At 42.0% G+C, this 72089-nt stretch overlaps 1 protein-coding gene across 1 annotated transcript; it reads right to left on the bottom strand.

The window, feature by feature from the left end:
* Nucleotides 1–3197: 3197 nt before the first annotated feature.
* Nucleotides 3198–34824, bottom strand: PLEKHN1 (pleckstrin homology domain containing N1). The gene is made up of 16 exons (XM_075191595.1): nt 34643–34824; nt 31191–31290; nt 21009–21152; nt 18476–18556; nt 16552–16645; nt 15759–15883; nt 12415–12561; nt 11837–11917; nt 11040–11115; nt 10358–10512; nt 9386–9580; nt 8423–8680; nt 7598–7729; nt 7162–7392; nt 5741–5789; nt 3198–4443 (listed from the first exon to the last, which is right to left on the bottom strand). Exons 1-16 carry the CDS (start codon nt 34783–34785, stop codon nt 4220–4222), a joined length of 2235 nt encoding a protein of 744 aa, XP_075047696.1. The 5' UTR covers nt 34786–34824; the 3' UTR covers nt 3198–4219.
* Between the last annotated feature and the right edge of the window lie 37265 nt (nt 34825–72089).

Here is a 72089-nt window from a genome sequence, read left to right on the forward strand (position 1 = left end):
TGCGCATATTGTTAAACAGCCTGTGCTCTAATCAGTTATTTATTAATTAGGCAGCCTCTGGGTATACTTGTAGGGCAGGGCTCCGATTGACTGCTTTCTATATTTAAGGCAAGGAGGGCTTAGCCTCCCTGTTGGCTATAACATCCACCATCTGTGTGGTTTATTGACCTGCTGTTTGTCTCCTGACTTTTGCTGACCTCCTGTTGTGACCCTTGCCTGTACCTTGCCTGTTTTGCCTGTTTCTCTGACCTTTGCTTGAATACTGGACTCCGCTGTTTTGCTTGTGGTCCTGACATCTGCTTGAATACCGATTTACCCGTCTGCTGCAGACCCCTGACCCTGGGCTGCCACTGACCTGCCACTCCAGTCTGGGCTAGCGCCTTTGGTTCCATCTGCGCTACAGTCATCATAAATGAGCTTTTACTACATTGAGCTTAAGACCTGGGGGCATCCAAGTACATGTGAGCACATAAAGCTCTGCGAGAAAGGCAGCTGCTGAAGGTGAAGACCTCAACTGTGTACGTTCTAAAAACTCATCTTGGTGGTTGGGAGCACTAACAATTTTTTCCATGTATTAGTTGTGGTTGAAAATCTTGCCTTCACATTTTACTACTAGAGGTACTAGTAAGTATAATATAACTAAATTTTACTGTATAGCAGAAGGGTGAGAGTAGAAACTCAGGTGTAATGAGGATCTGTGAAGGTGAGTAGATGCTATGGCTAATACACAGTACAAGGTGCCTCACTTCCAAGATGTCAGGCGTGGGTATCAGAAGATTTATAGCCATTGCCAAAAAATCTGCAGCAATAACTCTATAGCTCTTAACATATACTTTGCAAGGTATAAAATACTTGTCTGGTTAAATGCAAGGCTATATGCAAGATAGCCATGTTAAAACAATTTCACACACTGCTACTGTTGCTGGGGTCTTTAGTTACATCCCAGCTGGGTGACCCTATTACACCACCCCCCATTCCGATGCTCACCCCATTTCAGCCATTCTGTAGTTTTCATGTTCATCTGTAAATTTAACATGCTTTTTAAACACTGTCCTGTGTTTCTTATATGACTCTACAACACACTTCTACCAATTGATATTCCCTTCCACATATCGTCCCCCCTTCATTCCATTATGAACGCTGCTTTCAAGCTCATTAACATCAACTGCACATCCACTCTGATGGCCCATGCACTTCTCCCATCTACAGGATTGTCAAGTATTCTACCACGAACTGCTTGTAACACCGCTCATTCACTCTCATGTGTGTCAGCAGGACTTCTCTAGAGCTGCACATCTTATATGGAACTCTCTGCCTTACTCCAACTTTAATCTGCAATTGATGAAAACACACTCATTTCAGCTGACATTGTGTTCAACCTATCCAGTCTCTATCATACTAACCCCTATGTGATTATGGCTCTCTGTAACTCCTATACTTTAATCCAGGTGGCCATTCACACAACCCCCAACTTGCAAGTGTATTTCTTTTCCCCTTTAGATTGCAAGCTCTCATGAGCCAGGCCTGCCTTACCTTTGTCTGTACTTGTATTCAATGCTTGTTCACATTTAACAAAATTGTACATCTCTATGTAAATTGTTAGTACTTTATAAATACAAAGTAAATAATTGTTACTGGGGTAAATTAATTACGGCAGCTACCTACCTTAGGTAAATGAAAAATAACTAGTTGAAATTAATGTTCTCACATCATGTGACAAAATGTTGTTTATAAGACCTTGTACACATCAGCGTTATTATAAAATATTTAATGTGCGTTGTCTAAACTTACAAAAAATAAAATGACAGATTGTTAAAAAAAAAAAGTGAATGGTCCTGTACACAGATGGGGCCCAATTCATTAAGGAACATAAATACCGATGCGTACTGTATTTTGCATAAAATCACTCTGCACATGCTCAGAACCAGACAATACGCCAGTTAACGCAGCAATGTCCAATATATCTTTGAGCGCAAAGGACTTTACTACAGGGGGCTAGACATTTGCACGTAATGAACCGCGAGGGAGCGAAAAAGCGCCACCGCACACAGCAATGGCCGATTCACGCTTTGGGCACCTCTAAAGGTACATGTTTTTCTGTCGTATCACTTGCTCCAGCTACAGGTCAGGTACAGATTATTAGTTATGACGGATGTGTTTCCAATCAGGAGCAACTGTAAAAAAATGCATTTTATGTACAGTAGACATTCCTAACATCCTAATAAATTTACTTTATGGGGGAAAAGAGTATGAATAAAAACAATTTTTTAAATGTTTTGTCATGACTATTAACAGATGACATTAATAAATTATTTTTCCCTGTGCATTCATTTGGGACTTTATATTCTACATATGTATTGGAAGTATCCTGCAGTGTCGTCTGTTAGAGCAGAGCACCTAGTCCCGTATTCAGCAGGTGATGCATCTACAGATCCGCTAGTTGGTGAATACAGACGTGCTATGCCCGATTTACATACGTTTAAAAGAAAAACACAATTTACGTTTGTTTTTCATAAGGGTTCGCTTTGCCTCAGTTTAGAACATTTCAGGTGCATTAATTAGCACTTTGTCCAGGTGAGTACAAGGTTCACTCTTATTGTTCCTCAAACGCTCTGTGTACAAGCTCAGCAGATGCTGTGCTAGATCTATTGACATAGCTTAAGTGATTTGTTCTACGGCTATACTGCATGTGTATTTGTGCAATAACATACAAATAGCATTGGGACCAGGTATCACACATTGGCTAATACGGTTATGTTTTATGTAACGCTCTTTCATACATTACCCCAGTCTAAGGGGTAGATTAGGCAAACCTTCTGGAAAATAACTAGAATCTGACTAGTTGCTACGGGCAACACCTCCACTTTTCCTTGTTAGAAGGTCCAACAAGGAAAAATCTTTAAATCTGGAGAGACGTTATTACTACAACATAACTGGATGACTATAGAGCAGGCCTGATAGCTGTCAGGGATGCTGGGAGTTGTAGTTTCACAAAACCTCAAAGGTTGGTCATTTAACTAAAGACAAAAAGCGTAACAATGGAGGAGCATATAGCCAAAGGTTGGCAGTGCATGCTGGGACTTTTAGTTCTGCAACAGTTTAAAAGCCTGTGTTATGTGATCCTGTAGTACATACGTCTTTCTTTTTCATACCACAATTTCAGAGTAATGGGTGGAAACCATTGAAAATACAAGCGATGGAAGAGGTGAGATTTTATTTTAAAAGTTAACGGTACAACATTTTCAAAAAAAAAAAAAAAAAAACCTCCAAAAAAAAAATGACCTTCCATTCAAATTATATACAGTCTTTAAACAGTGCAACCATTCTTAATAAATACCGCTTACGTTAAATAGCATATGACCCTTTAAACCAGTATAAAAAAAACAAAAACAAAATATAAAAGGTCCTTATGGCCTAAATAAACCAATTATTAATTAAATATACTTTACAATAACAGTTTCTCATTGTAAACTAACCACCATCCTGTCTATTGGTACTCTGAAGCACAAAGCAGTATAGAGAGAATTTCTCCTGAATACTAGGATAAGAAAACCAGCAGCCGTACTGCAAGTTTAATCTCTCCTTTTCTGATGCACAAAATATACCGACAGCCAACCAGAGCCGTGTCTGAGGTCAGGTGATCACCATTGTTTACATTATAGTCACAGTACTTATTGATTCCTCAAGAGTTCCACGAATTGCTACAGAATTGTTGGTATTTTGGGAGGTTTTAAACAGCACAGGGAGTGTTTCACCCTTGTATGAAGGCAGTTTGTGAAAGCAGTGTGTATTTTGTGAGTCAGACACTGGTGACAGCAGGCAGGGTTTGGGGAGTGAGCTGTACTAACCTGCAGCAGCTTTGACAATACACGTGCTTTGTAAGCCTCTATGCAGGATAGCATCTTACAGCCTATACTCTTGGCACAAACAGCTGCAAGTTTTAATATGCAAAAAGAACATGGAAGTGTGAGGGATATACGTTTGTTTTGTTCAGCAATTCCTTATCTAGAACAAACATTTTCTAACGGTGAGCCGTAAAAGCAGAGTGCAAGGGAGGGGCCATTTATGGTGCCAAAAGAACACAAAATTGGCAGTAAGCACATTCCCTGCAGAGTTGTGACCCAGTGCAATGGAAAGCAGCGAAACGTCCTTCACAATCGTTCAGGGATGGAGGACGGCTCCGCCTCTGGCCCGACTTGACATCTACACCAGCGTCTCCTTACAACCAGCGGCTAGGGATGGACTTTCCTTGCTGGATCCTCGGGAAAAAGTGTCCTGGGAAAGGAGGTGGTGAGAACTGATTGAGATCTTTCTCCTTGGCTTCATAGTCCCAAATATTGTCATAGCTGAGGTCACTTTGGAAACTCTGCAACTCTGCGTAATCGTGGTCCAAGGTCTCCGGCTGCAGGCTTCCTGATGACGGCAAATCAAACATGTCTTCCACTGGAAAATTAACAGGGGATAGACGTTAGAGCAAGAAGCAATAGGAAACAAGTAATGTATATTTAATTATTATTACCATTTATTTATATAGCGCCACTAATTCCGCAGCGCTGTACAGAGAACTCACTTACATCTGTTCCTGCTCCGTTGGGGCTTACAGTCTAAATATCCCAATACACACACACACACACACAGAGACCAACACAGATTAGGGTCAATTTGTTAGCAGCCAATTAATCTACCAGTAGGTTTTTAGAGTGTGGGAGGAAACCGGAGCACCCGAAGGTAACCCACACAAACATGGGGTGAACATACAAACTCCACACAGATAAGGCCGTGGTCGGGAATTGAACTCATGGCCCCAGTGGTGTAAGGCAGAAGTGCTAACCACGTAGCCACCGTGCTGCCCACATTTAATGCTATTATTGCGATCACAAAAGAATGTACTCAATGTTCAAAAGTGGTGGATTATCAGTGCCCAAAACACATTGTGAGGGCACTTCTTCATTGTAAGACAACTCTCCAACTGTTTATTCTGCATGCCCACTTTATTTAGTACTAAAATAAACTCAATTTAAAGGTTTGTTGCATGTTATCCTACAGAAAGTCGTATTTCAATAGCAAATATGCATCTATTACAAGTGAAAGTGTAACCAACACACAGAAAGTACAACCTATCAAGTCAATAGGAACCAGTGACAATGTTAGGGCATCCTGTAATTTGATAGGCTGCATTGGCAGTGATGTCACTAGTTCTTAGTTAATTCATAGGCTGCCTTCTGGTGAAGATTGGTACAGCCAATAATATTGCTGCCTCCATGGTGTATGTGACAGGTGCACCTTACAATTAATGGGACTGGTCAAAGATACTTTCTCAATCACAGAAAATTAAATAGAATCCAATACAGAACACATATCAGAGTCTTTATTTTAATTGGCAATGTGTGGTCTTTAAAACTTGAATTTTGTTTCTAATCTTTCACATTAAAGCATCTGACATTTGCTACATATAAGCTGAAAAAAACCCTACAATACATTGTGCTGAATCTGTCCAATATACATGGGTTGGTAACCGTTGCTCATGTCTGATCTAGAAACAATGGCTTGTTCAGGCTTGTCGTCAGCAAGGCAGGCCGGGCTACAAAGCACACTTATTGCAATTTTCACAGCACAATAGTAAATCTATAACTGCTTAACCCGATAATTGGAAGTGATTTATCACTTATGTCTGAACTCTCTCCCCAGTTGCCCTTACAGAGTCTGGTGCTATAACATACTGACAGCTTTATTACATTACCTTCTTTGTTGCGGTAGGATAAAGCAATTTCTTCTTTTACAGTGGATATCTGGAAGGTGAGGATAAAACATGTTTACTACAACGTGGGGAAATGCAGGAGTTACATTATTACACCCGTTTCTGGGTTATGTAGATCGTTTCTATAGTATCGCGTCAACATTTCTAGTGTTAGTTTTGTTTCATATAAGTGATTTATACAAGTTTGTCCTAATAGCCAAGTGTGCTTATTTCGTACATGTACTGCTCTACGACCCCAGCGTAACATGTGCAAACAAAGTCAGGTCATGCAGTAAGGGGAAACGGCTAATTTATTTTGAATAGACAAACTAGATGAGAGGAATAGGTGATTAGACTTCAAGTCATTAATATTATCTCGATTATGATTTAATCTTTGACGTTACTCTGCTGTTCAAATCCAAAACTCCTCGCAGATGTCCAAGCGTTGTACAGCTCTGACATACGCTAGATGGGAAGGGATGATACTAGACGGTAACCACCAAATATTCTATAATTCTTGGAGCTTCGATTTAACCAATTGTAGAAGGACCAGTCTCAAAACTCCCCATCAGTTTAAAAGTTTTAAATTTATGATAAGATATATGGAAATATGTTGCTGCATCATGTAATCTTTCTTTGCATATGCATTTGTTAACATAACATACATGCTTAGTAAATATATAAAACTTCAAAAGGGTCAGGATTCCATATGTATTAATAATAATGGGCTTAACGATTGAGGAGAAGGAGACAAAACTTGTGTCTTCAGTTTTTGGTTTAAGTCACGATACACTGACATCATTTAGATAGACTGTAGAGAAGTTTAGTTGAACACTTAGGCCTGATTCATTAAGGAAAGTAAAAGCAAAAAAAGTAGTAAATTTGCATCTTGGCAAAACCATGTTGCATTTGAGGGGGATGTAAATGGTAACATATGATTGGGGTAGGGCATGTTCTAGATCAACTTTAAATTTTAGTGTAAAAATAAAGCTATTATGTATTTGTGTGCTAGATGAACAAACAGACAGTATTTAACTTATGTGCAAAATAATAAATTAATTTGCATCCCTTGTATTGTAACGTGGTTTGTCCAGGAGAAAACTTGCTTCTTTTTTGCCTTACTTTCCTTAATGAATCAGGTCCTTACAGTGTGCAATGCAACGCAAACATTCTGCAATTTTTGTTACCACTGTTTGCCCACTAGGTGGCTCTATTCTATGGAGGTCTATGATACTCCATTCGTGTTACATCTCTGCAAGCTATGGTATATTTTTAAACTGGGTATATAGTCTCAAAAAATAAAAGGGACATCTCAAAAAGAAAGGCTACAATTTGTTATTTCACCATGACCTATTAAGCTTAAGCAGTAAAGTGCAGTATTGAACTGGGATGGTACAACCACCGAAGCAGCCTAGAGGACTTACACTTTTAAAGAAGGGCGTCTGTGTGGCTGGTGCGACTCTGGAGTGCACAGAGGTGTCTGGCTCGCTGCTCCTGTGCAGCATGGGTTTCACCAGCTGCTGGCTACCCTTCACTGGATGGGAATACTTCTTCTGCAGTGCCGAATGTGGATTGTGGTTCACATGGAATGATCCGTTGGTCTTCGAGTTTGAGGCGTGCGGCTCAATTCGGTTTGCGTTCAGGTTTCTCAGGATCTTTGAAAAAATAAGTAAATACAAATGAGGCCTGTGTTACGGCTTTACAGCTCCAGACAGGAATATGCAGCCTGGGACTCTACAGATGTGCAGAACTACAAGTCCCAGCATGGAACATGACATTCCACATCAGCTGGAGATCCACAGACTGCTTACCCCCATATTACAAGAAAAAAAAAAAATCTTTGTGTTTGGTAACACTTACCTCTTCCACGAAACTGTCGCTGGATTGGCCGGTTGGCGTGTACGGTTCAGCATACAATGGAGACTTTGACAAAGCCTGACTGTCGGCTGGGGAGGTAGACTGCTGGCTGTCTGTCAGACTCCACCTGTTCAACTGATCACACACAATAGATGAGCAGATTATTGGTTGCAATAGGAACATAACCAAACAGATGTTCAGTAACATATGCCGTGGCTTTTCAAATTCAATGACGCCGTTCTCCAATTAACACAATGAACCACACAATGCAAAAACTACTCATGATTGCCTTAACAATACTTAAAAAGGCCGAACAATATGAATATGATATGAAGTAATCAGGAGGATCAGGCCTCGTAATTAAGGACATTAGTGTGATTAAATATCATGTGCAAAATGACACATTAGAAAGAATTAGAGCAGCCCTTTAAATAATAGGGTTATGGGAGCTGCTATAAAATGATGTTGCCAAGCCAGACTTTTTTTTCATTGGCACGTCTGTGCTCCACTGTGTACAATTATTTCATATCAACAATCTATCAGCCTCATGCAGCCGCTCACTTCTATATGCCAGAGACAGCATTGGTTCTTACTGATGGGCTGCACAAGTCTGCCAGTCAGGACATACACCATGACAGAAGCTGGCAGACTTTACTACAGAACCTCAATGTTAAATGTGAGTGCAAAAAACAAGAAGGCCGATCAATAAATCGTACATGGATATCAACAGGGGGGAGGGGGGGGGACGACAAACGCCATGATCAGAATTCAAATGACGGACAAAAAAAAATCTGAATTGTGTTAAGAACCACGGCAGCCACAACCTACCAGCATCTGAGGAGTGACAGAAGAGTGCGTTTGAGGGTTTTGATATGAGTATGGCTCCTTGTATAAAGGGGATAGGACATCTTCACTCGGGGTCTCTGGGATGAGACCAAATGCTGTACTTTCCAAGTCATAACTGTGCGGCATAGCGGATGGCATCTGCAAACACAGGTTGTTTTTTCCTTTGGACCCGCGGATACTGCCGCCTCTCTGAAGATCACCTGATCCAGGTCCGCTGGGCCACTTTGGATTTCCCAGACACTTTAAGATAAAAGGACAAAATGGTCATTATTTTCTCCAAAAATCGCAAAATAAAGCTTTTCTTGTTGCTGTTGAAAGCGCTAGGGGTGGCCCCTCCTCCTTTCTGAGTTATAAACAAATAGACAAGGGTGTAGTACTGTTGTGTGACCTGTAGGTGTCCCTGTTTCTACTGTGGCAATTTGAGGATTATTCACAAGCAACAACCACCACACCAGCAAATAAGGATCAAAATATAATTTAAATGAGAAATATTTGAAGACTCAAACCAAGACTACATATAATACTTTAAATGTGAATTTAGAAAAACATGTGTGTGTACGAGTCCTGTCTCCACTGGCTACATATTTAATTTGTTTACATGAGATGTTAGGGGGGAGTCCTTAAAGGGCCACATACAGTTTATACCACAGGGACCAGACCCTTCTGCACATATTTTTGTTGACATTTCAGGTTTATCAGGTTGTCAATCACAGAGAGTCACTTTGCCAAGCTTAGAAACGCTTTAAAAGTAAAATAACAGTCCGAAAAGGGAGAAGACAGCTTGCTGGATATTTAGTTAAATATAAACTCCATTGTCATCTCAGGTATAATATTTACTTTAGTAATACACAGGCTTCACAAAGTAGTACATTAAAAAAGAAAAACTAGTTAACTAAGAGCCATTAGGATAATGTACAGTCATTCACATACTGCTAGGACACTTACATGAACTGGCTGTGTATATCCAGGTGATAGGGGGTCCTCCTGCAGGGTCTGTCCCCCTAGTATAGTGTAGGACTGGTGATCTGAGCCCTGTGTAGTGCTGATAGATTGGTGGCTGGAGTTGGGCAGCTTCCCTGGTGTTCCCCAGGATTTTGTGCGACCATCTGATGTGAACGAGCTCCTACAACTCGCTGTCACCTGTGGAAGGAAGAGTTGGGGTTCAACAATGACGTTTAACATTTTTTTTTGTTCCTCCACTGTCGACTCCACTGCAGAGTCAGCCATAAATTATGCCCGCCCACCTCTTAGGTCATACATAAGAGCTCTCTGACCCCGCCCACCTCTTAGGTCATACATAAGGGCTCTCTCTGACCTCACCCACCTCTTAGGTCATACATAAGGGCTCTCTCTAACCTCGCCCACCTCTTAGGTCATACATAAGGGCTCTCTGACCCCGCCCACCTCTTAGGTCATACATAAGGGCTCTCTCTGACCTCGCCCACCTCTTAGGTCATACATAAGGGCTCTCTCTAACCTCGCCCACCTCTTAGGTTATACATAAGGGCTCTCTCTGACCTTGCCCACCTCTTAGGTCATACATAAGGGCTCTCTCTGACCTCGCCCACCTCTTAGGTCATACATAAGGGCTCTCTCTGATCTCGCCCACCTCTTAGGTCATACATAAGGGCTCTCTCTGACCCTGCCCACCTATCCCTCTTTTTGCATGGTCTGTACAACACTGGTTTGTTATATGCATTACCTAATATGTGTTATGTACAGTATTCTGCTTTATGTAAGGACACCTGAGTTTTAGGTTTAGTGGCCTCTTATACCTCAGTTGTACATCTCCTTTCCTATCCTGGATCCCAGATGCATGTACTTGTAATATATATTAAACACTCAAATAGCATTGATTATTAATATACTGGTAGTGTCTGATCTGTGCACAGAGATATACACAGGGAATGAAAGTACCTGTTCGTGGTGTCCAGAGTGGGATCCACAGAAACTGCTGGACGCAGACAGAGAGGAGTCTCTGTTTTGTAGCTGTGCGCGTTTCAGGTGTTCGATCCACTCCTCATAATCCTGCTGGCTGAGGCATATCACCCGGATAGTGTTGATGTACCTTCCTGTAGATGTCACAGAGGAGACAACATTATATATCAACACAAGGTTCACTTTACGCAGACGTCAACTCATCTTTTGTAAGGTCATCATGAATGGATAACCACAGTGATGCAGAGATGGTTTCTTTAAGCTTAGATTAGTAGATAATCAGTGGTATAGTAATTACAGTGTACAGGTCACGTATATATCCTGGATGCTGCCAATGGGTGGGAGGATACGATAGGCAGCCTATCAAAGCACTCGGAACCAGTGACATCACTGAGGAACTTTGTACCACATGTCGCAGTGATGTCACTCATGTATCTATTTGTTCAGACCACAACAAGGCGGTTACCACTGTGTGCGGGGAACAAGGAGACTTTAAAGCGGAAATAGAATTAACAACAGGTACACTTTAGTATATTCTATAGGGCACACTTCTGTCGGTGTTGTAGGTACCTTCAATTGTGTATCTGAGACACTCGTTACAAAGTGCTCAATTAAATTATTTATTACATGCTTACATTAATAAAAGATAAGTGTTCGTTACCTTCTAGCAAGAATGACTTCTTCTGTTTTTCATTTTCGTCTGAAGTCACTTTTATGGCTTTAAGTGGTAGTTCTCCCTGTTTATAGAAAAAAAAACAAAAAAAACAAAACCATATGGTTACTGAATAGTGCAGCTGCCAGTAGTGGGTACCGATGGGTACAGGTTGGGAAGGGTTAATCCTCAGCATCACTTATAAAGAGGGTGTCATCTCTACCTGGTCAGGATCATCTTGTAATTTACACTTGGCTTCCTGTTCCCACACACACCTCTCCCAATAGTGTGAGTCTGCCTCTCGCTGGCCCTGACTCACAACCAGTTACTCTGGATACAGACATGTACACACAAAGCTCTGATTCTGCTGGTGAACATCAGAGGAACACAGACACAGACAACACAATAATCACATGATGCTCTGAACAGTTGCAAAATAAGGAAACGCAAACATTTGGACTTCTTAGTATGGTCCAAATACACGCTTTATTATTTGAATAAAGCATTTTTTTCCCATTCACCTACAGGTTTTAAATAGTTTTAACATAATTTTATCTATTTAACTAAGTGGGACCCAAGTCTGATTTCGGTTCCACTGCGCACGGGTGAACTGGCGAGCCATGAACCTGCAGAGCTCGCCAACTACATACTTCCCTTGGAGGCAGTAATATTGCTGCAGTTAAGATAATATACTGTGAATCTAACAATTGATGTGATAACATTGTTAAAGTTTTATTGATAAAAAAAAAAAAATGTTTAAATAAAATATTGCCCACACACATGCAGTTCAGTATATACAGTCTTACCCTAAAACAAAGGTTTTTTCCTTCTTCAGAAAGTATCACTAGAGTGGACGAGTACAGGACCAACAGTCTCTCATGCAGCTCCTGTTGTAGAAAGAGGATGAAGTGTTTAACTCAATGGAAGATAAAGGCATACAGTGCTTTCTGTAATATCAAGTTCTATAGGAGCATTACCCTTTTCAGACCAGACACCCTGTTATATTGAGTCAATTGTCCAATAGTGGATGCGATATTGTAGCAAGTGTACGTAAAGGCAGAAGAGAGAATTTCTTACACTTCTTAGCCAGTTAACACATGTCAATGCCGCAAGCATAGCGTCCAACAATCTCGAATGGCAAAAAGAGACAAATTAGGCCACACCCTTTATCGGCACAAACCCCACCTGCTAAGGCCACGCCCATTTCTCTGTTGAACACTCCCATTTTACGAATGTTGGCGAGCACACAATTGTTTCTTATTCTGGGTCTTCTTTGAATTTATAACTCAATATGTCATTGGAAGGTGCTGTAAGAGGACCAGCTTTTTAGGTGATCTAGTAGAGAATACACATTTATGGTCTACAACAATATAAAGACACTAACCTGGAATGGCATTGTCTGCAGCTTCACCTTGGAGATACAGGCGATGGAGCCTAGCGACTCCCTCTGCGTCCCTTCCCAGTCCTGCACAGGTTGGCTCTGAACAGACCTCCTGAGCTCGGATTTCTCCCATATGTTGGCATTGTTCACCTGTAAGAAAAAGAGGAACACGTCTATGTAAATCAGAGCTCTGTATTCTTTCCCCATTACTTCAAATTTTTGACTCAGTGGGCCAAGGACCCCGCTGTATTCTAGATTATCAACTCCACCAACACTGCGTCTAATGCTTCTCCCAATCATAGAACCGGAAGTCTGAAAATAAACAAAGTCCTCTAGAAAGTTGTCAAAACTGACTGGATAAGTGATAACTAATCAGCTCCATTAACACCCTTATAATGGACTATTCTCAAACTTGTCCTGGTCGTCAACCAGGTATAAAGTCCAGCACCGGAGATTAGGTGCCCATACGCACTGATTTGGAAGCCAATTAGACGGATTTAGAACTAAGTTGCCCCAATACGCTGGGCATCTGGAGCCAAAAAGGCGACTAGTCATCAGATCTCGGTTGGGATAGATGGTAACGCCAACTGGATGATGACCACATCTGAGCATTATAATCCAACCACGTGCCTCTTCCAAATCAGTCAGCGTATGGCAAAGCTAATCTCCAAACTGCAGGGCCCCGGGCATGTGCTGTTATTAAGTTGGACAATCTTTAGCTGGAGTTCTCGCTATGCTACGTTCTTTACCGTAGTCAGAACACAAATTGAAAACAAAACATGTTACTACAATGAGACCCTCAGGCTATACGCTGGCATAGTATATAATCAGATGACTGAATACAGCATTTTACATTTAATCCCCAGAGAAATGACATATTTAAAGCTCAATTACTTCATTTTAAAGTACAGCTATAAGTACAGTTACATTAACTATGTAGGTTTGTCTTTTGCAACATTATGGTGATCACTAACTGATTAGGACACATTATCAGTGATCAATTGCAATGCAAGGCTAATATCCATGACCTGCGTTCATAGAAATAGGAAGTTGTCCTGTCTCTAGAATTACTAAGTACAACCTTCAAAAGAAAAATCCATAAAACTGGGGGCGCTCTCCCTGCCTATGACCCCATCTGCTGGCAGCTGTGCTTACGCCCAGGGTATTCCCTTGGCAGGCAGGGCCGGACTGTCCTCTATCACAGCTGTTGCTGCTGTTCAGGACTGTCTGTTCACATAGCAGCTACGTCTAGAGTTTCAGGAGCCACAGGTGCAAATGAAGAGCAGAGCGTGGAAAGTGACAGAGGACTGAAGGTCTGAGTCTCACTCTGGACATCCAGACTAGGGGAATGGGGCCAGCTCTGAAAGTACTGAACGGACACTTAGGTCACAGAACAAGTATTTAAGTGGCATAGAAAACTCTGGACACATGAACATTATCTCAGACCAATCATTATTACTATATTGCCGTGTGGTTCTCATGCAAGACCTGACAGCGAACAAATCTGTAAAACATGATCCTGAGACAGCAACATACAAGTAGCCAAGACACCAGCATAAGAAAGCCGTGGGCTAGTTACATACACCAAGCCAAGACACCAGCATAAGAAAGCCATGGGCTAGTCACATACACCTAGCCAAGACACCTGTGGGCTAGTTACATACACCTAGCCAAGATACCAGCATAAGAAAACCGTGGGCTAGTTACATACACCTAGCCAAGACACCAGCATAAGAAAGCCGTGGGCTAGTCACATACAACTAGCCAAGACACCAGCATAAGAAAGCCATGGGCTAGTCACATACACCTAGCCAAGACACCAGCATAAGAAAGCCGTGGGCTAGTTACATACACCAGCATAAGAAAACCGTGGGCTAGTTACATACACCTAGCCAAGACACCAGCATAAGAAAGCCATGGGCTAGTCACATACACCTAGCCAAGACACCAGCATAAGAAAGCCGTGGGTTAGTTGCATACACCTAGCCAAGACACCAGCATAAGAAAGCCGTGGGCTAGTTACATACACCGAGCCAAGACACCAGCATAAGAAAGCCGTGGGCTAGTTACATACACCTAGCCAAGACACCAGCATAAGAAAGCCGTGGGCTAGTCACATACACCTAGCCAAGACACCAGCATAAGAAAGCCGTGGGCTAGTCACATACACCTAGCCAAGACACCAGCATAAGAAAGCCATGGGCTAGTCACATACACCTAGCCAAGACACCTGTGGGCTAGTTACATACACCTAGCCAAGATACCAGCATAAGAAAGCCATGGGCTAGTTACATACACCTAGCCAAGACACCAGCATAAGAAAACCATGGGCTAGTCACATACACCTAGCCAAGACACCAGCATAAGAAAACTGTGGGCTAGTTACATACACCTAGCCAAGACACCAGCATAAGAAAGCCGTGGGCTAGTTACATACACCTAGCCAAGACACCAGCATAAGAAAGCCGTGGGCTAGTTACACACTAGTTTATACAATCTGCAGAAAACAAACCTGAGTTAGAGACATACAAGACACTTGTACGAGACACACTTGGGCTACTGACACACGTCTATGACAGACGCCTGAGATAGTGAAACATACAAGATAAAGAGGTCATACATCAAGCTCACTACATGTTATCACCTGCAGATTGTATATACAATCATACACTAAATGTCTATGCTGCAGGAACACATACAATAGAAATTATTTTGAATGCAAATTTAACCAAACAAACACTTGAACATTCAGTATGTATTCTACAAGTCATTCACACTCAATAGTCATTTGCTATAAGATACCATTGTGGCGTCCTAATTCATCCAATCCTTTTGTTAGGATTAACAACCCCTGCTCAAATCTGTAGTGTAAAACCGCACAAATCTCCCCAAAAAACGAAGAAAAATAACTGATGTATGGAATGGAAAGGAAGCGTAGAAAGTGCGGATATTAAATTGGTTTCAGGCAGCTCCTGGCTGCAACGACAGCTGGAGCTCTGTGTGACCCCTCTGTACAGATCACAGCTGCAACAGCAAAACAGGTGGGATCAGCTGTCCCAGTCTGCAAACTATGTCTTGGCTGCAGGAGAAGCGTTCTCTCTCTCATTCAAGACTACAAGCCATTGATTAGTCTACCCTGGTGAACAACAGACCCAACAAAGCTCGCTCAGTGCATATAAAAGTGACAGTGGAATTTTCAACAGTGACTGCCAAGAGAAACCATGGAAACACAGCAGAACAATGAAAATGGGAACTTTGACAACTCTAGAATGAGCAACTTCTAACCCTACTCTAAGGTAGGACTCTAGATGTAGCCGATTCCCACATACTTCTTGTCCGGGTATTACCTCTGGTACCGGAATCGTGTCCAAGTTTCCACCGTTGAGCTGGATCTGTTTCTCCAAGTGGTAGAGCCATTTCTGCAACTCTTGTTGGGTTGGACAATAAACGATTAAAGGATTGAGCAAGGGACCTATTAATAGGAGCAAGGAGGACAGCAGTGAACAGAAAGCGGATATCTACCTTATATGCAGAACCGAGGTTCTTTTAAAAAGTTTTATAGACAATTCTGGCCAGATATGAAAACCATTTCTAATTAACTGACTCAAGAGAAACATTTTCAATTGCTTTATTATATTTCAATATACAAATTTCATAATTCAAACCTAGTTTTATTTATGAACTACATTATTAGTTTACCAACAAAATGCTTTTCATAATGGCAAAAAAGTGCTGTTGGCTCCAATCAATATATTGAGTCCAGTACAAAAGTAGGCCTCCAGACAGGTCATAGGTTAGCCCCACCTCCTGCCCTCACTTCGGTTCTGCACAATGATCCTATATTCTTTAAAGATTATTGACATTCTACACGTCACAATGATCTCCCGATATATATCCTTGTACTGGAAGGGACGCTTATTTTCAATAAAACGCTTTTCAGCACAAGTCAGCCTATGTTTGGAAATGGTTTTAACAGGTGCGGTTTCTCACTTTCTGAATGTTTGGAAAACCAGAGTGTGTGAAATTCTTAGTGAAAATTTCACAACCACCGAGAACAATTAATGGCAATTTTACAAGATCATTTCAAATGCATTAAAAAAAATGAAAATGTTATTCTACAATGCATGCGTCACACTTTACCTGTGATTCGGAAAGCGTGCTCTTGTTCTGGCAAGGGTGGGACTTTGGATCGCTCCAGCTTGTAAACGCTAAGTTCCTTTAATGGTACCAATCCCTAAAGTAAGAGAGGAGAACAGAACATAATCACAAGTTCCCATGGACGTTCAGAATGAAGATATACAGGACACAACAGAAATGGGAATTTAGAGACTATAATGCAGTTTCTTGTGTAAGCATGGAGATGTGCATTGTAGGTGTGGCGTAAAGAGTTATATAGACAATATAATGCGACAGCTTGCATAGGAAAGCATTGTAGGCTCAGAATGAAAGCAGATCAGCCGGCAAGAGATTTATGCCACCATATATGAACAAAGTGCCTGATTCATTAAGGATCTTAACTTGAGAAACTTCTTATTTCAGTCTCCTGGACAAAACCATGTTACGATGCAAGGGGTGCAAATTAGTATTCTGTTTTGCACATAAGTTAAATACTGACTGGTTTTTCATGTAGCAAACAAATATCAACTTTAAATTTCAGTGTACAAATAAGCTATCAAGTATTTGTGTGCTACATGAAAAAAAACAGTCAGTATTTAACTTATGTGCAAAACAGAATACTAATTTGCACCCCTTGCATTGTAACATGGTTTTGTCCAGGATACGGAAATAAGAAGTTTCTCAAGTTAAGATCCTTAATGAATCAGGTCCAAAGTGATTGGGGCCGCTTCCAGATATACAGGCAACACTAAAAAAATAAATATCTACTTGGCTGGCTGCAAAATAAAATGTCCAAATTCTGGGTAATGGGTCTAGATAATCTTTAACAGGTTTTTGGTAATGTGCTGAAAGTTTAAGGACTTCCAGGCTTGAAGTTATTCCCGGTACCCTACTGGTGTTGTATTCAAATTTTTTTTTTTTTTTTTTTAACGCTAGTAAAAACACGTCAAACACAAACGTGATGTGCATGTTGGTAGCATTTCAAGGTCACTGTAGGCTTCCCCAATGCTTTTACCCACGGTAAACGCATTGAATAGAATACATTATCTGAAGACCGGAATGCTACAGCAACACAAGTAAAACGGGTAGTGGTGACACTACAAGCAAAGGTTATACAGGATAACAATAGTTTCAAGTGTCATACCCATTAAAATACATGTGATAAACCCCAATGGGTATAAGGCCTAATGTCTGTCTGGTGTACGCTTTGGTGGAGATATGCCTAGGTCATAACCACACTATTGCCCAACTATTTTATGGTAGATTCGGACCAAATTGACCCTGTCCTGAAAGATCAAGATGCTGTAGTGTCCACTCTGCAAGAACTAGAAACCCGATTGGCTGATCGGATCACACATGGAGGGCGTCATTGGTTGAGCTAAAAGTGGCATGAATAGTGTGTCCCCAGAGTCACATTGTGATCCAGTCATGTGACCCACTGTCTGAATTGCCAAATTTGCACAATCCGTCTCTCCCCTCCCTCGTGTTGCCAACAGAACATCCATGAAAAGAACTCATTTGACGCCCTACTGGGACAGAACAGGTTAAACGACTGAAATTGTGTAAACAGCTATATATGCACTATATACCAGACGCTGAAATCAAATCTCTAAACAGCCCAGACCTGGTGTAATACCACAAACAATGAACCAAACATAAATATATTTACATTTTCGGAAGGTCTCAAAAACAAAAAAAAAGTTCCCAAGTTTCTCGTGACACAGATAAAAGGAGTATTAGTGTTGTGTAAACATGTATAATAGATGTGACCCTCAAGGGTGAAAAGTCAAGAGATATTTGAGCAAGGTTTGTCTGTCTGGAATGAGATGAAGTCAGGTATTTGTTTTCTACAATGTTAACTCGTGAAAAATAAGTTAACTGCTCCTAAATGCGCCTACAGCATTATACACCTTATGGATGGCACAGTGTGTGGTCACTCAACACGTACTTGATATGTCAACCCAGTGGGTCCTCGAGACTGGAAATACAGGTAGGACTGGAAGAGTTCCAAGTAACAGTCATTGATATCCTGAAAATAAGGGAAGACAAAGGAGGAACAAATGGTCAGTGTCATCTAGAAGATCCTACAAGACAGGACAGACCAGTATCGTTCAACATCTCCCACCTCATTCTAGTCGTGCAATGAGGCAACTATTATTTTACAGCTGATCATTTTAATTCAGAGCTATTTAATCACAGTCATGTGCAAATACAACAACTTAAGATTAAAATTTATTTAAAAAAAAAAAATGCAATAAGTAGAATCATTGATTATCTTCAATTTATTTAGTATTTAGTACTCTATGTTTGGTGCTTGTTTTCTATAAACTGAATACTGTTGATTTCTTTCTTCATTGCACTACACCTTTAGAACGGTTAACCCAACACTCTAAAATCTTAAACACACTGACAACTTGATTTTGGCAAAACAAACAGGTCACAGTTTATTAATTACAAATAATAAAGGGCAGTGTAGAAAGCGATCCAATCAGCTAACGAGTAATAGCAAAACCAAACACTGTATGGCCCACAGGCCGTAACCACTGGTCCCAGGACCTAGCCCTTTACGATCGTCCGGTGCTAAATCCGGCATCATCGTGACTACTCCCCTTTGGGCTCATAAGGACGTACACGCACAGCACAAGTCAAGGGGCCCTCGCATGGAGGTACCAAGAGCCAGGGTGCTTCGAAAGGAGTAGTGACGTGCGGTGTGTAATATATATATATATATACGCATACACACTCCACCTAGTTCCGCCCCCCTGCATCCATAGGCTGCAGCATGTCACCTGACCTAACCTGTAAGGTAAGTGCCTGATCCGTGAAAAACAGATGCGTTTATCTGCATTCAGCTTAAGGTCTCTTTTTTAAAAAAAATTATTATGGTTTATTTTAGATATACACTCTGAACAGATGTTTAAGAAAGAAGCAGCCGTATAGTTTTTACTATATGTTTCTTATTATCTGTTGAAATGCACATATCACGGATAATTGTGTTGATCATTTTAGTGCCACAAGCTTTACACATTATTTTCATTTAAAAAAATAAAAAATAAAAAAAAATAATGTTGCAAGTTTCCATAATTTGAAAAAGTCTAAAGATCCAAAGAGTTTACATTATACTGATTTTAAAGTGAACCCATCAACTACACACCGTGGAGGCAGCCATTTTGTGGGCAGGATCAATATTCTTGAGAATATTAGGCACTCAAAATGGCTGCCTCCACTGTGTGCATGCCGCAGCTCCACTTTAATATAAATCGTGCAGCACTGGTACCAGCGTTTCTGATAAAAGAAAAAAAAAAGGCAACAAAGGGTTAACATAACGGTGACTGCAAAGCGCAATATAATCCACTAGACCTGAGCTCAAGGTCCAAGATATACACGTAAGTGATCGGAAATGAGTCAAAGACAGCAGTAGGGAGTTCACAGGTGAGAAGGGCAAGTTTTCTATAGTGTAAAGATATATCGGATGAATAACACACTGTTTATGTAAATAGCGGCCAATTCCATTAACCCTTCTCTAACAATGTCTTGGGTTTTTTTTGGTTTTTTTTAACACACTGTTTAACAAAAGGGAGAACTCAACCAGGCCATTAGCAGAAAGCCCGTGTGTGTTCCCTTTAGGAACTATTTTTTCCCCCCTTTACAAACAAAATCCCAATATACAAACTGTCCTGAGGCACATACCACACATTTCTAAACTTTATGGCCTTGGAACAAACTGGAATTACCTCATAGTATGTCAACTTATCATTTAATGAACAAATTGTCAGCGTATACTTGCATAAAACGGATTATTTTCCTACATAAGAAAATACAAAGATGTCGCAACACAATATATTATTCCAAATGTTGCATTCTCATCTACTTTTATTCATTTATGTTTTATCAACAGTGTTTGCTTTTGACATCAAATGCTTTCATAAAAATGCAAAATTGAAAAAAAAATTAAATAAACACCTCAGAAATACAAATTGGGGTCCCAGAAACCATTAAAGGGGGTCATGCGACTACAACTTTTTTTTTTTTTTTTTCATATAAATGTGTACCATAACTTTTGGGTTTCCAAAAAACAAAGTGTTCAGCGTAGAATATTTTCACAATTTATTTTTATTAAACAAACGAACAATCCTAGATTTTACATTCATTACATTTATGAGCGTACTCTCTCAAATATTCTTCAACATGATAGCCAATTTTCCTAATTTTGTCAGTAATACACGGCTCAAATACTACGAAAACACAAGTATACTTATTACAAAGTTGCTAACAGACTTATGAAACAGGCACAGGTAAATAACCTAATGGAAATGAAATTCCATTTCTTGCATGCCGCAACATTTGCTCATTTGCAATGTTTTACTATGATACACTCACATCTTCTAAATAGTCACTAATCAATTTAGTACATTCTAGATTATATATTAAGAATTCAACATAGATTGAAGCACCAAGCTTGACAAGTGTGTTCTATTTACCTGGCTGTGCTGGTAGCGGAACTTGACCTTGGAATAATGAATCATTTGCCCCATGTTGCGGACAATCGTTTTCTTCTTTCCTTTTCGGAAGATGCTGAGGAATCTTTGGTCCACATTATCCTTCTGTACATCATTGCTAATGTCCTATTAAGAGAAACTTTTGTTACAAACCAAATCATCAATTAACATTTTATTATTATTTTATTTTTGCTGTGCTTTGGGCAAAAGCTAATAAAGTAAATAGGATTCGAAAGTAAAAGCTTCAGTTTACATAGAAATTCAGCCATAATTAAAGGACCACAGCGACGAAAGGGCTATATCCTGTAATGGATCTGGAGAATATTTCTATGGTCAACAGGATTGTGTTCAAAAGACTGAACTGGACTGACCCAGTCTCTAGTTTCAGATCACTGTGCAGATCTCGTCTGACCCACTAATCCTAGAGTCTTTTTTGGCAATGGCTCAAGAGTGGTCTCCTTCTGAGAGTCAACAGGTTTCCGGTTGCATGTCAGATCAATAGCCACACTAAAAGTGCCTGGTAAAAGGGTGGATACGACAGCACGGTGGCTCAGTGGTTAGCACTTCTGCCTTACATCACTGTGGTCATGAGTTCAATTCCCGACCATGGCCTTATCTGTGAGGAGTTTGTATGTTCTTCCCGTGTTTGCGTGGGTTTCCTCCAGGTGCTCCGGTTTCCTCCCACACTCCAAAAACATACTGGTAGGTTATTTGGCTGTTAACAAAAAATTAATCCTAGTCTGTGTGTAATATAATATAATATAATATTATATACACACATTGTGTGTGTGTGCGGGAATTTAGGGAAGCTCCAATGGGACAGGGACTGATGTGAATGAGTTCTCTGTACAGAGCTGCGGAATTAGTGGCGCTATATAAATAAATGGTGATGATGATGATACGACTCAATTTTTATTGAATCCTGCTTACCCCTTTCCTAACCTGATTTTCTGCATTTGTGATTTACTGTATCAGTTTCTGAAGGGTTAGAACACGGTTTAACAATTGTTACCCTGTTCAACTATGTGCAAGGAAATTGGCAAGAGAGATTTACAACCTCTAGTTCTAGCTGTACTCATGGGCATAACGGTCATATAAAGAATTAGGCAACGTTACGTACTTTAGAAGTTGCTGAACTACAACTCCCATGGACACTTAACCATACGTCAGCAATTCGTCACGGGAGATTTAACTCAGACAAAGTTTGAGCGGTGAATGATACCCATGCCTGATGCAAGTGTAATAAGGAAATAATTTACCTGCGGAACCTCGCTCACCAGACAATTGTAAAACTAAATCACACGCCACACCTCATGTCTGCTTTTGTATATCTCCTGCTAATCTCTCCCCAGCAGATGACAGACTGATTTGCTGTCAAAATGTTAACAGATTAACAAGAAAAACAGATCTCTTGTGTTTGAAAGCAAACAGAACGGCTGCACATTAATAGTCTTAGAAAAAGCTGCTCAGTTCACTGGCTTCTTAGAAACACAAGAAAAAAAACCAAAAAAACAAAACGAAAACCATGACGAAATACCAAATGTCAGAGACCCTAATATATACATAAAGTAGTGAATAAGTCAAGGCAGCTGCAGATAATTGGTTTGTAAATATTTGTCTGTCTATATATGCTATTGTCGTTGATTTGTAAGGCTGCAGAGTGCAACACCAGACAGCAGGGAAATAGGGTCATACAAGGAAGGCAACAGAAATGCAGAGATGAAAATAAAGGGTAGGGAGGACCCTGCTCATGAGTGCTTACAATCTAACGGGGAAATGGCACAGCTGAGACAAGAGGAGCAAGAGTGAAGCACTGGACAGTTATGGGGGTGTGTTAGTGTGGGTAGTATAAGTGGGAGTAGGGTGAGCTCTAAGAGGTTATTCAGAGAGCATTTGGCAGCATGGTGGCTCAGTGGTTAACACTTCTGCCTCACAGCACTGGTGTCATGAGTTCAATTGTGGACCATGGTCTTATCTGTGTGGAGTTTGTATGTTCTCCCCGTGTTTGCGTCGATTTCCCCCGGGTGCTCCGGTTTCCTCCCTCGCGCCAAAAACATACTAATAGTTTAATTGGCTGCTATTAAATGGACATTAGTCTCTGTCTGTGTGTGTGTCTGTGAATTGAGACAGTAAGCTTCAATGGGGCAGGGACTAATGAGAGTGCGTTCTCTACACAGCAAAGCGGAATTAGTGGCGCTATATAAATAGCTGATGATGAGCATTTAAAGATTTAAAGGTTCAGGGAGAATCTGATCAAGCATGGCAGGGACAGCAACACAGAAGAAATCTTGTAGGTGGGAGTTAGAGGTTACCAGGGACAAGGCATAGACCAGACCTAGGTCTACGAGGGTGTGACCAAGTATATTTTAAGTTCAGATTTGAGATGTATAAAAGGCTGGTGTTGCTGAGATCTTTGTAGGCGAGGTCCAGTAATGTGAACTGGATTCAGAAGGACAGGGGGAGCCAGTATAGGGAAGCAGAGTGGTTCAGTGGATATGGATCGTTAAGAAAGAAAGGATGAAGCAGGGAAAAGGGATGATGGGAATGGGCAGACTGGAGGAGGCTGCAATAATCAAAGTCGGAGGTGAAGAGAGTGGATTAGCGTTTTGGTTGCATCTTAGGTACGAAAAGGGAAATTTCTAGCAATATTTCTAAGGTGAAGGCAACAGGACTGAGAGACAGACTTGATGTTAGGAATAAAGCAGAGGGTGGAGTCAAGTGTGATATCAAGACAGTAGTGGGCTTTATAGACTGAGGACATTGTAGGGTTGTTGACAGTGAGGGGGATTTGAGGGAGGTGAGGAGTCTGGTACGAGGGATGATGATCAGCTCTGTTTAGGAAATGTTGAGTTCCATCTGGTGCTCATCCATGTAGAGATAGAGACAGTTGGACAAATGGGCAGAGAGGTAGATTTGGGCATCGTCAGGGTAGAGGTGATACTGGAGTGTGAATTGGTTCACCAAGGGAAGAGGTGTTCAGTGAGAGACACACGCAGACTACAATCATTTTTAATAAATTTAAGATTTTTGGATGATAAAGAGGTAAAAGGATAGGAGCTCACATACAGTCTAATGATACGGTGGGCTTTCTGAAAGATAATCAATGCATGAGAACAAATCAGCACAGACATACGTTCAATATTGCTTGGAGTCCAACTTTGCCAGTATAGAACAGCAATCTGGCAGCAGATTGGCAGCATCTACGATACATCCAATTGGTGTCTGACAACCTCCTTTGAGTGACAGAGGGGTTTGTTGTTGTTTTTTTGTTTACATTAAAGTTGTGTTTTTTTAACCCAGAGATTTCAGCAGAGTATTACACTTGTCGAATGGGAGCGAGGATTGTCAAAATAACAAACAGCATTCAATGTAGGTGACAGGAATTGAATTATTCAGAACCCGGAACCTTGTCCCCACCAAGATACCTTCGTTATTTTGAGATTATTCCCTGCTCGAGTTTGTAAGTTCCCACCTATTCCTATTGCTGCTCTTTTTACTACAGATATTTGTGAAAACTGAAAATGATATGATTTCCTATATTTAGCCTACCATTACTGTCCTGTCTCTCAGGGCTGGGTGTCAGCAATCCGACACTGGGTGTGTGCAAGTGATGTGTGAGGATTGAATGAAGCACTGACAGAAATCACAAGGGTCTTAGGTCAGTTTAGACCCAGACACAAACGAGAGAAGAGGTTGGCCGAGGATAGAGACCAGAAACAGCAAAAAAACAGCAATATTCTTTTTTGAACTGTGCACCTGATATTACTTTAGTGATAGCTATCCTTTAAGAGAGACTAGCTTACACATTGCAAGAGTCTACAATCTGATTAGTGAGGCCTGTGTGCATGAAGTCAATAGCTGCAAGTTTGTGGAATGTGTAATTGTGCGATTCTCGCACACCCTCTAACAGAAGTGCACAATTACACATTGTGTCATAGTCACTAGATGCATCTGTGTCTGCAATATTCAGGCTCCAAACTCTGCTCAAGGTCTGGCAATAGCTACCGGATTAACTGTGTATCGGAATGTTGATCTGGGGAAAAGAACAGGACACCCCACCAAGGAATGCCCTTTTCAGGAATTACAAACTGCAGCTCCACAAGGATGACTAAGTAAGATTATCAAAAAATCCTGGATGCACAGACAATGGAACAGGATCACAGGGGCAAAAAATTGGGGGGTGTTCCCTGCAGTGTGGAGAGTTCTATTCTGGCAAAACAATTACATTTTTATACGCACCCATCAGCTCCTAGGGAGAAGTGCAAGCCTTTAGATTGCAACCTGTTCTCATTCCCTTCAGTTTGTACAAAATGACGTAGTTGTCATATTGCCCTGAACGCAACACTTACTTTATACGGCACTGCGGAAGATATTTGTGCTTTGTGAATAATTTACAGTAGGTTGGTTCGGCTGTTTAACTCGTTAGAAATCTTGCTCACCCTGGCTGCAAAAGTAATTTTCCAAAAAACCCCACCCGACGCAGATTAAACGTGCCAAAACGTTAAGACGTGTTCTAGTGATGCATTTTCCATGCACTTTTACCAACACAATTTACGTAGCGGTAGCGCGCACCACCACATGACAAATAAGTCATTCAGTCTAAAATTTTAAACATGCCATTAACAATTTAGAACGCAATAGGAGGGACAAGCCCATAGGAAACCAACCAGTCATCATATTTCTAATACAGCAGATGGGTGTAAACAAGTCTTCTCTTTGATAGCAGCCAATTCACCTACCAGTATGTTTTTGGAGAGTGGGAGGAAACCGGAGCACCCAGAGGAAACCCACACAAACACGGGGAGAACATACAAACTCCACACAGATAAGGCCATGGTCGGGAATTGAACCCAGCGCTGTGAGGCAGAAGTGCTAACCACTGAGCCACCGTGCAGCCCAATATAATTTAATATTGAAAAGGGAAACTTTCTATCCCACACACTGAAAATAACACGTACTTGTCCCAAATAAATATCCTAGCCATGAAATCCCTCCTCCATTAACGCAGCGGCTATGTCCGGAACACTGGTCATGCCCAGCAAGGGAGAAGTCTCCTTCTGACACTTTTTCCTTTACATGTTAGAATGCGGCTGCAGTTAAATAAATGGACAATAGGCCCGAGCCAATTAAAGTAACTGAGTGTTGCAGATGGCTGGTCCTCAAGGGCAATTCAAGGACAAGACAAGTTTTACAGAAGCTACTAAAAACACCACAGCCAGCAATTAAAGCACTAGAGTGTTGTTACAAATAGCCTGAAAGTCTACCATGACAGATACTTTCCATACTTTGAAAAAAAATAAAAATGCCTCACCGCTTGTGCAACATATTGCTTTAGTCACCTTTTCCCTCTTGTGAGCAGGCTCCCACTTTCCCACCAAACAACTGCTTTACATCGTATGTGTGTGCCAATCAATGTACTCCTTGCAATTATTATTTTGCATAATAAGTTGCCGTTAAGTCAGCGATGTTTAACTTCAACTGTTTAAATGTTTGCTCTTTGTGGGCTTAAAAACAATACAGTCTATGAATACACTCTGACTGAGGCATTTTGTACCTCAGCTCCCAAAATGGTTCAACTAACAAAATGGCTGCCTCTATGCTCAGGCCTGGGTTTGACAGCACATGGTAAATTTACCTCAAAATATTAGCTCAAAATAATTTTAATTCACTGATAAAAATATAAAAAAGTTCTATAAACATAAAGAGGTATTTTTAGTCATTTTAAGAGATGTGGAGTTTCTTGATAGATCTTTACACACAGAAGCTGGTGCTCGGTATAAATGTAAACACGGTAGGGGCTACTTGGTATAAATTTACACACATTAGGAAATACTTTGCAAGGGGCACGCTTTAAGTAGTTCAGCTTCTTTCGGTCATAGAAAATGGCACAGTGCGTGTCAAAGTATCCTGGGAACAGATTACTGCTTACAATTGTTAAGAGTCTCAGGAATACCGTTCAGGGGCCTGGTACGGAGACTCCATTTGCATCTCACATGTACGGAGTGAACACCACCCCCATTTACTTCAGATAGGTGAAGAAGGATGGCTGCCTTTATTTCCCCCCTGACTGCTAATTATGCAAAATTACACTTTGAGAGTTAAAGGTGTTGCACAGGATCTGTGTTTTTTCAATTTAAAAAAAAGAAAGTTAGGAGCAGAAGGAAATTGGCCTCCTAACACATTTTACCCAGCCGAATTGGAGCCACTGGGAGAGATACAAAGGCAGTGGAAAAACAAAGAGGTGCAGCAAACTCTCAACAGTGCTCACCCATGACTTCAAATAAAACAGAGTAGTGTAACACTCTGGTTGATTGGGTGCTGGAGTCACACTGATATTTGCTGCTCCACAGCCGAAGTGTGTGACACAAATAATCTTCTGTAACTCCGTAAAGAAAAATCTTCTGAAGTAGAAACCAGCTTATATATAAAACACAAACCTTCCCTCATGTCCTATATGTAAACATATATATTTTTTTAAATTTAAATTGTATTAGTAGTAGGCTAATTGGCTGCTACCAAAATTGACCCTAGTCTCTCCCTCCCCCCCTCCCTGTCTGTCTGTCTGTCTCCCCCTCTGCCTGTCTGTGTGTCTATATTAGGGATCTTAGACTGTAAGCTCCAATGGGGCATGGACTGATGTGAATGAGTTCTCTGTACAGCGCTGCGGAACTAGTGGCGCTATATAAATAAATGATGATGATACTAAAGTTGATCCATGTTATTGGGAAAGGGTGTTGCAACATCCTTTTGTTACAGCCCCCACCCCCCTTCAATGCCCCTATGATTAAATTTCAAGGGAACACTTCATCCAGAGAGTTTCTGAGAGACAAGATGGAAACAGGATCTTTCCAGAGCAATGAATCAGATCCGTACAACACAGGTGAGTGACCCTAGCAGACAGCCAGGTAAGTTCTCATAACACTCCCTTTGTATGACAGACATATGACTAAGCACAGAACACATCTGATGTCAAGCTCAACAGTTAATAATATTAACACCCCATCCTCCTGGAACCCTGAAGCATTAAAGGAAATCTACTCAAGATTAGCATCATCATCCTGTTTTGGCTGCCCATGAAAGTAACTAGATAATTGGCATTTAATTTGAATGAGGATAGGAGTGCCTTCTATTAATGATAAACTCACCCTTCTGGTTCCAAGACTGGAGGAACGTGCCGAGATAATCCCTGTGCACACACGTACATATTTTGGCGAGGGGCTGAACCACTAACTAATTAAAAACAAATTAAGAGCCAGAATTACTTATCTATAGGATAACTAACTATATGGATCTAATTTTGCTTAGATCCCAAGCGCCTGCATGGATCCATGATAGCCACAGTTGTATTTAGGATCATGAAAGTGCCGCTTTAAAGTGCTACGCTGTTAATGGTCCTCTCTCATCCACTCAAAACTTTGGACACCTTAAATGAACTCTGCAGTGTCAATAACGCTGATTGGACAGCTGTCGCCAAGCCACGGCAGCTATCCATTTCTGTGCAATGGGTATCAGGGTGTACACGCAACTCTCATATTGAATTATGAACACCCCATGACCTCAGCTTGTTGCTACCTCCTAAATATATAACTGGAATTACAAAAATGCTTATTTTAAATGGGGCCATGTCACCAATAGGTATTCAGTGCTTATTTATGGATGCTTTTGGGCAATGCACAGATATGATAAAGCACTAAGCCAGCATACATGTTAATTCACCAGATCTGGTGTACGTCTGAGGCAGTCTGTGTTTACCAACACAGAGACTACGCAACTTCAGAGGAGAAAGTCTGTCTCTCAGACGGCCAGGTCAGAACACTTACACACCAGAGCCTGTAGTACTGTGATACACTGCACTGAAACCACAGCACAGACACCAGTGAGTCATACAATGAAACCAGACAGGTGCTGGATTCCATTTATTTCAATTGCCTCTTGTACTGCTGGGCTTACTCCACAAACAGGGTGTATAATTAAAAAAATAATAATAATAATCAGACTTTAAGGGTCATTTGTGAATGAGTGTTATTCATGCGGTACAAATGCAATTTACATCTGTTTATGTGCAAATGAACTCCATTTGTTGGGTGTAAAATATTGCACGTGTTTGCGTGGGTTTCCTCTGGGTGCTCTGGTTTCCTCCCACACTCCAAAAACATACTAGTAGGTTAATTGGCTGCCATCAAAATTGACCCTTCTGTCTGTCTATTAGGGAATTTAGACTGTAAGCTCCAATGGGGCAGGGACTGATGTGAGTGAGCTCTCTGTACAGTGCTGCGGAATCAGTGGCGTTATATAAATAAATGGTGATGATGATGGTTAGATGGGAGGAGCTGGGCAGATATGGGCGGAGTTTGCCAAATGCTGGCTAGGCTTCTGAACAAGTTTAACTAAGCACTGCAGTTCTGAGGGAAAAGACTATTTTAAATGAGATTCAAAGGGTCATTCCCTGTTTAGAAGTGGGCCGTAGAACACTTCCCTTGCTGCAGACGAGGTATCTGCACTTTCTAATGGGACGTCTTTTGGGCAAGTATACCTTCCTATTGTGCCGATTTCATCGGGACAGTCCCGATTTTAAAAATTTATCCCGCCTTCCCACTCGGGACTTGTTTGTCCTGCGTGTGGAAAGGAAGTGATGGTCAGCTAGCGCTAGGCAGCCCTCTGGGGGTGTGACCCTCCCCCCATGTTGGGAGGTATGGGAAATTGGTTTTCTAGCTACCAACATAATAAAAACATTTAAACACACCAATGTGCCATCTGTAATACACACAGTCCCAATGTCTTCTCACTCTCATGACAGACAAAATGAGCCTTATACAAGCAGTTGTTTTTATTTGGGTTTTTTTTTTTGTTTTTTTTTTAGGAGAAATATGGTAGTCTGAATTCATGAAGGGGGTCGTCCTAAAATGCTAGCGAGACGGACGAGAAGTGACGGTTTTGCGGTAAAAATAGCTGATCTAATGATCTTACTTAAAGCTGCACCACCACCTAGGAAAAAACATTTCTTAAGTTGCCCCTCCACCTAGCTGGAGACCCAAAAACAAGCCGGGGGGAGTCCCAGGAAAAGGGGCTAGATACAGCAGTCTCTGGAGTTTCGGCTAGGGGGAGGTGGTAGTGCAGCTTTACATAAAGGTAGATTCAGCTCTCTTTTTGCATCTATGTGCACAAAGTAAGTGCTACTTGGGACAGCCAATCACATGTGTGCTTTTATTTTCTGTCTAACCATGAAGTAAACAAAAAGGAAAAAAAAAATAAAAAAATGAAAGAATGTGATTGGCTATTCGGGGTTATAGCTCTTTTTTTTTTTTGCAGTTGCTTTGTGGGTACAATTCCCCCCCATTTTACTTGTTTTGCACAGCAGGTAAACAGGTGCCGTTGATAGCGCCTGTGAAACCAAACAAGTATATCCTAAAAATGTTCCAATATAAGAGGTTATTTCGTAGATCATTTCACAACACTTAACCACATGCATAGTTTCCTGACCTATGACTTTCCACTCAATGTGGTTTTTCTGACAAGGTTGGTTATTGCTTTCCTTCCCCCCTTTACACATTTAATTCTTCATATGTTTACGAAACGTGAATGTTAATGAAGCGTGTCTATTGCCACACATTGACAGTGAAATAACCTATTCAGCAGAAATCAACAATAGGACACAATTTCTCAATGGTTTTGGGAAGGTGTGATGAAAACAGACTTCATGGCGGCTTTCCTAAAATAACAAGGAGGCCTGGGCGCTACCTGCGGCTACAAAACCAGAACTGACTTTCTAGTCGCTGACTACGAACAATAATGGGACTGGCGGTGTAGTGACAGCAGATTCCCAACCTTGGCAGTATATAGCAAGACTCTGCCACTGCTTTAACACACAGCAGTGTATGTGTGTCTTGTATGAAGCTATCTGTTCTGATTAGCAGATAATCACATACAATGCCTTTCCCATGGGAACACACAAGAGTGAGGAATATCCTGGCAGCCAATCCCAAATTCCAAGCATGCAGAGGTATGTACACAGCAGATGTGCCTGATAAGACAGACCCAGAAACAGACTTAACCCTTCCTTGTCAGGCAGTCCCTACAGACCAAGTGCATCAGCTATCGCTGAACATCCACAAACCAAGGGCATTCGTTTTGCATAATGAGACATTAATCAACACATGGGCTTACCTTCCCTGGGATATAGTGCAGAATGTTGTCTGAGTGAGTCACTCTTCCAACCCCACTTTCATTCCCAAACAAATATGTCCATTTAGTTCTGCTGTCCTGCCTGTGAAGAGACGGGTGATGAAACAGCTGCTTGGTATCTTTTCACCACTAGGAACATATAATCGTTGTTATGAAATATCAGACTTTACAGCAGTGGCTCAACCCTTTGTGACCTAAGTGTAGACTACTTTTAATTATTATGATCCAAAGGATCCTGAGCGGTTGTAGGTTATGTTATAATAAACTTTGTTAAAGTTATCGCTGCTCAGCTTGCAGTCCCCGTTTCTGCAGCCTCTAGTTCCTTTAACATCCCCCCCAACCATGTTTTGCTACAGAATCTGACGAGAGAACATGTATTTATGACATACGTGATCCACAACATGATGAAAACCTAGGAACACCATTTCGAAGTTTCACACGAAGCCAAATTGAGATTTTTAGTGCAGAACACAGGTCAATACGAACAGCAAATATAGCTAATCTCATTTTTACCTCTCCCACTATTTCTATGCAAATTAATACTTGGTTGACATTTTAGTTAACAAATGTTATCCCAGCTGGACACATCTAAAGCTGGGTACACACTACACAGTTTTCATCCAATAATCGGCTAAATCAGCCGACATACGACCGCTCGTTCAAAAGTCGGGTCAGTGTGTGCAGTGACACGATGGTCGAAAGTCTGCCCAAATGGTCGATTGTCGCCTCATTTGGTTGGTCGTATCGTTTAATATTTTCGTTCCAATCTCGTTTCCGCTGTGTAGTGTGTATAAACTTCCGACCGATCCACAACAGTGAGTACGAAATTACAATCATTGCTCACGACAACATGGCTGTAAAAAGTCGCTAAAGGGACGTCCGCTCTTCCCTTTATCGTCCTAAACAAGGCTAGTGTGTATGCAGTCCATGGACCGAGCGATCGGAACATCGATCGCATGAAAAAAAAAAAAAAAAAAAAAAAAAAAAAAAAAAAAAATCGCTCGGCATAAAAAGATGGTTGAAATTTCTGTAGTGTGAACCCAGCTTAAGTTTGCATCCAACCAGCTCAGAAGAAACAGTCAATTATTTTAAAAAAATGTCTTTGCCTCTCAACCCCATTGGGTGTTGGAAGCGACCACAGAACCTGCTAGCGGAGGTCAAGTCACATGTTTATTAAAGCGCCCTTTTTATATCCATGTATTAACTCTGAATGTTATGGATAAAACACACTGTAATATGGAACATAAATGATATTGAATGCATGTGTGATTATATAGATATCCGTATTTTAGTTTTAGACTGAAATTGTCCAGCTATATTACGCTGAGCAACAATATCTTAACAAGGCCTCAATTTTTTCACATTAAGCCTATACCACAGGTAAACAAGGCAGAAGCTGTTTGGTGATAAGCACTAAACAGACAGGTCACAGAGTGAGTAACAGCTAAGACTGTACTAGCCCTAAGGCCCTGCAATAAAATTTCTAAAGGGGAGGTCCATTTAAACTAGCAATAGTAAAAGGGAGTTTTCTATCTAGACATGTACTCTATAGTGTAGACATGCCAACAATTCTCCGACTCTGCCTGCCAAGGCAAGCCAGGCATTGCTAGTTCAACAGAATTTCATACCCATGCTTAATACCACTTCAAGCTATTAAGTATCATGCGGGGAAACTTCAGAAGCTTTGCAAAAAAGGATTTTACAGCAACTGCTACAGGACAGCATAAGATGAGATTTGAGAGTGGTTTCCCAGATAACGTGGAAATAAAATAAACATCCCAAGTAGTAGTAAAATCACAGAAGAGTCTTCAAGCAGAAATAAAGAAAATTAAATTAGAATTTTTGTTAACCTGTTGGAGTATGTAATCTGTATTTAGATCAGTGTCTCAAAATTGAATATTCACGGAATTCAGATAAACGGTATTTTATTTCCAACAAACTATTAACCTGTCAGCAAATTTTGAGACATGTAACTAAAGTGGTCCAGGAAAAGATTTTATTAAAGTGTCTTGCCTTTCAGTAGCTTTGTCCGATCTCTAGAGCTGCTAAGTGGGTATATGACAGACTGACACTCAGTAAAATTACTTGCGGTCTGTTCAAAACTCTTTTCTGGTCTTCAAACATGCATGAGGACTTGAGTGCATTATAGTGTCTTACTGTAATACAATTAAGACAGGCAATTTTGTCCACATTAACATACTGGTGGGGGGATGGGAATGGCCTCTGGGGTTTAATTGTCCCCTGTATTCAAACTGCTTGAAATCTAATTATAAACTGTTGGTGTGGTAAATGTATCCTTTTGTGTTTAGAAATTGGAGGTTGGAAAATCTTTTCAAACTAAGTCAAATTAAGCTGTGTGCAAACTACTTGCTATTAATTACCATCTTTATGGCATAATTATACTTTTAATTTGTGGGGACTGCACTACCCTGGAACAGGCTGTGTGCCCCTCTACACTGAAACTTTGCCCTCAGCACTCTTCCTAGGGGGGGGGGGGGGGTCTATGCAATGCCTCAGATATAGTCCTTTTAATACCTGAGTATATCCATACAGAATGCATCTCAGGCTGTCTATGGTTTGCGCTAAATTCAGTATTGCAGAAAAGTTGGGCAAAATGATTAAAATATTATTATGATGGATCAATGTCTACATATTAAACTATATAAAAACATGTAAACCTTTCTAGACAATCTCAGCAGACTTTTGGATAAATTAATAAACTATATAATTATACACAGCTACACTCTGCACAAAAAGTACAATTAAAAAAAATGCAAGGGATGGAAGATGTAATAGGATTACACTTAGAAGCTCTAAAAGTCCTTTAGGATGCACTAATAAAAAATAATATGGACAATTAATAAAGAAGAGGTTCAGGGGGGTTCACAGTATGGACAGTTCAGAGGAATACAAGGGGTTAGGTGGAAATGTATTGTTTCCCCACATTACAGTGAAATCCCAGCAGAGAGAGTAACTGACAGCTCTTTTGCCCAAAACGTCCTGCAGCAGCTGAAAGTTTTTGTGTTGTGTGTTTTTTTCTTTTAAAGGGAACAAGTGCCCCTGGCTGCGATGTCTGCAACGTTTTACTGCCATTCCAAAACGTACAATAGATATGTAAATGGAATGAATACAAAACGAACGAGCTTCCAAACTACTTTTGCGCTAACCCAGGCCACTTTTGCGCTCATCCAAACCACTTGCACAAACTTGCCTACAACTTCCCGAACTTCTATAGTACTCTGTAATAAAATACATACCCAAAGTATTCATCAAAGCGTACAATAACTTGCAACACAGCCCAACCTATATTAAGCAGAGGTTGGATAAAGCCACCACTAGATCTCCTAAACACCACTTGCTCTGAATGGAACATGGCAAAGACTGACATAAAGTTGTGGGGTTCATATTAAACGTGTAGGAAATAAGGTTCTTACTCTTTCTGGAGTGAGTTCTTCCTGAAGGAGTATCTGAACTGCCGGTGAGGCTGCGGCACACAAGTCAAGTTCCCCATCCTCAGCACTAGACCCGCTCTGCTGTACTGAGCCCAGTGTGTGCAGTGAGTGAGCTCCAAGCTCATCCTCACTTCCGCTCACACGGGCACATGTGGGTGTCACCCTGTGAGCAATCACTCTGCATGCCCCGGGCAACACGCGTCACTGCTCCCTATTGCTAAGCGTGCTGCTGCTGCTGCTGTTGTAAGGGTTAGTCCGGGGCTGACACGGACGTGTGAAATAGTGGGGAAACCCTCCTGTGCTAAATTTATACACACTTGCCCAATATTCCTGAAAAATAGGAATGCCTGGAGGAAAAAAAAAATGTTAATATGAGATAACAGCCTTATGCAAATAGAGCTGCAAGCGTTTAGCCAAGTTTGCCTAATTTCCAGGGACCCCAGGCTTTAAAGATGTCCCTTTTACAGTACTAACCAAAAGTACAGTACTTGTTGCCTTATATTGTATATTGACATGATCTGTTTTATTCTTTACATTTCAAATCCATAAAGCGCCCGATTCATTAAGGCACGCAAAACAAACGTAACTTGTGCCTTGTATGTAAAACGCATGTAAATTTGGCATACGCATGTCTGTAGTCAGCTAGGAGCGGATGCGAAGATACATCCCGTTGTTGAAAAGGTCTAGGTCCGCTCAGGTCTAAAACACAATAAACTGCAATACATAGGTAGAATATAAAATCCCAAAAGGATGCAGAGAAAATAGAATTCAATTAATGTCACCTGTTAATGATTTCGTCATTCGTGATAAAACATAATTTTTTTTTCTTTCCCTATAAAATACATTTATTAGGATGTTATGAATGTCTGCTGTACATAAAATGCATTTTTATAGTTGCTCCTGATTGCAAACACATGTTCTAGCATGTATACGTGACCATATATAAAACAATAATAATACATTCCGTTTGGGCGCTTCACTCAGATATGCAGCCGTGTAAGTACACAGAACATCCACCAATATTCTGAGTAAAATTACACAGAAAAAATAGTATATACATACATTCGCGCTCTCTTCTCAGCGTACTGGGATGATAACAATAAATCAAAGTTGCCTTACTCAAATGCAGACTTATGAAAGATGTGACCCTAAAAAGGGATCAAAAGTGGAAGTAATGAGGCTCCTCTAAATGGAGGTTATGTTTTATTCCTGCGTCCAACTCTTCAATCCATACACTCATCCATATAGATGAAAAAGAATAATAGGGGAACAATCTTTCCACCCATGAACGAGGGTCTTTTTCAAGGTAAACTTTAAAAAGACACTCGTTCATAGGTGGAAACGCGTTGGTGTTTGTTGGGACCTGGAGACCACATAGACTGAACTGCAGTTGGAGTGTGTACATCTGTCAACAGGTTTCTTACAATCGTGTTTGACCCTCTATATGCTGTTACTGTCTTTGCTATTTGGTATGGGTTCTGTACTTCTGTTATTTTATTCAGTTTTATGATCAAAACATTTTTATTATGGTAATGCACAAGATTGTTCCCCTATTCTTCTTCTTCATCTATATGGATGAGTGTATGGATTGAAGAGTTGGACACAGGAATGGAACATAACCTCCATTTAGAGGAGCCTCATTAGTTCCACTTTTGATCCCTTTTTAGGGTCACATCTTTCATAAGTCTGCATTTGAGGAAGGCAACTTCGATTTATTGTTATCATCCCGGTACGCTGAGAAGAGAGCGCAAGTGTATGTATATACTATTTTTTCCTATACATACGTGACCGTCATCACTAGTAATTGGCACTTACTCCCGACCTGTAGCTGGTGCAAGTGACACAACACAAAGACATATATGTACCTTTGAGATGCCCAATGCTTGAATCAGATGTTGCTGCGTGCGCTCCAGCTTAGCGCGCCCTTACTGAACATTGACTACATGTATACACTCATTACCCTCCCTGTTCCGCTCATTTAATTGTAGACTGTATTAAGGGTCTTTTGCGCTCAAAGATGAATTGGATGTTGCTGTGTTCACTGGCGTATGGCCCGTTTCTGGGCATGTGCATAGCGATTTTGCGCAAAATATGGTACGAATCTGCATTTATGTTCCTTTATGAATCAGGCCCAAAGTGTGTAGCTATGTCTTGGAAGTTTTTCCTTTAGAATACACAGTCCCTGTGTCTATCTGTATTTTGCCCCTGGAGATAAGAAAAGTACATATTTGCGATGCATATTAAAAGTAAGCAATAGCTAATATTTATTTTATGAACTGGCTCTTCGTATGACCTAAAGTGGTTGTTCACCTTCAAATGACTTCAAATAACATAGTCACATATGTCCCCATTGCAAAGCACTAAGGAATATGCTGGTGCTATGTAAATAAATGATGATGTTGATTATATGTCCTGCAAGTTTTACTAAACACATTACTTTATCTTTTTGGCTTCATGTTATACCTTTCAGCCATATATTTACATTATTAGGCAGTGTTGTTTATTTTTGTTGCTTTTCTATGCATTACAAACAGTTGTATCCAGAGATCAGCTTTGTGTACCCCGGGGTAAAGAAAATAAACAACTCTGTCTGGTGCTAAAAGCACAGATGGAAGTGAAAAGGAAATACGTTATATTTAGTAAAAGTTGCAAGAGGGTGCCTATCACAAGCCAGTAAATTAAAGTCGCACAAGGGTGGAAAACTCATTGTAGAGCTATATGTTGCACAAAGAGCTCCATGAGCATCTGTGTAGCAGATACTAATCTAAAGCTGCCCATAGAGAGATCAGGATACACAATAGGGACACTATCCATTTAGCCACACAGAGAGAGCCAAAGTGCATAGATCTGGTATTTGATGGTCAGGCCGAATGGATCACAGGAGATCGTCCTATGACTGTGCGAACACACAGTGATGTAGCTATTTGTTTCTTTAGAAAACAACCAACCTAGATCAGCGTGCGCACGGGCAGCTTAAGGTCTCTGTCATTTATTTTGTTCCATTGAGCATAATACTTGTCTGGATTTGCAGAAGGCCCGGTGTGCAAGTTTGTCTGATGCCACAAACATATTAAGACTGATTAATCAAGGAACGTAAACGGCGATCTTGTGCCTACTTTCGGCAAGTGTAGTCCGGGAGAGGGGCGTGACTAGAGGGTGGGAGGGGGCGGGGGTGGCCAAACGCGTCATTTTGGCCCCGCCCCCATGACAAAATTACATTTCCGTAGAGGGGGAAGGGGCCAAAATGACTCGATTCACCACGAGTCGCGACATTTAGGCTAGGCAGTTGCGGGGTTAGGGAGACTTGCCTGCTCTCCCGGGAGTCCGTCAGACAGACGTGAATTTCGGGAGTCTGCCGGACATTCCGGGAGAGTTGGCAAGTATGGCGTACAGTCCACCAAATCACTCTGCACATGCACAGAACTGGCTCATACACCACAGAACACAGCCACGTTCAATTAATCTTTGAGCACAAGGGACACTTACTACAGCTTACGATTTCAGGGTGGGGAAGGGGCCGTAGTGCATGTATAGTAAGGGCGTGCCAGTCGCGAGCGCACGCAGCTGCGTCTGATTTAAGTTCTGGGCATCTCAAAAGTACTTGTTTTTCAGCCGCACCTCTTGCTCCAGCTACAGGGCTAGTCTAAGTGCCAATTACTAATGATGACGGCTGTGTGTGTATGTATGCTATAACATGTGTATGCAATCAGCAGCAACTGTAATAATGGATTTTATGTACAGTGGACATTAACAGCATACTACTAATAAATGTCTGTCATGGAAAAATTGTAACAATTTTTTTTCCCTAATTTTTAATGTTTTGCCATGAGTGCCTATATTATTAACAGGTGACATTAATTGAATAGTTTTTCTTTGTTTCTGGGCGTTCTTTTGAGAATTGATATTCCACATAGGCATTAAACGTATCCTCCTGTGTCCTCTGTAGTAGAGCTGAGCAGACCTACACCCGAGATCATTAGCGCACGTATCTTCAGATCCGCTCCTTGCTGAATTGGGGCATGCGTAGACCCGAATTACATGCGCTCTAAAAACAAACGCACATTGTGCTCAGTAAGCGTGCTTTGGTGAATCAGGCTCTTCGTGTCAAGCCTTGTACATTAACTTCACTGAAGTTGAAATTGGACACAGGAAAGCAGTAGTGACTGAGTGTGACGTCTCTGATACACATCAGTGTGGTGGATGGAGCACACCCTGCAGCTAGTTGTGCTGTTATGTCTTATTACACAGATCACATAGAAGACGGAGAGCTGAACAGAACACGGTATAAACAACTAACTATTCAAAGGAAAGTAAGGTACATGAGGAGATATTTGAAAATAATTGGAGAAAAATAGAAAACAAACAAATCCTTAAAAAGTGAATGGACAGACGAGATGGACCAATTGGTTATCTGCTGAAAATTTAATGAGTAAACTGCTGAAATAATTATCCAAACCACTGTCCTGCACTGGTGCCCATCATTACCCTGTTTTGCTTTCATATGAGGAAACCCCTATACGGCCCGTAGGTGTCAGGTGACAGAGAAGCGGTTGTATGTTTATTTTCAGCACCTTTTGGGGACAGCTGATCATTGGTTTAGTCAAAATGTTTGAGGAAGGAGTGTTAGGCTAGGTACACACTTGAGCGTTTTCGTCCAATAATCGCGCCAATCAGCCAACTAACGACTGTTCAGTCAGATGTCGCCTTGGTGTGTAGAATCACACGATGGTCGAAAGTCCAAAGTGTCGATTGTCCGCTCATTAGGTGTCACTCACCGGACTGTGAGTGCTTCTTCCCGGACATTTAGGAACCGTGGCCGTCCTCCATCCTGAGGGACTGCGCATGCGCAGCCCTTTCCATACCTCCAGTGTATGTTCCTTTAACTAAATTGGCAGATCAGGCAACCTCCCTATATTAAGCACCTGTGGTCAACACCACGTGGCCTGATCTTGGAGTCTCATTCCCCATGAGTCTCTGAAGGTGTTCCTGTGTTTCCTTGTTTATTCAGCCCAGCTGATTCCTGTGGTTTCCTAACCACTTCTACTTCTGTGGTTTCCAAACCACTTCTACTACTGTGGTTCCCATACCACTTCTACCATCTACTGTATCATCGTGACTGTGAGCTGATTCCTATCCGCTGCCTCCGTGCACTACAGTCTTCTAATCACTTCAACTCTACCATGTATCATTGGGACTGTTAGCTGATGCCTATCCGCTGCCTCCGTGCACTACAGGCTTCAACCTGCAACTCGTCTGTGTTTCATCATCGTGACTGTTTGGCTGATTCCTATCCGCTGCCTCTGTGCGCTTCAGTCTTCAGTCCTTGTCAACTCTACCGTGTTTCCTTGAGTCTGCTGCCACTATTGCTACCCGCTACTCTCCGTGATCATCTGTTCCAGTTCTACTCTGCTCCGGTGTCCCATCGTTACTGCACCTGCTGGTTGCTATTGGTTACCTCCGTGTTCCCGCAGAGACCCGCTGCTGTTACTTCTCAGCGCTACTCATCCATCTACTGCTGATCCGCTCTCCACGCCTTCCAGTGTTCCCTGCTGGTCTACCTACCTGTGCACTGCACCTGCTAGACCCCCGCTTCACCCATCCAGGGACTTGTATCCTGCTGGCCTCCTGCCCTTCAGGTATCTCTGCACTCCTGTCTGACTGCCTTCTCCTGAACCACGGTATGCATACTTCCCATTGACTGTGCTGTGTATTGCATACCTTGCTGGACTGTGTTGGTTCTCCTCTGGAGTGTACTATCCGCTGAGTCTATTGCCATCATTGACTGTGTTGGTTCTCCTCTGGAGTGTACGATCTGCTGACTCTACTGCCATCATTGACTGTGTTATCTCATGCCGGATTACTTCAAGAGACTTTCTATATTGGCAGTGTTGTTCAGTCATTTATACATTTATATTGTGCATATTACTGTGGATCAAAGTCAAGGTGCCCGTGTATATATTGTGTTGCAGTCTCTCCCCGTGTACCTCCTCACATATATATTCAGTGGTACAACTTGCTAGTGGCAGACCACTGACTCCTGTTTACAGTTTCACCTGTTCCAGTATCCTCTCACATAGCAGTGGTACAACTTGCTAACGCAGACCACTGACTCCCCGGATACCTCCACTTGGATTCCATTCCTTCACTCAGACAGCGGTACAACTTGCTATCCGCAGACCGCTGACTCTCTTCACCTCCTCGTTTCTGTTGGACATTCCTCCTCACTATAGCAGTGGTACAACTTGCTACCGCAGACCACTGACTACCTTCACGTGTCCTTTGTCCATACAGTTCCTCGTGTATTATTACCTCCATATTGCCAGTGCTGCTAGTCATAGACTTTCCTGAGCATCTCATCATCTGCTATTTCCTGTTCCGTGATCACCCTGCTACCAGAGTACCATATTACCACCTATACTGCTCTGGTAAGCCTATCACCTGGTGATCCCTGGGTAAAGACTCCTAGTGCCCGTGACAGTAAGATCAGGCCATGACAGACCCAGATACGGAACCTACTGCTAAAGAGATGCTGCAGCATCTGGTCAGCCGTGTGGAGCAACAGGATGCTCGCCAACAGCTGTTACTTCAATGTTACCAATCGTTAACCTCCCAAGGAACATCTGGACAGACTGTTACAGCTAATATTGAAGCTCCTGTGCTTTCCTCCGTTTCCCCAGTGCCATCCCAGGTGTCTACAGCTCCTACGCTTCACCTGCCTACTCCGTCAAAATATGACGGGGACCCCAAAACTTGTAGAGGTTTCCTTAACCAATGTTCAGTCCATTTTGAACTCCAACCTCAAAATTTTTCTACCCATCGTTCCAGAGTGGCCTATCTTATCTCATTGTTTTCTGGACAAGCCCTGGCTTGGGCCTCCCCTCTGTGGGAAAGAAACGATCCAATTCTACAAGATAGTGCCAAATTCATTTCCACGTTCCGAAGTGTGTTCGATGAACCAGGTCGTGTGACCTCCGCTGCTTCCAGCATTCTTCGTTTGCGACAAGGCTCCCATACAGTAGGACAGTATATCATTCAATTTAGGATCTTAGCCTCTGAACTTCAGTGGAACACTGAAGCATTAGTTGCCGCCTTCTGGCAGGGGCTCTCCGATAAAATTAAAGATGCACTGACTACCCAAGAGCTTCCTTCGTCACTAGAAGATTTGATCTCTCTTTGCCATCGTGTAGATATGAGATTTCGTGAAAGAGAGTCTGAGAAAACAACGGCTGTCAAAGCACCCCTTCGTTCAAACCCTCAATTTCGTCCAGCTCCATCCTCTGTGATTCCCATGGAGATAGGACGTTCCAAATTATCTTCAGAGGAGAGGAAACGAAGAGTAAAGAATAGACTCTGTATCTATTGTGCTGATTCCACGCATATGCTCAGCTCTTGCCCTAAGAGATCGGGAAATGCCAGGCCCTAACTAGTTCTGGAGAGGTGAAGTTAGGGTCCCTGGAGTCCTCTCCATTGTCTATGAAATCTAAAGTCTGCGCTTTCGATGTTACGATTTCCTTTGCTACCAAATCCTTTGAGTCACAGGCATTGATTGATTCCGGAGCAGCAGGAAATTTCATTTCTAAATCACTAGTGAATCAATGGTCCCTACCAGTGATCACTTTAAAAACACCCATTACTGTGACGGCTATAGATGGATCACGTCTCATCAATGGTCTCATCACCCAGAGTACGTCTCCAGTAACCCTTCAGATTGGTGTACTACACCATGAAGAAATTTCGTTTTTAATTCTTCCAGTTACGACAAGTCCGATTGTCTTAGGCCTTCCATGGCTTCAATGTCACTCTCCCCAGATTGACTGGCGCACCCCTCAAGTTACGTCTTGGGGGTCTGAATGTCACCATCGTTGTCTTTCTCAAGTTATTCCTCTTAAAGTACAGCAATCTTCCATCTCATCTTCCTCCCCGGGACTCCCTCCTCAGTATGCTTCATTTGCCGATGTGTTTGATAAAGCTCAGTCTGAACGTCTTCCTCCTCATCGTTCTTGGGATTGTCCGATCGACCTTCTACCTGGCAAGACTCCTCCCAGGGGTCGGGTCTATCCTCTCTCGTTACCTGAAACTCAAGCCACATCTGAGTACATACAGGAGAATCTCCAGCGTGGGTTCATTCGACCTTCCACCTCTCCCGCTGGAGCTGGGTTCTTCTTCGTCAAAAAGAAGGATGGATCATTACGCCCTTGTATAGATTTTCGTGGACTCAACGCCATTACTATCAAGAATCGGTATCCCATTCCGCTGATCACTGAGCTATTTGATCGCATCAAGGGAGCTCGGATATTTACTAAGTTGGATCTTCGTGGTGCCTACAATTTAATTAGAATCCGTTCCGGTGACGAATGGAAGACCGCGTTTAACACCAGAGATGGGCATTACGAATATTTAGTAATGCCCTTCGGGCTGTGTAATGCCCCCGCTGTTTTCCAGGGTTTCATCAATGAGATCTTTCGGGACTTATTATATGTATGTGTCGTTGTCTACCTGGACGACATATTGATCTTCTCACAGGACCTGCCTTCTCATCACCAACATGTGGCAGAGGTCCTCTCCAGACTACGGAAAAACTCGTTGTTCTGTAAATTGGAAAAATGTTCATTCGAGTTACCCCAGATTCCATTCTTGGGGTATATAGTTTCCGGAGTTGGTCTGAAGATGGATCCAGACAAAGTAAATGCTGTACTACATTGGCCTCAGCCAACTACTCTTCGTGCCATCCAGCGTTTTTTAGGTTTTGCCAATTACTATAGACGCTTCATTCAAGACTTTTCATCCATTGCATCTCCCATTGTGGCCCTAACTCGGAAAGGGGCTAATACTAAGCAATGGTCACCTGAGGCTCTCCAAGCCTTTCAAATCCTCAAAGAGTCCTTCTCGTCTGCTCCCATTCTGCGACAACCTGATGTGACACTCCCCTTCTTCCTAGAAGTAGATGCCTCTAATGTGGGCTTAGGAGCTATTCTCTCCCAACGCTCGGAGCAACAAAAATTACATCCTTGTGCCTTCTACTCTCGGGGTCTTCTGCCCGCAGAGAAAAACTATACTATCGGGGACAAGGAGTTGCTGGCCATCAAAGCTGCATTAGAGGAATGGAGATACTTGTTGGAAGGAGCTCGCCATCCGGTGACGATCTTCACGGATCATAAGAACTTGTCATATTTGCAATCTGCTCAATGCTTGAACCCTCGTCAAGCAAGATGGTCTCTTTTCTTTTCCCGTTTTGAATTAATTATAACCTTCAAACCAGCTGCTAAGAACAAGAAAGCTGACGCTCTATCTCGAGCTTTTGTGACGTCCTCTGATGTAGAAGAGGTTCCCAACCATGCTATTCTAGACCCCAAATGTATTTCTCTGGCTGCTTCATCCACCAAAATGCTACCATTTGGGAAGACCCTTGTGCCTCCTACTCTGAGGAGGAAAATCCTTTCGTGGTTCCATGCCTCTCGTTTTTCTGGACACGCCGGTGAACACAAGACCTTTGAGATTCTCTCTCGTAGTTACTGGTGGCCTTCAATGAGGAGAGACGTCAGAGAGTTTGTTGCTTCCTGTGATTTATGTTCTCAGTTCAAATCCTCCCGCAGAACTCCAGCAGGGTTGCTGCGACCACTACCCATTCCGTCCAAGCCTTGGACCCATATTAGTATGGATTTCGTTACTGATTTGCCACCAAGTAAGAATCACAATACTATTTGGGTAGTGGTAGACAGATTTTCGAAGATGGCCCATTTCGTCCCTCTGTCCGGTTTACCTTCCTCGTCTACTCTGGCTGAACATTTCATTAAAGAAATCTTCCGTATCCATGGATGTCCGTCTGAGATTGTGTCGGATAGAGGAGTACAATTCGTTTCCAGATTCTGGCGGGCCCTTTGTAAAACCTTGGGCATACGATTAGCACTCTCATCTTCTTACCATCCGCAATCTAACGGACAAACGGAACGAGTCAATCAAGATCTTGAGACCTTTATTAGGATGTTCTCTTCAGCCAACCAAGACAACTGGGTAGAATTGCTTCCTTGGGCTGAATTCGCCCATAACAACATGTACCATGAGTCATCATCCAAAACTCCATTCTTTGTGGTCTACGGTCACCATCCGTCTTTTCCGGAATTTCCTGCCCTCCCGCCCACCCAAGTTCCTGCTGTGGAGACTGCTTGTCAGACCTTCAAAAATATCTGGTCTCAGGTCAAAACCTGTTTAAAGAAGACATCTAACAAATATAAGTCTTTCGCAGATAAGAAGAGGCGGGCTATTCCACCACTAAAAATTGGAGATCGTGTCTGGTTATCCACCAAAAATATTCGTTTGAAGGTTCCATCTATGAAATTCGCCCCTCGTTTTATTGGTCCATATAGGATCATTCAAGTTATCAATCCAGTATGTGTTAAACTTCTTCTTCCTAAGAATCTTCGGATTTCCAATGCCTTCCATGTGTCCTTGCTCAAACCTCTCATCATCAACCGTTTCTCGACTCCTCCCTCAGCACCGCAGCCAGTTCAAGTTCATCAGGAGGAGGATTTCGAGATTACTGAGGTATTAGATGCAAAAATTTCGCGAGGAGTCCTCCGTTTCCTCGTTCATTGGAAGGGCTTTGGTCCTGAAGAGCGTTCATGGATCAAAGCTGAAGATCTTAATGCTCCTGCCCTTCTGAAGAAGTTTTATTCCAAAAATCCGGACAAGCCCGGTTCCAGGCGTTCTGTGCCCACCTTTAAAAGGGGGGGTACTGTCACTCACCGGACTGTGAGTGCTTCTTCCCGGACATTTAGGAACCGTGGCCGTCCTCCATCCTGAGGGACTGCGCATGCGCAGCCCTTTCCATACCTCCAGTGTATGTTCCTTTAACTAAATTGGCAGATCAGGCAACCTCCCTATATTAAGCACCTGTGGTCAACACCACGTGGCCTGATCTTGGAGTCTCATTCCCCATGAGTCTCTGAAGGTGTTCCTGTGTTTCCTTGTTTATTCAGCCCAGCTGATTCCTGTGGTTTCCTAACCACTTCTACTTCTGTGGTTTCCAAACCACTTCTACTACTGTGGTTCCCATACCACTTCTACCATCTACTGTATCATCGTGACTGTGAGCTGATTCCTATCCGCTGCCTCCGTGCACTACAGTCTTCTAATCACTTCAACTCTACCATGTATCATTGGGACTGTTAGCTGATGCCTATCTGCTGCCTCCGTGCACTACAGGCTTCAACCTGCAACTCGTCTGTGTTTCATCATCGTGACTGTTTGGCTGATTCCTATCCGCTGCCTCCGTGCACTACAGTCTTCAACCTGCAACTCGTCTGTGTTTCATCATCGTGACTGCTAGCTGATTCCTATCCGCTGCCTCCGTGCACTACAGTCTTCAACCTGCAACCCGTCTGTGTTTCATCGTGACTGTTTAGCTGATTCCTATCCGCTGCCTCTGTGCGCTTCAGTCTTCAGTCCTTGTCAACTCTACCGTGTTTCCTTGAGTCTGCTGCCACTATTGCTACCCGCTACTCTCCGTGATCATCTGTTCCAGTTCTACTCTGCTCCGGTGTCCCATCGTTACTGCACCTGCTGGTTGCTATTGGTTACCTCCGTGTTCCCGCAGAGACCCGCTGCTGTTACTTCTCAGCGCTACTCATCCATCTACTGCTGATCCGCTCTCCACGCCTTCCAGTGTTCCCTGCTGGTCTACCTACCTGTGCACTGCACCTGCTAGACCCCCGCTTCACCCATCCAGGGACTTGTATCCTGCTGGCCTCCTGCCCTTCAGGTATCTCTGCACTCCTGTCTGACTGCCTTCTCCTGAACCACGGTATGCATACTTCCCATTGACTGTGCTGTGTATTGCATACCTTGCTGGACTGTGTTGGTTCTCCTCTGGAGTGTACTATCCGCTGAGTCTATTGCCATCATTGACTGTGTTGGTTCTCCTCTGGAGTGTACGATCTGCTGACTCTACTGCCATCATTGACTGTGTTATCTCATGCCGGATTACTTCAAGAGACTTTCTATATTGGCAGTGTTGTTCAGTCATTTATACATTTATATTGTGCATATTACTGTGGATCAAAGTCAAGGTGCCCGTGTATATATTGTGTTGCAGTCTCTCCCCGTGTACCTCCTCACATATATATTCAGTGGTACAACTTGCTAGTGGCAGACCACTGACTCCTGTTTACAGTTTCACCTGTTCCAGTATCCTCTCACATAGCAGTGGTACAACTTGCTAACGCAGACCACTGACTCCCCGGATACCTCCACTTGGATTCCATTCCTTCACTCAGACAGCGGTACAACTTGCTATCCGCAGACCGCTGACTCTCTTCACCTCCTCGTTTCTGTTGGACATTCCTCCTCACTATAGCAGTGGTACAACTTGCTACCGCAGACCACTGACTACCTTCACGTGTCCTTTGTCCATACAGTTCCTCGTGTATTATTACCTCCATATTGCCAGTGCTGCTAGTCATAGACTTTCCTGAGCATCTCATCATCTGCTATTTCCTGTTCCGTGATCACCCTGCTACCAGAGTACCATATTACCACCTATACTGCTCTGGTAAGCCTATCACCTGGTGATCCCTGGGTAAAGACTCCTAGTGCCCGTGACAGTAGGTTTGTCATTTTACTATTTAATAATCTCGCTCCAATCACCTTACGATCATGTAGTGTGTATGACTTCACGACCAATTCCACGACCATCTGCTGATAGTTCCTCAAAACTGCAACTCCTTTTACGTGTGTGTGTAAATTTCAAAAACTTTTAACACGACAATATGGCAGTGAAAGGTCGCTTCCCGGATGGCCGGTCTTTTGTTAACCGTTTAAAATGTGTCTAGGGTGTACGCATGAAATCGCCCGCGCGATCGGACCTTCGTAGGTACAATCATTGTAGATAACACGTCAGTCGGAAAATTCTCCGTTGTGAACCTAGCTTTAGATAGTGTTGCATGATCATGTGTGATGAACAGCGCCTAGGACGGTATACAAATAAATGTAGACTTGGGTGACTTGTGATATCCTATTACGATCCTGCGGCACCAGTAATTGGCCACAATGGACGAAATGATGGCCAAGCGGTTCGATGTATTCCAGCGTTTCTGGGGCCTGTTTAGTGTGGTCGTAACATGTTCACATACACAGGCAAATGGTGGTTATCCGCTGGCTGTGATTGCGAACAGGTCCGATAAAAAATCTGAATATTATCGGGCATGTGGGTTGTTTTTGGACCATTCCCTGTGACATTGGACCAGTTGACCAATATGACTTTAGATAGCACAGGAAAGAAAAGAATACGTTTTGGTCATCGTGATCCTTGAACTGAAGGCTGCATATACACACCTCCTCTCTGTGTTTGTGGTACACTAACTTTGAGCTATGCTCAGCCACTTGCTGAGGGCATCTCAAACCAGAAATCAAGTAGGACAAATTGTCTATATGAAGAAGTACACATCGTATACTATAACTGGCTTTGATTCGGGCAGCACGGTGGCTACGTGGTTAGCACTTCTGCCTTACAGCACTGGGGTTATGAGTTCAATTCCTGACTATGGCCTTATCTGTGTGGAGAATGTATGTTCTCCTTGTATTTGCGTGGGTTTCCTCCAGGTGCTCCGGTTTCTTCTCACACTCCAAAAACATACTAGTAGGTTAATTGGCTGCTAACAAATTGACCCTAGTCTGTCTGTGTGTGTGTATGTTAGGGAATTTAGACTGTAATCCCCAATGGGGCAGGGATTGATGTGAGTGAGTTCTCTGTAGAGCGCTGCGGAATTAGTGGTGCTATATAAATAGATGATGATGATGATTGAAAGAAAATGTACCTTTAATTTAACAAATTAATTACAAGGGCCCAATAACTGCATACACGGGCCAGTAGTCATTCTGCAATAGGTTTTACCAACTGGCTCAGCCAACATCACGTGCCATGCCAAATCACACTGTGCAACATGGGTACCATAAACATATCTGTATGTGCACGAGCCAAATGTTATATTAAACACATGAATTCGTTTTACAAGCTTGTATAAAAGATCTGTGACTTCCAATTTTGCAGAAGTCCAATTCCTTGAATTTTATCAGCTCATGATGTTGTTAAGTCTCCAATCTCTAGTCCTTTAATCATCCAGGTATTTTGTATAATGAAATCCAACAAAAGGTGAGAGGGCTAAATAAATAGTTTACCTGCTTGTTCAACTGGGGGGTCAAGCGCTTAGATAAAGCATGGACATAGGTTTGTGTTTAGTGTACATTAAAAAGAAGTGTTTTCGGCCAATGTTTGTTTTTGTATGAAGTAGCCAACCTATATCTTGTAGCCATGTGGTTCTCAAGCTGTGACATCAGCCTCGCTGGTGAGTCTGGAATCCATGGTAAGTGAAGCCCACCTGAATCAATTACATATAAACACAGGGAATGGAAGGGAAAGGGAATGGGGTCACATATTATTAAGGAAGAACGTATTAGATGTCCATGTAGCTAAAAAGAAATATATACATAACCATCAACTGATTAAATGATATATTTCTGCTGTTGTCCAGCAAACATAAAGTGTTATCCTGGTGAATAAGCCCATGTAACACCAGTGACCTATTCTGAACAGCAACGAGAGCTACACATACAAATAACATCAGCTGAGGGGAGTCTCACAATACACAAATGTGCTCTGCATCCAAATTAGCCTTTAATTCCATCACCATGACATCATAAAGTGAGTTTCCTATCATTATATTTTCATATAAAGGTGATAACTTTGCTTTAAAGAGTTTTTGGAGAAGGTCATTAGTAAAGAAAGATAAAAGGAGAGAAGTGTGAAGGACACAAGGACAAGTCTAAACTTGTTGAACACAGTGATAAATATAGGGGCTGATTACGTTTTGATGGTTAAATGGACGCCATATGCTTTCCATAAAGTGGATGTTGACAGCGAAGTTGATGTCATTTCCAGACCGGGTTGAAGCTGAATAACTGCCTCTTTTCACATTGAAATTAAGGTTCACGATGATCGCTGAAGTCTTTTTAATTTATGCTTGCCAAGGTCAGTTTCAAAACTAGCCTTAAGCTGGGTACACACTACAGGGTTTTTGTCCAATAATCGGCTCAACCAGCCGACATACGACCGCTCGTTCAAAAGTCGGGTCAGTGTGTGCAGTGACACGATGGTCGAAAGTCTGCCCAAATGGACGATTGTCGCCTCATTTGGTTGGCCGTACCGTTAAATATTTTCGTTCCAATCTCGTTTCCGTTGTGTAGTGTGTATAAACTTCCGACCGATCCTGCCTAACGGGACGTCCGCTCTTCCCTTTATCGTTCTAAACAAGGCTAGTGTGTATGCAGTCCATGGACCGAGCGATCGGACCATCGATCGCATGTAAAATCGATCGGCATAAAAAGTTGGTGAAAAATTCTGTAGTGTGTACCCAGCTTTACATGTAGGTGGCCAAATTGTATGAGATCCAACCATGCATCTCTTATTGAGAGCAGAAGATGACCACACACAGGCTTAAAGTAGTCATCTTCCAATTAGCATCCTGCTAGGTACAGATTAGGTTGTTTTTGATCAGATTATCATGGTCGTTTTAGGGGAAGACCCACATATAGCAGTTGCCAGTTTATGAATGCTACATTTAGAAATAATGTCATTGCCTCCAACATTCTACTACTTCCTTACCTCTGATATACCCTGAACCTCATTTGAAACTAGATTTCGATCTAACCTCAGATGTAAGAGCATTATTTCATGTTTTTAAATCCTTGGGGGGTAAATTTATCAAGTTGCCGGTTTGAAAAAGTGGAGATGTTGCCTATAGCAACCGATCAGATTCTAGTTATCATTTATTTAGTATATTCTAGAGAATGACAGCTAGAATCTGATTGGTTGCTATAAGCAACATCTCCACTTTTTCAAACTCACGGCTTGATAAATTTATCCTTGGTATCTTCTCCCATGGCCCTACGTTTTATATGGATTTTTCTGGTCTATAATATAACTTTTTAGATCACTAATTAAATCTCCACATTTCCAATATTATCGAAGGAGGTTCTTTAAAGTATTCACAAGTTAGAATATGACCCACTACGGGCTACATAAATTATGTTTGAATCAAGCCCCCATTTGCTTCAAGGGAGGCTCAACTGATGGTATGATGGCCATGTGTGGAGGGACTGTACGGAGGTCCATGCCTTGTGGGGGGAAGTTGAATTGAGACAGTCCTGTATAAATTGTTTGGGAGCAGAGTGACATTATCTCCTAGAGTTGCCTTTTCGAATCAACTGATCTTGGGGGTTGATACTTTCAGCTCCGCTCTCAAGCTCTCAATTCAAGTTCCTTTTTTTTAGTCTGTGAAGTTGGTGACTAATTGGCTATTGTATGTCCTAATTAAGATTGTGGTAACATTTATATATGCAATACATCCATGTCCTTGGGTTTCCACTAGAATTTCTTGGCATCTTGGATTTTAACATATTATTTTCCTTGGAATTTTTTACCCATGGGCCTCTTCTTTTATTGAACCACAACTGCCAGCATATAACCAGTTTTTGGTTTATAAATGGTGTCTCCTTTTTAGCCTCTCCAGCTCAGCCTGCTCCTACCCTCCATAAGCTTGCTGGAGAGGTTGACCAGATCTACGGTCATTCTATAGGTGGACCTGGCCCATGATAAAATCTTTTTATGGTACAAAGTTTAGGGATAATCTCCAAAATCCTTTCATCACCAATGCCAAATGTCCCAAATCAAATCTCGTTAAACTTGTACACAACTTTTATACATGTAAACTAACTGCTGTTCTGCTGTATGCAACAAAAGCCCCGGAGCCTTGCACCTGGAGACAGGCGACTGTGTCTGCTATATTGCTGGGCAGCTGAGGGTAATACTTAAGTACTTTTAAGTACACTTCCGGCTGTACAGATCTCATATACTAACTGTTTTCAGGGGTCGAACAGTGCATGCCATGCCTCATAACTAAATTGGTTTAGAAAACCGTCGATGTCATCCTACCCTCCGAAACCCACACTCTCTGCACTCAATAGAGCAGGACCTCTTCTAAAGCATGCATGGTCCAACATCCCTTACACCCACGAGAGTTGAGCCCCTGTTTGTATCTATTATGATGGCTTAAAACTAGAGATACTCAGGCTCGGTTCCTCGAGAACCGAAAACACCCGAATCTAGGGGATCCGGTCCGGTTTGGCACTTTCATGCTTTTTCAGATTTGAAAACAAGGCAATACGTCACTGTTACGTCATTGGATCTCGTGATTTTTGGATTCCTTTTTAAGATCCAACATTACGGTGGGTGCCAATGTGTCCTAGATGTGCTAGGAACTGCAGTGTGTTTGTGTCATTGCTCTGTCGCTTAGCATCCAGCCAGGTCGCTGCAGTCTTTGATCGAAAGTGTATGAATATAATATTGTGATCTGTGAGGTGGTCAAAATTGACTGCAAATGACTTGAAATTAGTGTTATTGAGGTTAAGAATAATATAGGAACAAAGAGCAAAATTATGTGATTTTAGCATATTTTAGGATTTTTTCTAAAAAATCCAAAACCAGAACACACAAGGGAGGTTTTGCCAAAACCAAAACGTGAAGCTAATCCAGATCCAAAACCAAAACTAGTTCACAGGGGTCGATGAGCATTTCTACTTAGAACATGCAATATGTGAGGAACTGATACTCCCGTCCTATGTTTTTTTGTTGTTCATGAACATATGTGTTTAGATACCTTTATTTTAGTCTGTTTCGCTTGAAAATAAAACACTACATTAAGAAAAATAAATGAAATCCTTATCTTACAGAAATTATTTTTGCATTACAATAACTTTTGAATGAGGCATATCTTAATAAGAGTTGTATATCACCACATGCCTCTAATTGTTTACAATGTTCCACTTTATGCCTTTAGATATCTACTACGTACCCTCAATGCACCCCTAGATATTTAAACATCACCTATTTATAATTGATTGTAAATGTTTAAAAGGCTGTCCAGTTTGCAAAATCTCCAAATATTGCACTGAGGAAGTGAAAGCACCATTTGATTGGATAGGAGCCGTGACCATCCAATCAGGAGACACGGTATCATCACACCTCCCATCCTACTAGACTGAATCTCTAGGATTGGTTCCAGTAGCTGTCTCTATGCTGTCAGCTCCAATAAGGTTACAGCAATCCCTTTAATAAGTGCACCATCTCTAATATTTTCTAAATATTGTGTACGTTGGTTTGCTGCTAATTGTAATTTACCTCAAGGATAAGAGGAACAAACATCTTTGTTCCACTCATCCTTAAGACTGAGAGGTTAAAACCTAAGAGTGTCTTTATAGTGGTGATCATTGTCCGTTTCAATCCTTTCATAATTGTGATGTTGGTCAGGAGTAGCTGTGAGCGTGAGAGAGGGATAGAAGTGTGATTCTTATCCAGCTGTTACTCAGTGATCCCATAAAGGTGACATATGGCTGAAATGCATCAGTCACTCAGGATGGAGACCTTCAGCAAGGAGAAGACAAGGTCACTTAGGGCAAAAACCATATTTCTTCTGGCCAGCCTTACTGCAAACCAGAAGGGCTCTGACAGGCCTCCGGGGTAAACGTGTGCAAATCAGGTCAGAAAGGGACAATAAGGTTCTGTCACAGACCCTATCTGAGTACCTAAAAATGTGTTACAGATATCACAGCGGAACATGTTGATGCCATCAGGCTTTCAAAGCATCTCTCCAATTATAAGTGTAAAATGTAATTTTATTTTTACATCAGAGTACGTTTGAATGCAGTTTGTGGATTTGACAAACATACCTAATAGTTTCCATGCTGCAACAAAATACATGCATGTAATTTAAAAGGTGCACAAGGAACAATGGCGTATTAAGATAACATTGGCAACTGCCTATCTGGGGGATATTGGATCTGAATCGGAAACTGATGTCTCACTACACATACAGAACACTCTCTCAGTTGGTAGGCGTCAGTCGCTCCAGATCCTTATTCCATAGACCAGAGATGTGCAACATGCAGGTTAGGACCTCCATTGCAGTCCCATTATCTGTTTTTGAGCTCTGTTCTAATGGGAACCCAGGACAAGAGCACACTGACACTTGGGATCCCGTCTCAAAAAAGGTTGAGCAGCACTGCATTAAACAAACAGACATCAATGAATGAATGGCAGTTTCAATCGTATGGTAGTTCATAATCATCATCAGCTATTTATATAGCGCCACTGATTCCGCAGCGCTGTACAGAGAACTCACTCACATCAGTCCCTGCCCCGTTGGAGCTTACAGTCCAACTTCCTTAGCATATATACACACACAGAGACTAGGGTCAATTTTATAGCAGTCAATTAACATACTAGTATGTTTTGTGGGGTGTGGAAGGAAACCGGAGCACCTGGAGGAAACCCATGCAAACATGGGGAGAACATACAAACTCCACACAGATAAGCTATGGTTGGGAATCGAACTCATGCACCCAGTGCTGTGAGGTAGAAGTGCTAACCACTAAGCCACCATGCTGCTCACATGAATAATACCGCTTTCATACTGCCGCCCGGCAATATCCCGGGTTTTTCAAGCTGGGTTTTTGCCGGGGCTCAGAGCATCCCAGCTCAGAAACACCATTCATACTGCACCTCGGACCAGGGAATTTCCCGGGTTGACCCCATTCATACTGCACAAGTCTGTGCCCTGGCAATTTGTGGGAGTCCTCACTAGAGCAGTTTTCATTGGCTGAAAAATGGTGATGTCATTGAAAGGTGACTGGTTGCTGTTAATACACACTTTTTCAGTGAAATAAAAGCAATTTTCTCCAACAAACTCCGATTCTGCTTCAGCTTGATCTGCACTCCACCATCCACCATTTCTCCTAAACTCCTTCTCGAATCTTCCACGGGCTCCCACCGATGACATCATCCTCCAGAGACAGGCAGACAGCCAATCAGCTTGTTTTCTGTGCAACCCGGGTTGAAAAACCCGGGATGCACCATTCATAGTGCAGGCAACCGGGTTCGACCCGGGAATTACCCCTTGATAAATCCTGTGTTGAAGACCCGGGTTTTTAGACCCGGGATTTTTGACTTGTACCATTCATACTGCACCAAGACCCGGGTCGTTTGAGCTCGCCCCGGCAAAAACCCGGTATTTTGGTGCAGTATGAATGGGGTATAAATGTTTCAGGAATATCTTACCTGACAAAGCTAGAGGAACTACTGAAACATGTTGTTATACTTGGTACCATTTCTGTGTCTCTTTCATTGATTGCTAGGACCTTTGATCTGCCAGAGGTTATCAAGGTGAATTTTTGCATTCCTGCCAATCTCATTCAGATAAACAAACTCCTTTAGGTGCTGTATCTTGCACTGTGTGCTTGCGTCTGCTCATAAAAACAACAGACAACATAAGCAACACAGAGATACGTTTATTAGGCGATATACAGGAGTGTGTCTTCAGGTTCTTGTATATATTTTATGCCTCTATGATAGTGTTATGTTATTACATTCATATATATATTATTATTATTATTATTATAATATTATATATTATACATTGATATTAGGCACTCACAGAAATATGGGCCTTATTCATTAAGGAAAGTAAAGAAAAAAAAATAGTAATTTTGCTCCGGTACAAACCATGTTACAATGCAAGGGGTGCAAATTAGCTTATTATTATTTTGCACATAATTTAAATACCGGCTGTTCTTTCATGTAGGACACAAATACTTGCTATTTTTATTTTTACACTGAAATTTAAAGTTGATCTAGGACAGGGGTAGGCAACCTGCGGCTCTCCAGGTGTTGTGAAACTACAAGTCCCAGCATGCTTTGCCAGTAGATAACCAGCAGTTGGCAAGGCATGCTGGGATTTGTAGTTTCCCAACACCTGGAGAGCCGCAGGTTGCCTACCCCTGATCTAGGACATGCCCAACCCGAATTATAAATCTATCATCACATTTTAAATTTGCCTCCCCCTCCAATGCAAGATGGTTTTGCAAAGGTGCAAAGTTACTCATTTTTTTTTGCTTTACTTTCCTCAATGCATCAGGCCAATGGTATTTTTCATATTATTACATTTTTAGATATTAGGCGCTCACACAGAGAGTGGTACTGTCTTATCCATAAAATAGATGAGTATGTGGCGAATGCAAGTATATTGATATTTATTCCTGTTATTTTATTTGCAGAAGTGATTCACTCTCTTTTGCAACCTTTTGCATATTCTCAATGTGTGTCTACACACTTGCGTTTGCTCGCTTGTATTTCGAGTATGACGCATCTTATGTTACATACAACCCTAAATATAACGCATAGATGTCTTACTGCAACGTTCCATCTTTGCACCTGTCTAGTGTTGGTGCATAACTTATGCTTCATAAGGTAACACTTTCAAACGTTACGTGAAAACCAAAATACCAAGCTATAGCTGAAAGGGAGTAGCTAAAGTGAATCTCCACACCCATACTTTAATCACATATAAACGCCTCTCGGAGCACAAGTTGACGCAAGTGGCACCTACGTTAGGCTGAAACTGCGGTCACAAATTTTGTGTGTGCACAGTGTGACAATTTAAGATGCATAATGAATTAGCTCTAAATCAGCCTCTAAGAATTATCCTTGGATATAAAAATCTGTTCTTCTATTCGCTGGTGCCGTCATTCAACCCTTGTCCTTTATGTCACTCAGGATGACGTATGAGTGAATTGTCCAGTTCCGCTATGTGAGGACATATTATTTCGCATTTTGAAATTCTTAGTGCAGCTTTGTCTCAGTGCCTAGAAGAGAAGGGTTCCAGGCTGTAATTGTCATAAAAGAAAATATCCTTTTAAGATCGCTCATGTTTGGTCCCACAATTCCTTAGTAGCCTGGTCCAGCCCTGACTCTGGACCCTTCAACACATCTGACAATCTCATATAAATAGTGGCAGGGCAGGGCTGGCAAATTTTAGCCCGGGGGGCAAGACTCGACTCAGCAGCCTATTAGAAACATTTGAAAGGAAAAAAAATGCAGCTGGCCCAGTGACCCAGCCCAAGGTAGCCACTATGAGACCAGAGGGCAGATGCCCCCTCTGCCCCCCCCAGGCCAGCCTGCCCCTCGATAGTGGGTAGCAGTAAAAACCATTCTGCATACCGCAGTGATACAGGATGTACTGCTGCTGGTATTAACCAAGCCAGGGCTCATTGGCGAGCCCCGGATAATGAAGATCACGCATGCACAAAGGGATGGGACCCAGCAAAGGATACAGAGAGGCTTCTCCTGTAGTGATGGACGAATATGGACTCCATTGGAGAGATAAGCTAACGCCATCTTGAGATGGTTTTAGTTTTTAAGGCCAGTGGCAAAACAAGCTCTGATTTTTCCTGCTTTAAACCTTTGATAATTTGAATAAAACAACTGTGATGGCCATTCTCCAGAGAAAACAGCTGTTATCTCCAGATTTTTGGCTCATCACAGCTTAATAAATAGACCTCTAAGTCTGCTCTTAACTAGTTACTCTATAGGCATAGGCAAACCCAGGGGGTGGTTACCGAGTGCCTGGAAACCCCCCTCCCAGCCTGAGGCCCCGTATGCTTAACTAATCTTAGGACACGAGCTCCAGTCACAAGTAGTGAAAGCAGCAAGAACAGGTAGGAGAGAGCTGGACAGTCTGCCAACTGTTCTGACAATTGGGAGGTATGTCCCGCTTCACACGGCTCTGCTCGAAAAAGGGAGAGCTGCGTTCACCTAACAGTAGTGCAGGCAGCATTGCCCGTGTATAATATGGGGATAGGAAGAGCTGGAGAGCAGTCATTCACTGTCTGATATTATAGCCACGCCTCCATGAATTCTGGTCACGCCCACTGTTGGTGTGGTGTGGAAACCCCCCTCTTAAATCCTGCATTTGCCCCTTATAGGGGGAGCAGTGTGAAGGCCTGTCTAGGGTTGCAATGCAAAAAAGTTAACTCCAAGCCTGCTTTAGGGAGAAATGAAGATATGAAATGCAAAATGTTCTTTATTACTCCCAATTACAAATATGTTAGTTTAATTTAACATAGACAGAGGCTTCATCCGTAATTGAAGTCTAATCATCCGTTTAGACATTCATCTAAAACTGATGACGTCAGCGCTCTTAATAACAAGTCATTAAATAATGCATGCTTGACAGACAGGGGTAATGACATTGTTTTATTGAAATATTTATAAGATTATAGCTGCCTGGTAAAATCGTGAGCGGTTAGGCTGGTAATACTACTGTACAGTCACAAAGCATTGTGACATTGTTATACAGTCATGGACAACTCACATTCCATCCATTGACTGACTTGTGGCACAGCCCTACTTAAATGCATATATGATATGTGGCTGGACACCGCACAAGGTATTGTTGAGCAATCTTCCCAGTCACTTTCCTTACACACGTCAACTATTTTACATGAAGATAGATGGTTCAGAAAGAGCCTGGGGACAAAGAATGTGATAGTGTTGAATGATCAGGTGTCGTACAGGTGTCTCGGAAGTACAAGAGAAATCGGAATTATTATTTTTTTTCCTGTGTGGGCCGTCAGTTCAGCCAAGTGTAGAAGACGCCAGTTTCGTGTCAACACGTTGTTAACTAAAGTACTATGGAAATACAACCAACACTGGTCAGGTTTGTGAGTTCAACTCAGGCGTAGTTGACCGGAGACGACTGCTGGTTCACTGCCCCTAATTTTTCTCGGCTGTATTATACAAGGATTAAAGTAGCATTATACTGAAAAATTACTGCTTAACAAACAATCTTAGGTTCATTGGTTTTGTGCCGAGCAAGAACATAATCACGTGCTTGACACTTTTTTGCAAATTATATAATCTCCTCCTAGCATGCATGGTGGCTTCAGTTGCAGAGATCGTAGCGGAAACTGCTGATGTGCAGAAAAATAGAGTGTAAGTTGGATTTTTTCACTCCAGTACCTTCTGGAAAATGATAGTTGGAATGTGATTGATTGCTATGGGCAACAACTCCACTTTCCTTTTTAGAAGGTTTGATAAATCTACCCACAGTGTTTTCATTACAGCTGTTTTAACACAAACGCAATCGTTATCATCATCTTCTATTTGTATAGTGCCAATTAATTCTGTAGCGCTGTACAGAGACCTCACTCACATCAGTCGCTGCCCCATTGGAGCTTACAGTCTACATTCCCTAACACACACTCAGACAGAGAGAGACTAAGATCAATTTGATAGCAGCCAATTAACCTACCAGTATGTTTTTTGGAGTGTGGGAAGAAACCGGAGCACCCAGAGGAAACCCACGCAAACACGGGGAGAACATACAAACTCCTCACATATAAGGCCATGGTCGGGAATTAAACTCATGACCCCAGTGCTGTAAGGCAGAAATGCTAACCACTGAGCCACCGTGTTATCTTTCTAATATCGTTCAAAAAATGAAGGTAAATCTTTTAAGTGAAGAATTGTCATCAATAAATCAATGTCAATTGTTGTTAAACGAAATGTGAATCAATGTCTGTATAAAAGCAGTTCTAGAATATGGATTCATATGGTATCAGCCACTTTTAACTCTGTCAATTCCCAATGGAAGTCCAGCTTCAATCCTTGGTTCACATCGCTTATTTTAGTCTATGCGTCTTCGGACACATATCAGAAAAGTGTCTAATATATATGTGAAAAGAGCAGCAATTTACTTTTGACGGAACATTATTCGCAAAATAATCTAAATCAAAATCAGTGCCTGGGAGATGTTTCAGTTTAAATCAAAGTGAAGCAAGTATTTGTTATTAGCAATTAATATGTCAGCTCCTACATAATACCCACAAATATGATTGTCTGCTCAGATTGTTCTGTATGTTTCAGAGGAAGGTATAGAGCAGTGTTGGCTAACCTGTGACACTCCAGGAACTCCATAAACTACAAGTCCCAGCATGCTTTGCCAATATATAGCAACTTATTGCTGAAAGGGTATGCTGGGGCTTGTAGATTCACAACACCTGGAGTGTCACAGGTTAGCCAACACTGCTATAGACGAACCAACCTTATTTTTACATAGGATGTATGGGAAGCTTAGGTCAGAGGTCAGCGGCCAGTGGACATATTGTGTAACTACTAGTCACGGCATGTCTAGCAGGCGCATGCTTGGACATGTAGTCCCACTGCTGGAGCACTATGACACGTAGTCCCACATAAGTGGGGAGAGCCTGCTGGGACTTTTAGTTCCTCAATAGCTGGACTTAGGTGCTATTATTCCAAATAATAAGGCTCTCCCTTCTGATAAGATAGCAATGTAAAGTGTTCTGCAAACAGGGCTGTAAATTAAGTCAATTGTAACCAACTTATGTTACCTTTACAAACCTTGTTTTCATGAACAGGATTAAGTCATGTAGTGTTTACTTAAGATAAGACCCCTTTCCTATGTGTAATATAAAACCAATGACTGTCTGTAACCCAAGATGTTTTTTTTATTTTCTTTTCAAATATGGATTTATTTTCAACAAGGATGCCACATATGAAATAAAAACACACGATTGACTTTGTCTAATGTAAAATATAATTATTATCATTTACTTATATAGAGCCAATGATATTACGTAGAGCTGTGAGGAGATTGTATGTTCTCCCGTGTTTGAGTGGGTTTCCTCTGGGTGCTCCGGTTTCCTCCCACACGCCAAAAACATACTAGTAGGTTAATTGGCTGCTAACAAATGGACCCTAGTCTGTCTGTAGGTCTGTGTGTGTTTGTCTCTGTCTGTGTGTATGTTAGGGAATTTAGACTGTAAGCCCCAATGGGGCAGGGACAGATGTGAGTTCTCTGTACAGCGCTGCGGAATTAGCGGTGCTATATAAATAAATGGTGATGATGATGATGACCTGTACAGAGAATGTCATTCACATCAGTCCCTGAATTCCCTTCCATACACACACGTAGGTTAGGGCCCATTTGTGTCGAAAGCCAATTAACTTACCAGTATGGTTTTGGGCTGTGAGAGAAAACCGGAAGGAGACTCAAACCCAAGACCCCAGTGCTGTGAAGCAACAATGCTAACCACTGTGCCACCAAGCTGCCCCGTCATACAACCTTATTATTGCCTTAGAAAGTGTAGTGTTAACAATAAATTAACATCAACAAGAGCTACCACACAGGACTGGCCTATACCTTCCAACATTAGAGACATTACCATCCTCCTCCTTTATTCAGAAAGAAACAGGCACGGAGGAATAGGTCTGTTCTTGTTTATCTGGGCATTCCCAGAAAAAGCAAAGAGCGAGAGCAATGACATCATCAAGTGAAACTGCTCAGTAACACGTTACATCATGATTGCTCCTTTCACAGCTGTGTGGGGTTAAATCTGCCTGTGTCACACAGTCTTGTATGTCCGTGGGAACTACTTCATCATCATCATCATCATTATTTTATATATAAGCCACAAAACTCTGCTGCAATAGACAAGTCAGTAGAAGAAATCATACAACATTTTTCATGTAATCACATGGGAATTCTTTTACTTTGCAGGAAAAATGTGCAATCCAAAGGAATCTTCCTGTAGTCCACAGGATAAATCCCTCTTTTGTAATTCAATGGGGAAAAAAAATTGTAATACACGGGAATTGCTTTTGTAATGTCCTTAATTTGCAATCCAATGGGAACATTTTGTAATCCGTGGGGGATGTTAATTATTTATAATCTCGTGTATTATTTTTCTTGTAATTAAAGGAATTCTTCTTTCTTTGTAGTCCTTGGGAAGATGTTATTCTTGTAATCCATGAGAAATTAAATAAACAAAACACAAAGGACAACGTGAACTGCTCCACTCGGAGATACAACGCAGAATGACTGAACTGAATTGACCAGTACTCCCCAGTACAATCACAAAAAGGTTTCTGCCGCTAGCCACTGGCTGATTGGTTGACGGACTCAGGGACTCATTTGCTTTGCCCATATCAATAAAGATGAATTCAATCTTTATTGATATGGGCAAAAACAAATAAGCAATGCCGGGGATCTCCATACATGTCAATGGTCCATTCATTTTAATGGCCTATTCATTGCAATGTAGATTCAACATTTAGCACACAACTCCAATTAAATTAATAGTTCCATTAGAATTTTTTTTTAGTTGGGGGAGAGGAGGGGGGGTCCTTTTCAAGGTGGGTGCGGCGTATCAAATCAAAATTAAAAAACACCTTAAAACTATCCTTACATGACTCAGTGTGTAGTCCAAGTAATATAAAATATCACTACTTCCTTAGAAACAGGATCGGCACAGAAAGCTAGGTCTTTTCTTGTTAATCTGTATTTGACTAACACTGGATATTCCCAGTAAAATCAGACAGAGACAGAGAGTGACGAAGTTAAACTGCTCAGTAACACTCTACACTCAGTTACAGTGTGATTGGCAATATCATAGCTGTCTGAGGTTTAATGTGCTACTGTAGTATAGATTTGCCGCTTCATAAACTGTCATATAAAGAAAAAATGGGTATTGCATGAAGCCACTTTCTCAGCCACTGTCCTGATCCCTGACTACAGCTAATACCAGACACAGGGAAACCGAGCTGAGAGCCTGATCGACAGCAACAGGTGCTGGAAAAAAGGCAAAGTGTGGACGAAACATAAATGGTAAAGAGATGAGTGGGGGAGGAACTCAATCTGTGACTTTTACTGTTTTACTAAGTCTAATGCCTGCATCTATCACAATATACATGCTAGATACAAAAACAGACCCCCCCCTTCCACCCCGTATGAAATGCTCCCCACTTAATGTACTATTGCAGCTGTTTCATCATCATCATCATTTGTTTATATACCACCAATATTTCCGCAGCACTGTACAGAGAACTCACTCACATCAGTCCCTGCCCCATTGGAGCTTACAGTCTAAATTCCCTAACACACACACACTCAGACACAGAGACAGACAGACTAGGGTCAATTTGATAGCAGCCAATTAACCTACCCTACTAGTATGTTTTTGTAGTGTGGGAGGAAACTGGAGCACCCGGACGAAACCCACGCAAACACGAGAAGAACATACAAACTCCACACAGATAAGGCCATGGTCGGGAATTGAACTCATGACCCCAGTGCTGTGAGGCAGAAGTGCTAAACACTGAGCCACCGTGCTGCCATATTTGGGCTGAATTCATAAATTGTTGTCTTAAAAAATTAGTGTTGGCCAACTGCATAATGGAATTCTCCCTATCCTGCATGATATATGTAATTCTTACCATCTACTCTTGTTTTCTAGGCTTTAGGAGTCGGACATTTAGCGGTCTATTTATCAGACAGAGAAAAGCCATAAATATGGGGAGCTTTGGCTGGATTTAGGCTTCTCCCCCTGAAGCCCTCTCTGCCAGGTCTGGTGAACTGTCTGGCCTATGTAACAAGGATAGCAGCGATACAAGTACGATCTTTACCACCATCTCAGCATCAGGGGCAGTTTGGGCTGGGGAGCATCTGCCCCCCTGGGCCGGTCCCATAGTAGGCTACCTTGGGCTGGGTCATCTGCGTTTTTTTCCTTTAAAATGTTCCTAATAATGAGTCCCCTCCCGGGGGGGGGGGGGGGGGGGGCTGCTCAGCATGCACAGAAAAAGAAAGAGCACAGAAAACAGCGCACCGCCCCTCCAGGCGCAGGGCGGGGGGCGTAAGTGTCAGAAACGCGCGAGTCTGCCTAGGACCGTAGGCACTTTCTGAGCATTGCACGGAGCGATGTCACGCACGATCTGCAAGGCAAATATTTTCTTTATAATTCATATCTAAAAAGGGGCAAACTTCTTCATTCTCTATCTTAAATGAGCATTTCCTGGCCGGAATCACCGCAGGTCTCTCGGGATCAATGGTTCATTTCCTATCTCATTAAACTCTGAGGACAAGATTATTGGCCTGAAGCTTACGCAAAGGGATTAAATTGCAACACTGAGTGATTGAAGGAGATCACTGCACTGCACGGCGATTACAAATAATGTGTTGAGCACAACTCATTTAAAACAATTAGTTCCAAAACAAGAGATGATGATTATAAGATTAATTGCATAACAGTGTGTCCTTTTATCCTAGCCCTTGATTAATCCAGCGCTGTCATTACTTCTAGCAGGTGGCACGTGCAACCTGCTTTATACACCTTCAAAACCAAGGGACAGTGCCAGGAAAAACATTTTGCAGGGACAAATCTTACAACATAAGAGTGTCCTTGAAGATGGAATATTCACAGATACGCTAATCATACCTGTAAATCCGAACACATGTGAAGTACACATACTGCATTGCTGGCACCCTATTTTTAAGGCTGGTTCTCTATGGCTATGTCCATTTTTCAGGCATGCTGTGAGGAGTTTGTATGTTCTCCCCGTGTTTGCGTGGGTTTCCTCCGGGTGCTCCGGTTTCCTCCCACACTCCAAAAACATACTAGTAGGTTAATTGGCTGCTATCAAATTGACCTTAGTTTGTGTGTGTGTGTTTGTTAGGGAATTTAGACTGTAAGCTCCAATGGAGCAAGGACTGATGTGAGTTTGTACAGCTCAGTGGTGCTATATAAATAGCTCATGATAATGATGATGTTGAAGTGTGAAAAATGATGATAAATGATGGTTGACTCTCCTACCCGCTACTATTCACTTCTGTCCAATGGAAGAAAAAAAAAACATCTGTGTAGGTGTAGTCTAAATTCTACCCATACTTTTCTACTGTTGGGACAAGATGTGGGGTAATGACAACGCAATTTTAATAATTACAACCCTGCCCTCTTCTGTGCAACAATGCTATTTGCATAATAATTGTGTTGGGGAAAATAGTTCTATTATTAAATGTACACTTGCCAACATTGCTTTTGTGCCCTCCTGGAAGGGACGTGAAGTGCAACTACAAGGTGGGCCGTGGCACAGCGAATCGCGTCATTTCGTCATGGAGGCCCCCGTTTTGTCCACTTCAATAGGATATTCCCATAACATAATTATATTATGCTAAGTAGTGTTGTCTGTATACAGCAATCTGCTGATATTAATTCTCTAGAGCAATGCCTCTGGAATCTGTTTTCAAATGTTGGCAAGTAGGAGTGTATCAATCATTGCTCTCCTCCTTCCTGGCGTGCTGGGTATGAAACGGTTACATGTGTGATTCAGTGTGATTGTGCGGCTGGCAGGTCACACAAGGTGCGGTTGACAAATAATGAGTCTGCTGACAGTGCAGAATTTACTAGAATTCCTGTGTTACTGGCACTGTGAACACAGCTCTGCTCATGACACACTTTCCAGAGACAACCTATCTCCTATCGCTGCCTAACTTTTACATAGTAGAAGCCACATATACGTAAGGAACCCAGGCTGTTTGGTTGGATCTAGGTATGATTATCAGAGGAGTCATACAGGGTTAATAACCTTGCAACACTATACAAACATGTGCAAAAGACCATTGAAAGCCTGTCATATATAATTATTTCTGAAGTAACCTGGCACCAGGGCCTCCAAAAGAAATTTTGGGCCCTTAGTACATCAACTTCTTAGGGCCCCTTCCATAGTTACCGAATGGGGTGGGGGTCACCTCAGGTTGGTGGCTCCTCCCACTACCCAGGCAGGCTAGAATCGCCTGGTAGGCCCGAGCCCCCGGTCTTTGTACCTTCTGTTTTCCCCCCTCTCAGCGCCCATGGCACTATAGATGAAGACATAAATGTGCCTTCATTTTTGGCTGATTTATATTTTTATTTTTGTGAACCACTAAGCCACAAACTTTCATACGTGAACCATGAATTTAAAATACATTGTTCAGTGTTAACCTGACTTTTCACTGCAGTTCTGTTAAAAAGTAAAATATTATCTCCCTACTACATTTGGCAAGGTACCCACTGGCATTGCAGTAGCCATCCACATGCACGTGTTACCATATATCACGGAATCACGCAGGCAGAATGGGACTCTATAGTCTCCATCCACCAAGGAGTGTAAAGTGGCGAAGGTTTTCGCCAGGGATCCCCGCCTGGAGGTTTGGTCTTTGCTTCTTCACCATGCAGGTCGCAGTTCTCCGGATGGGTGCCAGGTGAGACTGACAGGAGAATAAGATGTTAAGTGACAAGGGGAGATCAGAATAGGAGGGTCAGGGTACAATGATAACTTAAAGGTTAGCGGATACAGGATACCAGAATTAACTGAGAAGCATATAGCGCTGGATACCAGGATCTGCTGACTAGGAACGGATACACGATACCAGGATTCACAAGGCAAACACAAGATACAGGAGCCAAACAATTCCGAAAGTCGCAGTCTAACTGGACATGAACATCTGTCATTATATTGCCAAAACAGGTGCCTTAAATAGCCTGGAGTATGAAGGCGAGTGTAAAGTAATCAGCCAATGCTGAACATGGAAACCTATAAAAAATGGGGAGTGTGCATGCACACTTCCGCAATCCAAGATGGCGTCTGCAATCGGAAGACACCGGAGCGTTGGAGCCTGGCGGAGGAGGCCAGCCCTGCGCACCGATGTGAGATGTGTCCAAGTCGGGACATGGATACACTTCGTCTGAAAAGGAAGCTTGGCAGTGTCACATTAATGGCATATCCACATCTCAGTGGGTGCGACCACACCCAAAGGGGTATGCACAACGCTTCTCAAGTGCTAGGTTACCCCCAATCCCCCCTCCCTTATTCTAAAGACACCCTTGAATTGCCGCATGCTGCCTCCGGTGGCTGCAGCAGGGCCCACCATAGTGAGTGAAGTTATAACTCCCAAATTAGTGCAAGTCAGAGCAAATGTTCTGACATCAGGACAGTCCCCTCTAACCTGGACTGGCCCTCCAAAAACCTGGACAGTCGGGAAGTATGTGTTACTAGTGCTACCACTAGCATTCGCAGTATCCTGTAGGGACTGGCGGATACAGAGCGGGGTGATCCCATCTTCCCACTCTGCAAACTGTATACCATAAAATTGCTGAGGTCCGATCATTGGGGAAAAAAGGGGGCGGGGCCAGGGTGGCCAGAGTGTAGAAGAGGTGTGTCTATGTGAAATCACGCCCCCCCCCCCCCCCAAAAAAATAATTCTAGTTCCGCCCCTGCCTATAGGCTGCCACAATGTACCCAGTGTAAACACATGTGGAAGCCTACATGATACTTTCTGAAAACTGTAACACAAATGAAACGCTACCGCTACACCAGCAAACGCTAGTAACAGTAGCAGTGGGTAGGTGTAGTAACAATGGTTTCTAGTGACATGGCTTCACATATGTTTTACTAGCTTTGCAGACAGCTAAAGTTACTCCCAAATCTTTAAGACAGTGTCCTTATGAGACCTGGGGGTAAATGTATCAAGCTGAGAGTTTTCTGGCGGGTTTGAAAAATAAAGATGTTGCCTATAGCAACCAATCAGATTCTAGCTATCATTTTGTAGAATGTACTAAATAAATGATAGCTACAATCTGATTGGTTTTTCAAACCCACTGGAAAACTCTTAGCTTGATACATTTACCCCCTGGTGTAGGTCAAAAGTCTATAGAGATGTGAGTTACTGAAATCACTGGTCCTGCCCTTATGTATAAATCCATCGATCCATACATTTCTGCAAAGCAAGTTGGCAAAGCTGTCAGTCACAGTGTGACTATTTAGTGAAGCAGCTTCCTTCTAACATTGCAACCTGCAGCAAAGAACTCAAAGAACAGCATGGCCATATTTAGTTAAGTATAAAGAAACCAGTTATTTCGAGTATATTATTCAGCCTTCTGCTGGCTTGTGATTAGGCCTTTTGGAGGTCACCCAATGTCTGGCCAGCATAAAAACATTGATATGTATTTAAATTACCAATAAGACACAATAAGTGGTAATTTAAACAACTTATTTAGAATGAGAAAGGACAGCTCTGTTTTAGTATTTAAGACACCAAAGTGATGTTAACATGAGGGGGTATATTTACTAAACAGCGGGTTTGAAAAAAGTGTAAATGTTGCCTATAGCAACCAATCAGATTTTAGCTGTCATTTAGTAGAATGTAGTAAATAAATGATAACTAGAATCTGATTGGTTGCTATAGACAACATCTCCACTTTTTCAAACCCGCAGTTTAGTAAATATACCCCGAGGTCTCCTATAGATTTCAGGACCTCTGGGTTTTCTTCACAATTCCAATGGGAAGGTAACTAGTAGACTCTTTTCTTTGTGGTGACATACACTCTAATTAGTGGGGTCTTGTATTTGGAATATCTCTTCTAAAATCTCTGCACAGAGGTAAAGCTGGGTACACACTATTAAAAGTGATTTCAGATGCGATTTCTGTAATGATTTTACCAATGACGGAAAGTCCCGATAAGCATGCTGATTCATGCTTACACACGGACACATTTTACCATCAGATCTGAGATCTGTCATAACCATCTGCTGAAAAGAATGTGGCACCTTACACACAATACAGATTTAAGCCTGTAGCACAGGAAAAACAACAATACATACCATTAGATAAATCAACATTTAAGACATTTACACAAAGCACATCAGTAAGCAAAGGGGACTTTATTGAGAATATGTATTTGTAAATGTGTTTACAATTCGTGTTATATACACTTGGATCCATGAACAAATAGATGACATATAGAGCATGTAGAGAATGTTTATTATTGATTCGCTATAAAAAGATCATTCTATTTCCATGTGCTTAAGTTGTACTTTTACACATAGGAGACAACATCATAGATTTAAATATGCATGCCAACAAAGGCAGCGCTTTTGGAGGAACTATTGGCACAATTGTTGGACAGACGGTCGTGAGTGCGTTCACACTTCCAAATTTGCACACCCTTCCCATCGTTGAGCGTGATTTTAGGAAGTTTATAAAACCGAATGAAACGCTACGATGTGGTACAATAAAACATGATCGTGGGAGCACACACACTCCTGCAATATCTGACCAAACGGTTGTTTATCGTGTGATCTGCAGGATAATTGCATAGGTGTCTACCTAGTTTAACCTTACTGACCTTATCTCATGCCCATCATGAAATAACCACCAGACCAGAACGTTCTTTGCCACTAGTAAAACGACATAATCTTCTAAAAGAGGTACCTCCCTAAACACAAGTAACCATAAAATTAGTTATACTTAATTAAGTGTCTGGGTTTAAAAAAAAACAAACAAACAAAAACAACACCTAGTGATAGTTGGGAACAATGGGCAGTGTGTAAGGTTGGGTACACCCTACAGAATTTTCCTGACCAATGTCTTATCTACAACGATTATATGACTGAATAAAAAAAGTCCCGATCAGAATGCAGATTTATGTGTACACGCTATACATGTTTTAAACAATTTACCTTCAGATCTGTGCTCTTCATCTGTCATAACCATCGACTGAAAAGATGGTGACTCTGTAAACTCTATGGAGATCCTGATCGCGAGTGCATACACACTGCAGGATTGGAAGGCGACTGGAACGAGAATTTTAAACAGTACGACCAATCAAATGAAACAACGATCGGTACTTTGGAACGACTTGCTGATCGTGTAAGTATACACACTACTTCGATATCGGGCCAATCGGTCGTTTGTCGGGTGCTTGGCCCAATACTTGGCTGAAAAACCTGTAGTGTGTACCTAGCCTAAATCGAGAAATCTTATTCGTAATATGTATCATAAGAAACAGTTTGGTATTCTAATAATTATCACAGCGTTATGCAGGGGCGGATTGGGAACTTAAAGTGGCCCTGGAAAAAAGTCTTGAAGTGGCCTCATGTGGGCGGGTCCAAATCAACTGTGGGTGGGGACAACACAAAAGTAGGCGGGATTTAGAACTACTGGAATTCGGTTGTAGTAACATTAAGGAAAATCTGGATGTGATGACTTAAGACACAGTGGGTCATTTCTAAAGCAAAGCAGGGGAAAAGCTGCCAGTCCTGTGTTATAAAAAAATACATGAATCCTTTTACATTATCTGCGACTGGTTTATGTCTTTGTGCTCAAACTTCTTTAGTTGACTACTAACACAACCTTCTGAAATTCGCTTCATAGAAACATATCTGACTTTGTTTAATAAGTTTAACTATTACAAAACTTGTTGGCAGAATCCTATTTGATCAGTCTGCTAGAGCAGCATATGAGCACCTCACCGCACTGTTGCATCTTTCCCTGACATCATGAGCTGTAAACTACCAGTCAAATCGCTCTCTTTAATATATAAAATGTGTACTGTGTGTTTCAAAAATGCATTAAAAATAATCCTTATAATAAATGGTTATCCAGTGCGATCACTACAAAGGTAAAATGCTTCAAGCATGTGCAAGAAAACACCTGTTTTGTAACAATTGTGTCTGAGTCCTAAATGTGCCCAGTGATTGGTGGTGGTTTGATTTAATAACAGTGCAGGGAGGGTTGGCAAACAATGGTATAAGTGAAGGAGAGAGCTATTCCAAGGGTTTGCTGGCGATAAAGTAAGTGCACAGGAGGAAGGATTAATTATATTGTCAGTACAATGGGGGCTGGCCATATGTTGTACAAAGTGATCTGAGAATTGGACCAATGCAATGTAGAAGGCAGGCAATGGAATCAATGCAAGAACCACTAAAGTATAGCTAGAGCTGGAATAAGGCTCCGGGGGCCCGGGGCACTTGAGGCAGGTGGGTTATCACTTATGACAAATACACAGGCAAAACTGTACTGTTAGGTGCACGCAGCTCTGCCTTCACAAGTAGTACAGTGTGAAGCGGGATATACCTCCCAACTGTCCTTTCAGTCGGACCAAATCCTAATTAAGCGAGACAGTTACCCAAATTCTGGACTGCCCCACCAGTCTCAGGACAGTTGTCAGACAGTCCTGCTCTCTCCTACCTGTTCTTGTCACTTTCACCACCTGTGGCTGCTGGATCAATTGCTGCTTGTCTGGATCTTGGAATGTTGGAGGCCCTATTTGGAAACAAAAATGGGTACATGAAATATAGAAAACTCCAACCATTCCTGGTATTTAATCAATAGCACCACATTTAATAATAAGGCATCCCTCCAGCCTCAACAATAAATTATTAGTATATAAATGTAATAAATATATATTTTTCCCTTCAACCAACCCCAACATCAATAAACATATTTCCCTCCCTCCAAACAGCCCCAGCAATAAATTAATAGCATTTACGTTTAATATAACCATTTCCCACAAACATCACAGCATTAATTAATATTCACATTTAATAAATAGCTCTCCTCCCCAAACTCAGCCCCACATTCAATTAATAGCCCCAAACCACCCCAACATTAAACTAAAGGTCCCTTCACCCCATATTAATTTTTTAGGCCCCAGTATTAAATGAAATTGCCCCACCAATAAATTAAATTGCACCACCATCACCCCACAAATAATAGCACCCATTAAATAATTAGCCCCAACTTAAACTCAACCATTAAATTAATACCCAACCTCACACACACACTTTAGCAGAGACACACACACTTTAGCAGACACACACACACTTTAGCAGAGACACACACACTTTAGCAGAGACACACACTTTAGCAGTCACACACTTACCTTATTCCTGCTACAAACTCCTCTAGCTGCACACATGGAATGGCAGCTGTCATGTGACACGTGCCATGAGACCACTGTACGGAGACTGCAGTCACAGAGATAGGAGGATGGAGAGACAGAACAGCAGAGGGATCCGTGGCCACATTAAGATGGGTGGCTGGTCCCGAAGCACCACACTACCCCCCTTCCGGTCCGGGCATGAGGGGGCACTACACATAAAAAAAACCTCTAAAAAGATTCCAGGTGGCCTCCTGACTTTTCCCTGTAGGTTACATTGCCAATCCGCCCCTGGCGTTATGACATTTACAGTAAATAGATGTGCCTATTGGCCCATAACAGCCACCTACCCTGATCATGTGACCAGAATCTGTTGGATCACGATTGGTTAAAAATGAGCTTGGTTGAAATCTGACCGTGTAGTCATCTCCTGACTGCACTAGTTAAGCCCCAGAGCATCCAAACCAAAATGTAAAAATATGTATAACAAGCTGAAGGATGCATTAACTCGCTTAACTATGGAGGGAGGTATAATGTGTACGTTCTACAAAACATGGTGTCCTCCACCTAGTAACTCTAACAGTAGAGATAGTTAGCGGTTTGCCACCGTGGAGTGCTGTGTGTGGTAACCTGGTGTGCTGTAGGCAGGCGGTGGTGGTGTCCCAACGGAGCCTGAGTTCTGTACGTTGTTGAGCAGGAGGAGGAGTGGAGATGTTGTGAGGGACAAGAATAGAATTCTGAATGAGTTGAGGAAGAATTTCAAAATTAATACATATAACAATTGCAAATCTATAGGAGAGGCGCGATTGAACGACAAGCAATAAATCATGAAATCAAATGAGAAAATCACCTTCTTAGCTTTCCTCATTCATGAGAGTAAGCGAACACTTGGACCGTTTTTATTATATATCATTTTCTGTGTTTGAGTGTTTAGAGTACATACATTGAAGTATTCCTAAAATTGAACTTTTCTGCAGAAGGGCAACTGGAAATT

Source organism: Mixophyes fleayi, chromosome 11, assembly GCF_038048845.1.
Source record: "Mixophyes fleayi isolate aMixFle1 chromosome 11, aMixFle1.hap1, whole genome shotgun sequence".
NCBI classification, from domain to species: domain Eukaryota; kingdom Metazoa; phylum Chordata; class Amphibia; order Anura; family Limnodynastidae; genus Mixophyes; species Mixophyes fleayi.

Bases quoted from the DNA above. Each gene is read 5' to 3' on its own strand.
- PLEKHN1 (XM_075191595.1), bottom strand. From the start codon at position 34,785: ATGAGCTTGGAGCTCACTCACTGCACACACTGGGCTCAGTACAGCAGA. The intron at 12,562-15,758 runs GTAATACCCGGA...TTTTTCTTACAG, and splicing joins ACACGATTCCGGTACCAGAG to GTGAACAATGCCAACATATG. The intron at 7,730-8,422 runs GTAGGTTGTGGC...GTGTGTGATCAG, and splicing joins CTGTCACTCCTCAGATGCTG to TTGAACAGGTGGAGTCTGAC.